Here is a 71797-nt window from a genome sequence, read left to right on the forward strand (position 1 = left end):
TAAGTTACTCTTTAAGGAAAAATATACCAAAGACGATTATACCATTATATATTTTTAAAATCAAATAAAAGTCCCAGCCAGCTCCAAAGTCCATGGGACCTGGGACCAGATCATGGTCAAACAAGGCTTTTGTACTGACTAGGACAAACAGACTCAGACTATTCGCAATACCCAGGCAGAGCTCCTGCCCTATCCCAGTGTCTCTGTTGTCCTTCTGTTCAGAAAGTGCTTAGTGGCCTCTATAAACTGTCTCAGCAAACACACCTGGAGTTCTCTTCCAGTTATTTATTCCTGATTCTGTGACGTTACCCCACCCCCACACAGCCATACCAAAAAGGTCGTCGTCACACCTTCGCTGTGGTTTTAGGTGAGATTTCAGTGTGTCTCTGCTCACTATTTCAGTAATAAGGAAGTCATTGTGCCAGCACCGAAGTTAAGGTTTTACACAGAAACAGGACAGAAACGATTCTCCAAGACATTGCAACAAGGGGAAGGCAGATTAAGAACTGGAATATCTTTAAGGGTTGTTATTAGGGATGTACTGATCAAGTTTTTTTGGTCCCAATTATGACTGTCTGCTGATGCCAGAGCTGGTACTTACATTTATCTAGCTCATGATATGAGATCAGATAGAACTTAATTAATCCCAAAATAAATGTATGTGCCTCTAATACTCTAAGATATGCCAGTTGATTAAATATGTATCCGACACATTTAAATAACACCACTACTGTTAATCTGACTCCTTCTCAAGACCTGGAGGTCCAGGCTCAAAACTCTTCATGATTCAGGTTCATGATTCAAGAACTTTAAAGGTCTCATATTAGACAGTGAGATGTCCATGTCTTGCTTGATTATAAAGCAGTTCTGCTGGTGCTGTATAAATACTGTGAAAGCATCAATACGCTTAGTCCACGGAGAAATGCACACAGCCCGTATTCACACACTGCGCCTTTAAATGAGCCGTCAGGACTTCTGTAAGGTTGTGATGTCACAACTATACAGTCACTGCACTAAGCCACGCCCCCCCCCCCCCCCCCCCCCCCCCCCCCCCCCAGCAGGTCATCTGCTCCAGACACAGCACCACCCACCAAGTACAGGGATGCTCATCCACCCGCTCTGTCTGTCTTTAAGTTATTGGAGCGCTCTGCTCAGGACTACTCTTAAGGTTTTTGGAGGTTGTTCAGTTTCAGTCTAAAACGGCTTCTTTTGAGACAGAGGTGGAACTGAAGGGCTGCAGAAAGGGCCAGGAGAAGATAAATAAGGACTTTTTTTTAAAAATGTGAATCATGCAAAGCTACTCTAGTGGAGTCCCAGAATAAAAATATAGAGCTGGAAATGAGCACAATATGGGACCTTTAATCGTCGCGTGAAAATGTGCAGTGAAATGAAAAATGGCAATACCCACAGAGACAGCGCAGAATAAAAAAAGCAACCCCAGCAGTACAAAAGAAATCACATTATTTACAATAGTCACATCACTCAGCATTCTCAGTTTCAATAAAAACACACATTCCCTCGAGCTACGCTTTCTGTGATTAAACACATTTCCATTGACTTTTGTATTCAATAAACATTCTTAGCAATCTAAGTACATGTTTACAACAGTATGCAACTGGTTGAAACACTATTATTAACTAGTGTAATTCAGAAATAAGACACCATGTCCCTTTTAAATATGTCAGACTTGACAATGAGCTTCTGTAATAATTACAGGCCACTGAAATGTGTTAACTGATGCTTGTCACATGTTATTTTAGCAGGCTCATTGAAAACAGACTTGTCACTAATAACTAATATTTAGTGACAACACAGACTTAATTTAACGACCTGTGTCACACGTGGAGCTGAGGTCCGAGACGGATCAGCGGGTGGACAGCTGTGGACCAGCGGGACGTGACGCAGAGGCAGAAAGACTTGGTTCAAAGTGAGGACAAGACGCCGAGGAACACAAATCGGAACGCTGTCAGGACGACGGCCACATGGAACCCCCCCCTCCACGCTAAGTTACCCCCTGGAGCATCAGTAGAACATTTCCTTCCTAAACTAGTTTGGACTATGGACTATGGCACCGCCATTTTAAGTTTTCAGTTTTATTTTTATTTGTATGTTTTATATTATCGTGTACCTGTGTATGCATTTTAGTTGTTTTTAATAAATTATTTACAGTTCCCACCTGGGGATTCATTTTTAACAGTGGAAATATTTTTGTTGCTGGGAATAAGAACCTCACTTGTACTTAAACTTGTACTTTTCTGACTGCAACAGTTGGAACAGTCCATTGTTGGTGTGATGAGGATCCTTCATGACCCTTCAGGGTTCTGCACCTCTTGGTGTACAAGTCCTGCAGGGAGGGGAGTGTAGTCCCAGTAATGCAGTCAGCCGAACACACTACTCTATGGAGTTGGAGCTGTTGCTGAACCGGGCAGTGGATGTGAAGGATTCTCAGTAGACTCTGTCTGAGGTGGTAAAGACGCTGCCTTGCCGTTCTCCTTGCCTCTCTGCGTGTGCTGTCCATGCCAGATCCTCTGTGATGTTGACTCCCAGGTATTTGAAGCTCCTCACCCTCTCCACAGTAGTCCCATTAATCCTCAGTAGTGTGTATGTCCTCTGTTGTTGAGCTCCCCTAAAGTCCACAATCAGCTCCTTGGGTTTGGCGACATTCATGAGTTGGCTGTTAACCTGGAACTACAGTGATTGATCAGCCACTTCCATCCAGGTAGGCCTTCCCATCGTTGTTGAGATCAGGCCCACCACCACTGGGTCATCAGAAAACTTAATGATGGAATTGAAGCTGAACTTGGTCACACAGTCATGTGTGTACAGGAAGTACAATAGCAGACTGAGGATGCAACCCTGGAGGGATACTGTGCTCAAGGTGAGATAGTTGGAGCTGTGTCTACCCATCCTGACCACCTGGGCAGTCAGGAAGTCCAAGATCCAAGCACACGAGGATGTTCAGACAATTCTTTGATTGCACTCTGGCAGCAGGAAAATGGGGTGATGTGATTTGCCAAACGGAGGGAGAGAAACAACCTTGTAGCCTCTCTTGAATGGTGTATAGCTGTGGTCCAGAGTTCTTCCCCCTCTGGTGGCACAACTCTTTTAAGGTTCCTTCCAAAGTCCCCAGCTGCCAGGATGTTTGTTCTACTGTCGGCATAACACATCATGTAACCCTAACCCTAACAGCTGTGAAGATAACTGAGCTGAACTCCCGGGGAAGGTAGAATGAACGGCGTGAGACTGAGAGATGCTCCCGGTTCGACGAGCAGATACGGGAAAGACTCTTAATGTCCTTGGGGTTGCACCAGTTGTTGTTAGTCATGAAGCAAACGCCTCCACCCTTGGATTCACCAGACACTCCCATGCTAATCGCAAGGAAAACTCGTAGACTCGGATGTCGAAGGACTCAGTTGGGTCGTAGACGGTGTAGGGAAATCAGAAAGTATTGAGAGACGGACTAGCACATTGTTGGCTTTCATATTTTCATGGAATTTGTTGACTGAGACAATATACAATATCCAGCCTTATCCATTCAAAGCACATGCAGCTGTTTAATTGCAGTCTGGCACATCCTATTTGAAATTTTTGTCTTTTTCAATTACAATTGTCTGCTGTCTGTTTTTGTATGTTTAGTGCCGCACCTAATTGGTGAATTATTAACCCATCTGAGCAATTGTTCAGCTGCTTTAATATGCTTCCTTTCTTTCTTTCTTTTGTCTTTTCAAACTGTGCATTCTATGGCTATAAGTTCTTGTAATGACATTAACCATTACCACTATATTCAATACATTTTTTTCTTGAGTGGAGAGAGGCTTTAATTTTAGCCATGAATACTGATCTGAGCATGAATTAGAATGGCATTGGGAGGAGTGTGGAAAGATCAATGTGTCCCTCTATGGTTAATTTGTGCAAAGTCATTCTTTGTCTTGCAACTTCATAATTTGGGTGAATTTGCTTCAGGCCGTTCCTCCATTTGATACTGATACTGCTGCATCGAATGTCGCTTCCCATGGTTTCATTTATAGATGACAAGGAGTCAAGTGGAGGTTCTGCTTAGGGCAGATGATGTCCCCTGTTCTCATGAAATGATAATTCTTCCAAAAAGCATTTCTGCTGCCTGCATGAGCTTGCAAGTCACTGCATATCATGCGTTAGTGTGATATGCAGTAGAGTGTCTCGTGGATCGCGTGTTCCTCTGTCAGCTGTAGCGTTTGGAAGCCATCGTGTGATCACAGCAGGGTGCGAGAGGGCAGGCTGCACACAAGGAAACAAAGCAGCCTCATTAATCCCTGCTGATAGAAGGTTAGCCGCCACATATCGCTGCAACAGAGATGCCGCAGCTGTTGTATCAGTTCACGGCACAAGAGGGGCTCACAACCTCGTAGAATCCTTATTAGACTGTTTTCCTTGATTCATTCTTGTGAGGTTTGTGCTTTAAATTGTGTCATGACATTCACAAAACCAAACAACAGCCTACTGGGGGATTTTGACACTCAGGTAGAAACACTTTCAGTGAGCATTCAAACAAAATGTCTTAGCATACAAAGAGAAATCACAAATGTGACAGCAGGTAACGCAGATTATTTCCAGTTGTATTTTCCAAGCTGCGGGAGACGTGCTCTCCAGCAAATAAATGAAAAGTTTCTGACAAATCACAAACAAGCTGTTTCAACTGACACCTTAGTTACATATTTAAGCTGCTGAATTGACTTTTTGTCGAGGCTGTTGGATTATTTCTTTATTCAAGGTCTATCAATATGTTTTGATTGCCTCTTTATACACTTTTTCTATGAACATTCTGCAGTGTCTGAGGCATAGCGTATAAAAGAAGTGGACATAACCACCGTGACGTCACCCATTGGTTTGTGGACTACCATTTGGAAGCCTTGAGTTTGGCATTTTGGCCGTCGCCAGCTTGTTTTTTTCAGAGCCAGAAATGTGGACCATATTTGGACAAGAGGGTGGAGAACCCGAACGCATCCCCACCTATACTGGCAACCTGACTGCACCTTACTCCTGGCTACGCCATGCAAAGTAGCTGCTAACAAAGTGAGCGTGTAAATGTACTTACCAGATGTTCTTTACTTATGTAATAATGTCATATGGATTACTGAATACTGTAGTATACTGTAGTATACTGTAGTAGTAGTAGTAGTAGTAGTAATGTAGTTATGACTACTGAGTACTCATGCAGTAATGACTATTGAGTACTCGTGATAATGTAGTAATGACTACTGAGTACTCATGTAGTACTCTAGTAATGACTACTGAGTAATCATGTTGTAATGACTACTGAGCACTCCATGGCTGCCAATCCGTGGCCATCACAAGATGGTCTCCAGTATAGGTATGTAATTATACTATTATAATCTGCAATTATTTTGGATTATCATTGGATAATATTGCAGTTATGACTAGAGTACTCATGTGATAATGACTATTGAGTACTTACTTGAGTAATGTAGTAATTACTACTCAGTACTCATGTAATAATGTAGTAATGACTCCTGAGTACTCATGTAGTAATGACTATTGAGTACTCATGTGGTAATGTACTAATGGCTACTGAATACTCATGTCGTAATGCAGTAATGACTACAGAGTACTCATGTAATAATGTAGTAATGACTACTGAGTGCTAATATCATAATGTAGTAATGACTACTGAGTACTAATGTAATAATGTAGTTATGATTACTAAGTAAACCATGGCTGCCCATGGCGTGGCTGCTGTGATCCCATCACAAGATGGTCTCCAGTATAGGTATGTAATTATACTATTATAATCTGCAATTATTACTATCATTGGGATAATATTGCACATTCTTCGTTCATATCTTGTCCTTCTGACTATGATTAATTTTTGCCCTCTTACTTCCTGTCTCACTTTTCCTAGTTGTCTCGCATCTCTTCAGGGAGCCCTGTGTTGTTAACCGACGCGCCACCAAGGTCTCTCGGATGCATCTTATAACCCCTCGCTGAGAGGAAGAATGTGTGCTGAGTTGAGATGACATGATGAAGGCACCCGCCAAGCCTGCCGTGGACCGCTGTTTGAATATGCCATTGTTTGGTTCTGCTGAAGAGGAAAAAAAAAGGTATGTTGTAATCATAAAACAGACAAAGGTTACATAAAGGAGACATTTTGCAACACGGGAAACACACAATTGGGCCCAGAGAGGTCCCACAGGATGTTTGTCTCATTATTGTCGTCGTCACAAATGTCGCTCAACAGATTCGCCAGCTGAATCGTCTTGTGGCGACAGAAATGACGTGGCTTCTTACTTCTTGAGCTCCTTAGAGGGGCCTTGTGGGAGTGTTTGGCTGTTGGGGGCCTCAGGCATTTGCCTGGATGTACTGTAGATTCATGCTGGAGTATGTAACCTTGTATGTATGGATGTATGTATGTAGGGGTGGAGGAAGGACGCCGGAGAGAGTGGAGAAGGAGCTGGTGCGAAAGACTTCTAATGACATCCATGAGACGTCTCCTTCTCTCGCTGTCTCTCTCTCTCTCTCTCTCTCTCTCCTGCCTCTGTCTGCCTCTCTCGCCCTCAGCCCTTGCTCACTTGGTGACCTGTGGGGGCTCTCACGAGCAGCAGCGAAATCCACCTTGATCCAAACGCTCTGTTCCGTTAAGACACACCTCCCGTCTTACAGCCTCGGCTGACTCCCACTTCTGCTGCAATGTCGAGCTCCCCGGAGTCTATTTGCCATTCATTTTGATCTCGCAAGACACAGTAATAAATAAACATATGTAGTGGAGCAGTGCATAATGCATGGCGAAAAGAGCGGGTAGCATGACGCCTGAACCCCACTCAAAGGGGCACTTGAAGAAGATGAGATAATGGAGCGTGCACGGATTTGCGCGCACACAGGCATGCCTTGCACGCGCACACACACACACACATAAACACACTGATTTATGCAGAGGTTTGGTGGCCTGTAGCAACTTCAGCGGCTCATGTACTAGAGGATCAGCCACATACTGTGAGTTAGAGCCGGTCCTATAGGAAGGACATTAAAGACACACACATAAATAAACACACACACACACAAATCAGAGCCTGCCTCAGATTCTCGTGCTAAACTCCACTTGACAGAAATTAGGGGGAGGAAAAAAAAAAAAGAAAATCTTTTCCACAACACTTGGAGTGCATTTTATTTTAACTGGCTTGGCCCCAAGTTCTTGGACGGTTCTGGAGACAAACTAACGGCGCGCTTCAAAGGACCGTACCAGAGATTCTACATGTTTTAGCAATTTACGACCCACTCGCCTCAAAGCTCCCGTTTATGTACAAAATGGGATTTCGGAACGGGTTCGGAGGAAAACGCGACCGTCGCAGGGAGGGTGCGTCGGGGGGTGGGCGGTGTGCATAAAGGGCGCATGGCTTTGACACAGGAGGGTTTCGCGGCTTGCCTGCCGAATGCGGTTAAGTCAACAGGGCTGCCCACCACCACAAAAAAAACGTAGACGATCCGAGTCATCAGTCAAGAAGCCCGGCGTCGAATCCCATCTTTTCATTGCCTGCGTTATTGTACACAGAAGTAATGCAAGGGGCGCAGCACGGCAGACTGTGAACTTTGACAAACGGAGCCTCAAAATTGGCCGGACTACAAAACTGCCTGTGGCGCAGAGGAAGAAGACGTATCAGGCTCCCGATATACGCACACACACACACACACAGTACTTGTGCATTGCTCTGCACATGAGATTTATTGACAATAAGGAAAGTGTAGAACATGATCAGACTTCTCACTGAGCGTCTTTAGTCGCCTTAACGCAGTATCCAGGTATGTTTGCTGCAGGAAAACAAATGAAGTGCATCGTTGGTCAACGTTCCGCTGGTGCATTCATCCTTTTCTCATTGTGTCGGTAGAAAATGTCTTGCAGGTGGCATTATGTTTCTCTCCAAAACACATTTGCTGTTTCAAACATTTTGAGACTTTACATTACTGGTGGCTGCTTGGCAAATAGGCAGTAAATGTTCCGTGTTTTGTTTGTGTTTCTCATGGCCATTGCTTTAGAACCATTTCTGTACGGCATCAAACTTAAACCGGATTACCACACAGCGGCGGCAGAACGTCATCACGAAACGCTTTGCAGACTTGATGCTCACTATGTTGCATCGCACCACGCAAACTCGTCCACGAATTGATTTTTTGTGCCGCGCGGGAAAATGAACGCTAGCCCGCGTCTACCTGAGAAGTGATTTGAAGCGCATTTAAAACATCTTGAATTCTACCGTATGCTTCGGAACTGCAGTACATGGAAGGCTCCCGACGTGACAGCACCACTGGCATGAGCCTTTAAGTGGCCTTCAAGGCATGGAGTGATTTCCGCTTTTATTGACTTCTTTGTTGACAAGCTCAGAGAAAATGAACAATCTGAGGTATGGTCAGTTCATTGAGTGCATCTCAGCCAATTCCATCTGCCGGAAACTTATTATCGAGTGTATGCTCTGAGGATCTTGGATAGGGTACATTGCACTGAATGCCAGCAAAACATTAGCATGAGACATTGTGACATTCCAGATGCACTAACATCTTAAAAGTTAATATTTGTGGCGCATTCAATCAAACTTGCAAAGCCATCTGCCTTACGGAGCTGTTCTCTGGTCTTTCACACACACACACACACACACTGTTGCATCTTCCGAGCTGACATGGTGTATCACCGGCCTATTGTTTGCCTGTGATTATCAAGCCCACTCATGTTCTATTTCTGCCATGCATTAACCTTTGAAATCATAGCGTGTCCCTCAGACACACACGGTTTTCCACTGTGAGGGGATTTATGCCTTAAAGGATACCGAAATATGTAAAGATAATTAATAAGCCTCAAAGAGGCACCGAATTATACAGAATATTCTACATTATATATACATCACACATTGCTTTTGTTATACTGCAAGGATGCAAAACACAGTCAAGTCTGATATTTAGCTGTACAAACATTTGTTGAACGATACTGTTCTTTGTAGTAATCGGATCAGCACTTAGAGAAGTAACTTGGGCAGTAACCTAAAGGGCCCTATTTTTTGGGGTGTAACCAATCAGAGTGTCATCTTCCTTTCCCTTCAGAAGCACCTGGCTTTTTAAAGGGAATGGGAGGTGACACTTGCGCCTGGTGCATTGCTGTTTAAATGGCGGCAGACTCTTGGAGAAGTGAATTTGGAATCTCTGCCGGCGGGAAACGGATCAGCTCTTGTGCAAAGTGAAAATGGCGCGAGCGGACCATCCACTGGGAGCAGTGGGAGTCCACCAAAGCTCGGGAGCGGTGAGCGTGTCCTCGTCTTCTGGCATCACCAGGAGGCAAAGAGCCGGCGGGAAAAAGTCAGCAAATCAACGCCTGGGTGCTTGCTGTTAAAGCTAAACACAGATCACAGATTGAACCCCCAACCCTCTCCTACCAGCTCTACCTCCAGTGCGACAGTGCAAACCACTGCGCCACCATGCCGCCCGAAGGTGGCGATAAGATGACTATGTTAAACAAAAAAATAAAACAACAAAAGACGCCACATTAACATCAGTGAGACAAGTAAAGAAATTTACCTTTATACCGTTGCTGCAACTACTTTACGAATAGAAGCACAGCTGTATTTGCCTTTGTTTGAGGGCCTCTGGTCAATTCCCAAATTCTCCACCAGGATTCAAGTTTTGAACCAAGTCCAGAGGACTTTACTTTCCCAAGCCTAGTTTTAATGGCCCACACCTAACCATTGGCAAACACGGTCATTAGCATGGCAAACATAAACAGTGTTTCCAGTAGTGTGTCATTTCGTCATATAATGTGACCACAAGTCATTTGTTGTTTGGGCCTTTGGCATAAAGCTAACTTGATGATCACATATCAGTCATTAAAATTGAATGAATCATTATGGTGACGTATTCATGTATTCTCGTAATACATAGCAGGAAGTATTCCCAGCATGGGTTGTCGTGTAAGAACAGGGTATAAGGGGCGAGGGTATCTGGAAAATCTGCATACTTCTTATTGTCTTTTGACATTCTTATTGTCAGCAACAGTGAGATTTAAAAGTCCCATATGATGCTCATTTCAGCTCCATATTTTTGTTCTGGGACTCCACTGGAGCAGCTCTGCATGATTCAGAGTTGAAAAAAGTCCTTATGTGTCTTCTCCTGGCCCTTTCTGCAGCCCCCCAGTTCCCCCCTCTGTCTGAAACAAGCCGTTTTAGACAAACTGAACAACCTCCAAACACTGCTCAGTAGTTCCTGAGCAGAGCGCTCCAACAACTCAGACAGACTGAGCGGGTGGATGAGTGTCTCTGTACCTGGTGGGTGGTGCTGCACCTGGAGCGGATGACCTTCTGGGGGGCGGTGACTGTATAGTTGTGACATCACAACCTCACGGAAGTCCCGATGGCTCGTTGGAAATCTCACTTTCTACAATGTGGGACCTTTAAGGACTCTGCCTTGGCACACTTTTGTCATCACCATTTACAAACTTTACATTGCTACTGATCAAGGCTGCATTACCAACTTGGCAAAGCGAGGAAATTCTCCTCGAAAACCTCTGGGGGCCCCATAGAAGTTTAAGTCACAGAATTTGCACTATTAAATTGCAATATTAACTAAGATGGCTCCTGCTTTGTTCAAAACCTAGTTTTAAGAGCTTAATCATCATAAATTAAAGTGTGCTGACACGCTGCATATTCCTACATAAACCAAACATTTAATTAAGTTACTTGCAGACTAAATGACAGACAGGACACCTGCTGACCAATTTTCAAAGCACAGCATGATGATTAGTATCATTTTTCCTTCGTTTTCCAGGCACTTCACTGCAAGGATAATGCAATTTTAAGTATGGATTCATTTGTGCTTTCCCAAAGCTGCACATAATTTGCAGCTGTGATTAATCGACGTTGGATCTTCTCAACGTAGAACATTAATAGAGATCAATGGCTGCATGGAAGGTTGTGAAGTAAAATCCAAAACAGTATGCTCTGAGAAATGGCACCTGTGATCTAAATGTGCGTACAACAACACTGGTATGGTCTTTTTATCGCTTGACTGAGGATCAGCAGCCTCAAACCTCTCGCTCAGCCACTCCGACACTGAACTTTAACTCATGAGCTCGAGGTGTGGCAGACATCCTGACTGGAGGCGGCCACGGCAGCCTTCTTCTCTTCACACTGCCACATTCCGGATGCAAATGAGCCCAAAAATGAACACTCACTCTCTTTGAGGGACAAACAACAACACAACAGTAAACTCCGCCGTGGGATGGAGCATTGAATTACATCAGCGTTGGAAGCTGGCCATCCCACTGCAGCTGTTCTTTTTGTCCTGGCGAAACACAGAGACAGCGGCTCTAAGGGGAAATGGCATGGATGGGAAAGTAAAAAGAGAAATATTTCCCTTGTGATTAGGAGCCTGTTATAGTGCATATTCGCTGTCTTCACATATTACGGCTGAAACAAGCCTCAGAGCTCTGTCTTCTTCCCTTTCCTGAAACCGTAACTGGAAATCATTAACTAAAAAGGCAGTATAGTGCGGAAGTCATTTATAGCTACATTTTGTTGAGTAAATGCACCATAGCAATGGAATGGCCTACTCCATCTGCACAGCAGGTTAAAAGGAACCATTGAAAAGTTATTGCGTTTAATTTAACGTGGTGCTATGAATGATTTATTTGAAAGTGCCATTACGAGAGGGGGAAAAAAAACGCCCTGTTTTCTGAATGCCTAACGAGTGGAGTGGGGAATACAGGCAAATTTTTGTCCATTAGCCACCATACAAGTGTGGGGGAAAATAGAAAAAAAAACTAGATTAATTTTAGTGTGGTAATGAAACTACAGTCTCCCGGCAGACAAATTTATTTGGAGCTTTTTAAAATGTAAGAGAGATAGATGGTTTGCTGTGTCTAAAATAATTGGCTGTATCATGAGGGTTCATTAAGTTAAAGTGGGGTGGGTTTCTAACCATCAGTTGTTGCTATCATAAAGAGACGGAGTTCTTTCACAATTTAGTAATCTCAGTGGCAGATTTACAGGAGGGGGAGTCCAGGTGTTTGGGAGTACTACTGCACATGTGAAAAAAAAAAGTTGTATAAAGCCCTTTGTGGCTCCAGAGAGAAAGTCTGATAAATGGTAAAAAAAAAAAAAAAAAGTAATTGTAAATGGTAAATGGAATTCATTTATTTGGAAAAAGCGCTTTCCAGATCAGGTCTCATTCACCCATTCACAAACCGATGGCGACCAAGCTGCCACGCAAGGTGCTGGCCTCCACCGGGAGCAACTCGGGGGTTCAGTGTCTTGCTCAAGGACACTTCCGACACGTGGACAGGGGGAAGCTGGGGAATCGAACCCCCAACCTTGAAGTAGTCCGAAGACTAGAAAGCTAGAGGTTCCAGGCTACATTAGCCGCAACTAGCTTAACACACCCGTATATCCAACTGATCTGTCAGCAGTCGAGTTGCGTTGTGGGTAGTCTGACTCACTCACGATGCGAGACTACATTGTGGTTAATGTAGGCGCCAGGTTTTGACAAGGAAGAGGGATGCCTACAATAAATAAAAAAACATGGTATCTCTTGTTCTGCTGCATCAATTCTTTATCTTTGATCTTGTGTCCGACAATGTTACGGGAGTGCAATGCTAAATCAGTGGAGAGCTCTTTTTAGGTTTAAAAAGAGGGTAACTTTTGGAGCCTGTTTCCTCAATCGACAGGTGTTTCGGCCAATCACAAAAAGCCTTTGAATCCCAGTGAAATGGCAAACGAGCATTTCTAGCTTTCGTGATGTAACGTAGTGTAATGTTGAGGGAGATAAAAGGAGAAAGGAGAATGTGTAAATTAGTCCTCAACCACGATCTCTTTGGAATGTAAACAACGTTTTTGCCAAGTGATACACACCTCTGACCCAAAATAGGATTACCAACCAGCACCTAGGGGCCCTAGAGACTCCCCAGGGATCCAAAGGCCTCATCCATCCGTTGTGTCTCAGATGGTTTGTGGTTACTTGATTGCTGCAAATCTTGTTCCAAATCTACATGCCACATAATATACTGAATATAAAGGTTAGTCTCCCCAAATTACAACAAACATTTGGTCAGTAGGGGCCCGCTGCTATTATATATAACCTAGCAGGTTAATCAGGGCAAGCTCACAAAGTCATTGTCAAGTGCGGTTTAATAGGATTAACTAGCCCTTCCCCAAATCAACTTTGGATACATCTACGTAAACGTCCCAGAGTGCAGGATAAGTAAAACATAATTTTGATGTGGGCGCGTTTGTTTATAACACTGCCCCGCTGCCCGCCACAATTTGTTTAATCAAAACTGAATATGTGCTTTTTCCATTTCGTTCTTCAGGTTCCATTTATCTCTTCTGTCATTAATAAACTCGAGCAGGTTTGAGCTGCTAAAATGTCCTATCATTGAGGGAAACAGCTTCAGAGTTGCTATATGAATGCAGATGATGCGGGCTGTGGTTGGGAATGACCTGCAGGGTGATAAACAGGCGGCTGGGAGCCAGCAGCGCTTTGCTGAACGTCAGTCATTGTTCGGTTAATTTGCGTGGGTTGATTTAGGTCTTGCTCGCCACATCAATGCCGCGGGCAGGAGGAGCGGAGCGGAGAAAACGCGTCTGCATTTTGTAAATGCATTCCCAAAGCCAAGCCTTCAATCTCACTCCCTGCCCCGCGGGGCCACCGACCACGTCATCGCCTCCATCTCAGGTGGTCGCTTTGTGCGGCTTTTGCCCCGTTTTACCGGCTCAAATTGCGGCAACTCGGGACGGCATCTCATGGAACTGTGTGACGGAAGGGAAAGGTCGAGTGCTAGAAATACTCTGGGTACCAAATCATAAGATGCTTTCTATGATTGTTCTCAGAGAGAGAAATATTACCTCTGGTGCCATCATGAGACTTAAATGGTATGTTCGCTTTGGAATTTGTATTCACAACCTGCCTGTGAAGCACACACACACACGTAACATACAGATACAAGACATAACAGGATATTTGGCAAACACTGGGGCCAAGGGAAGGAGTTGAGGATGGCAAATTCAATGGTGAAACAGTAAACATGAAGCGTGCCAGTTTTCAGCCGTCGCCCGTGTATAATTTCTTTAATGCGGCACTTAAAAGAGCTCAACTTCAAGAGGTTTCATATGGAAAACTCCAACTGCCATCTGAAAGTGAGTAAAAGAATGAAGGGATGCTTTGCCAAAAAGCAAATCCGAGCAAACTCAAGCCAGCAAATGTTGCGGATGGCGATCTCTACCTCGTTTACTTGAATGGGTTAATCCTCTGCCACACTGACCACCACCATGCCAGTATGGAGAGAGGCGGAACTGAAAGATAAGAAGCCATAGAGTTGGCGTGAAATGCCCCATCAAATGGGACTGGATACGTCAGGGTCAGTGTCAGTGGTCTCTATTTCTCGAGGATTTATGGGGTTCACTGTTTCGTCATCGTTGGGGTTAAGATAAGCTTTATTGGACCCTGAGGGAGAAATTGTGTGGCAGACTTTTCAAAAGCCTCTTTTTTGTTTACCCAGTGATGTAGACATTTCGAGGAAAAACAAGAAGCGACACATTTGTCCTCTGGTCAAAACTTTCTTGTTTGGGATTCCAAGTTTTCAAGTACGGGGACAAAAAAAAGAAATGACAAGAAAAACATGGGATTTTCATTAAGCAAACTTTGACAAAATGGTACAACCTATCTTGTTCTGTCAGTACCATGCAGGGGGCACACCTTTTGGCTACAAAATTAATTGCATTAAATGTCAACATATCCACTGGTGTAACAATATATATATGTATATATATATGGGTTGGGCCAATCACAACCGTTTATCTACTATGGGCCGTGTTTGATATGATGACTGTCGGAGAAGCACCGTTGAGGCATTTTCGTAAAAACAACCAAGATGGCTGTGGAACGTCGTGTTGGATCCGCTGTCGCGTCAGTATTAAGCTAAACCCGGACGGCGTGTTTTCTCTATTTTAAGCTCATCTTCTGCGCGCTGTGGTCCCTTTTACATGTTTCCATTGCCCCCGTTTCGCGAATAAAAGTCAGGTTTGCCGTCTGTGTAACTCACCAAATCTCGCTGTGTGTTCCCTTGAGCTCGAACAAATGTGTTGAATGCATTTCCTTCCGTGTTCATCTCTGCCCCCCTTGACCCCCCCACCCCACCTCCCTTCTACAGAGCGACTTTAACTACAAAAAGATAGATGACATATGCTCACTTCCCCACCAACGTTGCTGACACCACATATCCTACCTCCTACTCATACTTCCTTTTCTCCCCTCTCTCCCAATGATGTACTAACCGTGGTTACCTCCCACCACCCTGTACCGTCTCCTGATCTCCTTCCTTTCCTCCCACCCACCCCCCTACCAGCACCTCCTTGACAGCTGGTTGTTTCGCCTAACACTCCAAAAGCAAACCCGGGTTTTAAAGATACCCACTCTCAACCCTTCTGATGCACAGAATTGCAGACCTGTCTCTCTTCTTCCACTTCTTTCCGGAACACCTGAGCATGCTGTCTTCACTCAACTTTCTGCATATTGACCCCCAGACCGGTTTTGCCTTGGAGGCAACCAACTGAGACGGCCCTCCTTGCTGTCACGGAGGACCTCTCAGCAGCGCTTGACACGGTGAACCCACCAGATCCTCCTGTCTCAGTCTCGGACTCTGCTCTCTCCCTGCCGACATCCTACTTCTAGATCAACATCCAGTTTTTGCTCTTATTTTGCAGTGATCCGTTCCCTACATTTTCAACATTGTTTTCACATGCGTAATAAAAGCAAATACCACGTTCAGCCACTGGTAGTGAACAGAGCTACTGAAACATAGAAACTGTCGAAAACTTTGGTGTGTAAGTGTATGACAAGAAGAGATATGGTTGGCAATAGGCGAAAGTCCTTCCTTTTAATGAATCACTCTTGCGGTTGTTGTGAAATGCACGCATTGTCTTTTTGCACTTGCATAGAAGTTTCTGTAGTTGCATAAAACATGCATAACATTCAGCAAAGTATAGCCTGAAAAAACAGTAAGCTGACGTGGCACTGTACAGTGACGACCCCCCCCCCCCAGCCAAAGTCACCCTGACCTCCTCTTGACCTCAGCCCAGCAAAACAAAGAGCAACACAAACGGAGAAAATAACCCGCCGCAGTTCAGACGTCTGATTAAAAATTTAGACTGATCAAATCAGCCTTATTTATCCGCAGCGCCGGAGGCTACGCATGATTGGCTGAAAACTAGCATCAAGCTGTACTTGATTAGTGATGTCTGATGAGCCTCTTCCCGCTCATTTTGGGAAAGGGGTGTGTGTGTGTGTGTGTGTGTGCAGGGCGGGGGTGCTGATTTGGGCTGATGAGACTTAATCATGGTAATCAATGGGCTCGAGGAGGGAGGGGAGTGGGTGGGGCGGGGGATGGTGGGGGCATAGAGTTACAGGAATGTCTGCCAGGAACGTGAGAATCAGCTCTATTCAAATTGTTTAGATTATGCATTGTGTTCATGGTGTTTCACTTCTGTTATGTTAATACTGTCGATGTAATTCTAAGCATGAACACTTTCATTTTTCACTCCAGTATGCTGCAAATTGCCCGAAGGAATATTCAACAGTTGTCTTCATAATGGGTTTTCTGTTTTTCCGGGAGCCGCCGGTTCAAGCTGAGATCCACATGAGGTGACGCCGTCGCCCTGGCTGCACTTTTCCCACGGAGCACTGCCCTCAAAATTGCATCCCCTTTTTGGATTTAGTCACTGAATTAGTGTACGCAAGACGGCCTTCCTTTGCGCTCGGAGGAACTTTGTTCTTGAGGGGGGAAACCATTAAAAGCTTTGCGTTAAGTATTTAAGGTAGGTGTGAGTCGAGAAGAGCCGTTGACCCCAAGATCATTTCCTTCGCTCCTTTTGGAATGTGTGCGATGCATATAATTATCACAAAGATCGGTGCACGCGTTACTGTTGTTGATGTGTTGACGAAAGAGCCTTGCAACGCCATTGTAGCTCACTGATATTTGCGTAACCCCAGTTCTCTGAGTAGCACGGGCTGTCGTCTCGCTATTGGAAACACCTCCCTGTGTATTCTTCAAAGCGTTTCCTCCCGCCATGCCCAAAACCCGGATGGCGAAAGGAACCTCCTCGCGCCCCAAGAGAGCTTCTTCACTCTGCTAATTAGACACGGCTCTCTTGAAACAGAATATCGGGGGCTGTAATAATGAGGGGAGGGGAGTTCAAGTGTCAATCAAAGGTGCATCATCTGAGGAGAGGGAGGAGGTTTGATTGAAGGGGTGAAACTGTTCCGGAATCTGACAAGTTCAGTCGTTGAATTATTTATTCATATTAACACAATTGTTGATGTAACCATTAAAATTCCAGGAGATATAAGTGAGTGGAGACCTTTTAACTAAATTCAGAACAGAAACTGGGAGTTCTGACGAAAGATGCTCTCAAGTTGCATTATGGGAAGCTTAGGTTTTTTTTTGAGCTTGACTCGTACTAGGCCCTAAAAGTCTAAAATATCTTCGCCTTTGCTGCTTTCATTTTGATGAGTTTTTTTTTGTAACCTGCATGTTGTGAGTCTCTCAACTTTATGGAAGAGCAATAATAAGCGGAGTGGCTCTTAAACACGTGAAAAAAGCAGGTTGCAGCAGCACAAAACAGAAGGCAGAATTAGGGAATATCAATTTGCCAACCCTGTCTCCTCGAAATTATGTTTATATAGTACTCATTTGTTTCCCCAATTATAGTGTGATGGGAAATGTAATTGTTGTACAAAGCCCAGGACTATGACACCGGAGACTGGAGTCCCAACGTGTGATAAGGTTTAGACAAAAGCACTTTGTTAGGTAAAAGTTAGTTAAAGATTGTGGTTTTGGTTCAATGTCAACGAGGTAAACACGTGGGGTCTCGTGCTCCAGGTCACTGCAGACTGTTTTTGTATTAAACCAAGGCCATGATGTCTCCCTAACCGTAATCAGTAATGCTTCAACACAACCATAGAAAAAAAGGACTGGTACGTTCAGTATCAACCTTCTGCAACCTGGCCAGTAAATTAATGAACCTTTCCTCATTATGTTGCTAAAACATTGTATTTGCTATTGTAATATACTCCATGTCGACAGGTTTGCGAACAAAAAGTGAGACGATATACATATGAACAATGTTATTTCTATTTTCTTTTGTGGAGTGGTGCGTTGCATTGGGCACTGAATTTTTTAGATACAGAAAAGAAAAGGTGAAACCTGGCCAAAAATCAACATAAGTAAAGGAGGCCCTGCAAGACGATACAAGACTATTTGAAAACATACTGATCATATCTGCTTCTGTAGAGCCTGCAGTAATTGCAGCTAAAAACGCCAAATTTGTCGAGAAGTTGGTTGTAGTGGAAACATAATGGCGTTAGTCATTAGAATTAAACAGGTGAATCCCCCTTTTTTTTTATTGTTTACTTAGCAGGACGGGGTCGTCATGAACAAAGTGAAGGACGGTCCCAAATACAGGCCTTTGTTTTTTGGGGGGGGTCACTGAATGTTTGGGACTAGAGCTGTAGATTGGTGTATAATGGGTATGTCTATCAAGCTCTAATCCTAGACGAAAAAGGAATTGTACTTGTACTATAAACTTTAGCCAAGAAGACAACAACTGCGATGGCCGGGAATTGAACCCGGGTCAACTGCTTGGAAGGCAGCTATGCTCACCACTATACCACCATCGCCATGGCCAACATAGAAAAGGTATATTTTCAGGATTTTGTTTCACAGGTCAATGATGGGACAGTGAGCATTGTGCAAGGCACTCAATTACATGTAACATATCACTACATTTGGAGTCCTGCACAGTAATGGTCAACATTAAAACTTATTTGAGAAAATACGGAAACTCTACACTGCTGGAAGTTGTTGTGGCCGAGTGGTTAAGGCGATGGACTAGAAATCCATTGGGGTTTCCCCGCGCAGGTTCGAATCCTGCCAACAACGTTGTGACATTCTCTCTTCTGTGAACCAGAGTTGGTTACAGTACTGTCTATGATTTTATTTTATTTGAGCTCTATTAGCTGTCACCTATACAATATTTAAAAGAAGAATGTTTCATACCTTTGGAATCACAAACACTTTCTGATTATTCACTTCCATGTGCCATTTTTTGCAGGTATGAGTCCCCTGGTTCAATCCACTGCATCTCCATTATAAGTATGAGGCCGGAGACGTGGTCGCCATGAACAAGTATAGGCCAGTCCCAAATACAGGCTGGGAAGAAAAAACAAGGGTGGATAAACTCCTGGTGCCTGTCATGCCAACTAAGCATAATGTACATTTCCATCAACACTTCTGGATCACTCACCTTAAGCATTATTGTAGCTTTTTTGAAATTCGGAAGTTCGGAAACTGTTCAAGTCACTGAATCTTCCACAACATGGTCTTGTAAATGTTGCTAAATGAAAGCCTAGTTAGGAAATCAAAGGATTCTGACCACGGCGCTGATGGGAGTCGTTAGAGAGACATGAGTAGAGGTGTAAATTGGTGTATAATGGGTATGTCTATCAAGCTCTATTTCTTCACGAAAAAGGAACTGTACAATAAACAGAGCCCAAGAAAAAGCAACTGCGATGGCCGGGAATCGAACCCGGGTCAACTGCTTGGAAGGCAGCTATGCTCACCACTATACCACCATCGCCACAGAAATATTAAAAAAATGTCTTCTTTTTTTTATCCATACGTCAATGAAGACACAAGGAGCTTCACATTGGTGTATGTTTCAGGGCTGGGGAATGAAGGAGCATGATTACGTGTAACATATCACCACAGTTTGGAGGCCTGCACAGCAATGGTCAACATTAAAACATAATGGAGATGCAGTGGATTGAACCCGGGGACTCATACCTGCAAAAAAAACTGTACATGAAAGCTTATGTACATAAAGATTTGGTTAGCAGTTTGGGCTTATAAATGGGTGCATAATGGCTATGTCTATCAAGCTCTATTCCTACACGAAAAAGGAAATGTACTTGCACTATAAACTTTGCTTAAGAAGAAAACATCTGCAATGGCCAGGATGTTCAACAGGTATTACAGCGTGTTGCTTGCTCTGTCAGGTTTGAAACAATCAATAACTTTTGGAAACACCAGGGATTGAAGTTAGGGCCTCTTATGTGCAAAGCATGCACTCTTAAAGTGAGCTATATCACCCTCAAAGTAACTCACATAGGATAAGATTCGAACTTCCACAGGGAGACCCCAATGGATTTCTAGTTCATTGCCTTAACCACTCCGCAACAACAACCTCCACAATGGATACCTCTCACAAACAATGTGATGGTGGCTGACTTAGTGCATTTTCTCAAATTAAAGGCCGGACAATGCACAATGGAGCTCATCTTCATCTGTACTCCCTGGGCGGAGGCCACTAGCGATGCACAGATTACAGAAGATCAAAGATTCAGTCAAACCTTATCTTGATCATGAATGTGCTCAGCAAATTCCATGTAAGTGCTTCCATTAATCATTTAGATTATGACGTATGTTGTGCACAACGTTGACATTTTGGCCTAAGGGTGGTGCAACTGGAAAGCTCTGAGAGTTTTCAAAATGCAATGGGTTCGTCCTCTGTGGAGCACGAATACGTGCTAAGAACGTATCGCCGCAGTCTGCCCAAATTTGACCAGGATGGTGGAGCCAAACAAAAGTAACCTCACAAAACATTGGCATTTATCCGATGGAGGCGGTGAATATACACCGAAAAGTCACCATTTAGCCCCCTAGCTGCTTAGCCCCTCCCTCTCTCATCCCCAGCGCTCTCTCTGTCCCTGTCCCCAGCCTCTGCTCACTTCTCCCAGGCCAGGTTCCTTCCTCCAACTCCCCATTGACAGGCCGACCAACTGACTGATCCTTAGGCTTTGCTTCTAGTGAAGCATTGGCTGAAGGAGATCTTAAAAAAACAATGCTACAAATAAGGATGGAACAGAGCTGCTGAGGTTTGATTACAAATTCAGAAGATCAAGGTGGAACTGCGGGTGTACTCTGTATCTTGCTAGTCTGGCAGATGCATACCAGGATCAATCCAAATGTGAACTTTGGGGCATTTCCTTCATGAGGTGATTAAAGAAACTCTGTGTTGATGTAGCTCTTGACATGTCTGATATCAAGGGAAACAAACATGACATATTGCAACTGCTGGAGCTGGATCAATCACTTTGCAGGCTTTTGTTTTTCACTGTGTCACTTCTGTCGTGCCTGTGGGGGGGGACGGGCACACTGTTCATATGCTCCCGTCGATTAAATCTGGTGTCATTTACTGTGCCAAGAAAAGTACACAGGTGACTCATTGAATCATCAACATCCTTCAAGGCTTGGTGTTTGGAGCTTGCAGGACAAGACTGCACGCAAAAGATCACAGAAGACAATGCATCAGGGTGAGAGCGACAAACACCAGCTACAATTCTTTAAATTTTGACGCATTATTTTTTCTGGTTTTTGAAACCAAAACAATATTCCCTGTCCTGTAAACAAGGTTATTACACAAATGAGCTCTTTAGTGTAGTGTGCATACTGTTACCTTTTTATAATGTATGACTTTTTATTGTTACTACAGGTAGCAATCAGACATCTTCTCGAAGACAACTTTCACATCATTACATATCGTATGTACAGACAGGTATTTCAGTGTCTTCTGAAACATAAAATTGTCATTGCCTGCCCTTCAAAGCATATCTGGGTTCTGTATATTAATATCTTGGTTGTTACATATCAGTATTTGATGTTATATTACTTTGCTGTATATTTGTGCACTGCAAGTCTGCTTTTCCCCAGAGAAGAACAAGTTCAAAGGAGATGGCCCGGACTCTCTCCTCAGCCCATTAAACTCGTCGGCTACGTCCTTCCTCCTTCTATTCATATGCGCCGCATATTCATTCTGCTCCGGCCTCCCTCCCGGGCTGTGGCGTGCTGCGCTCGCACTGCTGCTCGCCGAAGTTGCAAGACTTGCTTGGTTGTGAACGCTTGTGCTTGTAATCACAGTTTGCACTCACACTTCAAGAAATTGTAGAAATGAAGCCCTGCTTTTGGTCCCCTAGAAGTTGCAATACTCCATTGCATCCAATACTATTAAATGGTAGGATAGTATGAACAAGCGGTAGCAGTTAGGCATTAAATTCAAAAGGGTTTTCTGCCTCTGGAAAATGTTTGCAACACTATGCAACATTTTGTCCGAAGTGAAGGAATGGCCATGGGATGGCAATTGGTTATCTTGGGTGCAGAGTGGATATTTTGTTGCAAAACCTCCCCGGGGAACATGGAAGTGTATGACTGTATTTACATGAAAATGTAATACGATCACATAACTAGAACATAACAAGAAGCTTTAGAAAAAAAAATTAGAGATCATTTCCAAATATTAAAAGTAAGGCTAATAAGATAAAAAAAAATTAAAATTAAGTTTGGAGGTCTTCGTGAACATACGAGTTCAGATCCAAAAGTCAAAAACTGTGAGAAGAAATCCGAGCCTCAAATTTCCAGCACTGTCTGCGACGCTGAAATGACACATGCTAACACATCAACGTGACTTTGGACCTGCTTTAAACAACTAAAAGTCTGTAACTTGACGGCTTTCTGCCTTAGGTCAGTACTCGGATGTACAACGGTGCGATATACCACCACAGGATTTGAAATTATTGCTGAATACACAACTGTGGAAGCGAATACGTAGTTGGAGTAGTATTCAGTAGTGACGAAGTGTCAAAATTTGGCATTCAGTCGCTGATATATTTCCAGTTATTATGGCAATGATTTGCATCCACACGCAACCAGATGCATTATCCTCACCCCCAGCCCTCCCTTCCTCCCTCCCTCCCTCTCTCAGTTTGCCCCCCCCCCCTCGATTCCTTTCAGTATATTTCTGTCCTCTCTCCAGCCGTACTTGTCAGAAGTGCCTTTGAAACTCAGAACTGTACCTTCTTTTTGTAAAATCCCTCTGGTCTTAAAGGCCTATAGGCTACCAGCAACGTTCGCCAAATAAGATGTCTCAGGATTCAGCTCACGGGAGGTTATTATGAAAATACATTACGAAACATAATTTCTATTGAGCCAGGGGGTCCATTAATTTGAGCTTAAAAGTGCATCCATTTGCAACAGCCGCCACTATAGCTCCTCTCTGTTTCAATTCACTTGCAGCCATTTGTAATTGCTTTGCGCCGTGAGTGGAATGGACGAACGCTTATGATTGAATGCACAGTAGGCATTGATCAGAGCGGGAGATATCTGGGGTTTTCCGCTGGAGAAATAATACTTTGGTGATGCCAACTGGGATAATTCCCAAAACTAAATGGTCAACAATTTAGATTACAGCCCTCAGCATTGACTTCCTGGTGTAAATCTGTCGAACAACTGGTGGCAACAAGCTGCTTGATTTTCCTGAAGAGAGGGTTTCGGTGCAGTGCCAAATATTTGCTGTGCAACCTCAGTTTAAGCCTGCATTGCTATTCTTTGTGGATATTTCTGCTACATTTGCAGCTCAGTTATAGCAGATCCACGATGAGTGCCTCTTTATGCGTGTTTCGGTTGCTATGCGAAGGAACTGCGCCGTTGCATGTTCTCTGTGTAAGTGTAAGTATGCCTCTTGGTGTTGCAACACATGGAGAAGAGCAACACGCAGATGCATCCATCATCTCTGCTGTGTTTTGAACATGAAAGCAATTGCGGATTGCAGCTCCAAATCGCAAGTCACTGGGGCTGTCATATCAAGGCCTAAGGTTGGGAACCAAGCACAACTAGACCAACCTGCCTGATGATTTATAGGCCGCCCTCTTGAGCAGTGGTGTACTGGCCCTGAAAGATAATAAAAGAAGTAACAATACCAATTTCTGGGGTGTTACGTGCCATAAAACATGGCACAAAAATGGGATACTCATTCAAAGTTTTCTTTTTGTGCAGGTTAGGGTTGCAATAAATACACATGCAACTGTAGGTGACTGTCGTATACGCTGGAATCGGCACGAGCCCTTGCCTTGTAATCAGAAATGCACCGTATTCATTAATTATTTCAAACCGCCAAATTGGGAGGGGGACATGAAAATGACTGGAAGCAGAGGGAGTTTTGCATTCTGATCTGTCCAGAGTTGGAGTCTAATTGTCTGAGCAGCTTCTTTTTTTTTTTTTTCATGGCATTTCATTAATTACCTGTGGGTTCAGGATAGACCAAGCTGTACAAAAGAGCTATCTGGTGAGCTGCCCCCACAGTAATGGCGTCTTTGTTACTTCCACCCGCAACCCTAAAGGCTATAGTATTGTCATTCCAGTGATTGCCGTAGACACACACACAAGGTAAATATTTTAATACTGAGTATTTGCGATGCTTTTGCAGTACATTAGTTGTCCAAATGCACTCAAGCCTTGTTAAAGTTATTACTCCCAACATTTAGACGAATTTAAACAAACCTTTGGATTTTTTTCCCCTGCAATACCCATTCAGTGTGTTACTACATGCACGTATGTTTTACTCCAGCATAATCTTATTTCATTGATTCTCACTCTCTCTTCTCCGTTCGCCGCACCAGAGATGTGTGAAGTTACTGCTGATTCAAAAGGAACATGTCCTGCTATTTCCTACACTGACTGTGATATAAAACATATCAAAGGTCATTTTTTGACAGTGGAGATGCCTTATATATATACAGTGGGGTCCAAAGGTCTGAGACCACTAGTCAAGATACTTCTATTTTGCATTGGTTTCAAATGTAATACTCCTTTTTTTTCATTTCAAATGATAGTATCAGCTGACAATTTGAGTTAAAAGTTGAATCTTTGAAAAATGTACAGGAATTTCAGAAAGATTTTAGTATTTGGTATGTCCCCCCTTTTGCTTTAATGACAGCTTGCACTCCAGCTGGCATGGACTCCACAGGTTCAATGGGGTTGAGGTGAGGTGAGTCCATGACAGTCAGGACTCCTTGGCTTTCTTTGGTCTTCAAGTAGTTCTTGCAAAGCTTTGAGGTGTGTTTGGGGTCCTTATCCTGCTGCAATATGAATCCCTCTCCATAAAGATGCAAACCAGAGGGTATAGCATATCTCTGAAGAATGGAGTGGTACTCCTGCTTGGTCAGGGTGTAGTCGATTCGTTACAGGTGTCCACAAAAACACCCCCAGACTTGAATATTCCCACCACTGCAGTATCATTCTCTCTCCTGCTTGTCTCCTGACATACACCCCTCTGTTACTGCCATAAATCTCAAACTTGAATTCATCAGTAAATAGGACTTTTCGTCATCCGCAGTAAAATGCTGGTATTTCTTAGCCCACGCCAAGCATTTGGCCTTGTTTCCCCCTCTGAGAGGTGGCTTAGAAACTGCTATTCGTCCTCTACAAGACAGCCTTCTTTTGACAGTACTTTTCGCTGATTGGAGTCTTTACGTTCTTTATTTAGCAAATTCTGTATCTGTGATGAAGTTGCTTTTCCATCTCTCAGGGAACTAAAGGTGATGTATTGCCATGATTTGACGCTGAGAAAGCCCCTCTTTCACTTAGTTTCCCACTGCCACATTGCTACTTATAAAGCAATGATGTGCTGGAAACTTGAGGCACAGCCATATCAGAATCAGAATCAGAATCAGAAACTGTTTATTGCCAAGTAACATACATTACAAGGAATTTGCTGTGGTCTGAAGGTGCTATTGTTTTGATAACAAATAAGTAGAATATAAAAGCTAAAATAACAATAAGAATAAAAATAAAAATAAGATAAGATAAATAACAACAGTGCAGTGACCAGAATAAAGTAAAGTGTCCAGATAAAGTGTCCAGTAGGGGGTGGGTGCGTTAATGTAACGCAGTGGGGACAGGGGTGATGTACGTTAATATAACGTATAGCTTGTGGTAGTGTTCGGGGGGGTGTCAGTGAGAGTTTGTCAGGTTGACTGCAGAGGGGAAGAAACTGTTTTTGTGGCGGGAGGTTTTGGTCCTGATGGACCGCAGCCTCCTGCCAGAGGGGAGGGGGTCGAACAGATGGTGTCCGGGGTGGGAGGGGTCAGCAGCGATCTTCCTGGCTCTCCTCAGGGTCCTGGAGGAGTACAGGTCCTGAAGAGATGGGAGGTTGCAGCCGATCACCCTCTCTGCAGAGCGGATGATACGCTGCAGTCTGCGTCTGTCCTTGGTGGAGGCAGCAGCGTACCAGACGGTGATGGAGGAGGTGAGGATGGACTCTATGATGGCGGTGTAGAAGTGAACCAGCATTTTTTGTGGCAGGTTAAACTTCCTCAGCTGCCTCAGGAAGTACATCCTCTGTTGGGCTTTCTTGATGAGGGAGCTGATGTTCAGCTCCCACCGGAGGTCCTGGCTGATGATGGAGCCCAGGAAACGGAAGGACTCCACAGTGTCCACTGGAGAGTCACACAGGGTGATGGGGGCGAGGGGGGCTGCGCTCTTCCTAAAGTCAACAACCATCTCCACTGTCTTTGAAGCGTTAAGCTCCAGGTTGTTGCTGTTGCACCAGGTCACCAGGTGGTCAATCTCCCACCTGTAGGCAGACTCATCCTCTCCAGAGATGAGTCCGATGAGGGTGGTGTCGTCCGCGAACTTCAGGAGCTTGACGGACTGGTGACTGGAGGTGCAGCTGTTGGTGTACAGGGAGAAGAGTAGTGGAGAAAGAACGCAGCCTTGAGGGGACCCGGTGCTGATCGTCCGCGAGTCTGAGACGTGTTTCCCCAGCTTCACGTGCTGCTTCCTGTCAGACAGGAAATCTGTGATCCACCTGCAGGTGGGGTCAGGCACGTTGAGCTGGGAGAGCTTGTCCTGAAGAAGAGCCGGGACGATGGTGTTGAAGGCAGAGCTGAAGTCCACAAACAGGATCCTGGCATAGGATCCTGCGGAGTCCAGGTGCTGGAGGATGAAGTGTAGAGCCAGGTTGACGGCGTCGTCTACAGACCTGTTGGCTCTGTAGGCGAACTGCAGGGGGTCCAGCAGAGAGTCTGTGATGGATTTGAGGTGGGACAGGACCAGGCGTTCAAATGATTTCATGACCACAGAGGTCAGGGCGACGGGTCTGTAGTCATTTAATCCTGTGGGCCCTGGTTTTTTGGGGACGGGGATGATGGTGGAGGCCTTGAAGCAGGCTGGCACGTGGCATGTCTCCAGTGAGGTGTTGAAGATGTCAGTGAACACCGGAGACAGCTGATCGGCGCAGCGCTTCAGGCAGGATGGGGAGATGGAGTCTGGTCCAGCAGCTTTACGCGGGTTTTGTCTCTTGAAGAGTCTGTTCACATCTCTTCCAAGGACAGACAGAGGTGTCGATGCTGGAGGAGTGGGGGGCACTGTGGGGGGCAGCTGTGGTGGTAAGAGGTGTGAGAGTTCAGCCCCAGGTGTGATGAGGGGGTTGGGGCTGTTGGGCTGGAGCTGGTGGGTGATGGTGTGGGGGATGGTGTCAGGACTGTCCCATTGTCTTTCAAAACGACAGTAGAAGTCGTTGAGGCTGTTGGCGAGGCGTCGGTCGTTAGCAGAGTTGGGGGCTCTTGGCTTGTAGTTGGTGATCTGCCTGAGCCCCCTCCACACAGAAGCAGAGTCGTTGGAGGAGAACTGGTCTTGTAGTCTCTCTGAGTACAGTCGTTTAGCTTCCCTCACCGCCTTGCTAAACTTGTACTTGGCTTCCTTAAACTCTGCTCTGTTGCCACTCTTAAACGCCTCTTCCTTTTCCAACCTCAGCTGTCGCAGTCTTGCTGTGAACCAGGGTTTGTCGTTGTTGTAACTCACCCTGGTCCGAGTTGGTACGCAGCAGTCCTCACAGAAGCTGATATATGAAGTCACAGCCTCTGTGTACTCATCCAGACTGTTGGTAGCAGTCCTGAAAACATCCCAGTCAGTACAGTCCAAACACGCCTTCAGGTCCTCTGCAGCTTCACTGGTCCACTTCTTCGAAGTTCTCACAACAGGCTTAGAAAGTTTTAATTTCTGCCTGTATGTGGGAATCAGGTGGACCATGTCGTGGTCGGAGTGTCCCAGTGCAGCGCGGGTGACGGCGTGAAAAGCGTTACTGACTGTGGTGTAACAGTGATCCAGAGTGTTCCCCTCCCTGGTGGGGCATTTAATAAACTGTTTGTATTTGGGGAGTTCATGTCTGAGATTACCTTTGTTAAAGTCACCGAGGACAATAACTAAGGAGTCCGGGTTGGTCCGCTCCGTTTCCAGTATCTGATCGGCGAGTGCGCGCTGTGCGTCCTGCACGTTGGCCTCCGGTGGAATGTAAACACCGACCAGAATGAATGAAGCGAACTCACGGGGGGAGTAGTAGGGTTTACAGTTTATGAAAAAAGTTTCCAGGGAAGGAGAGCAATGCCGTCGGATCACTGTCACGTCGTTACACCAGCTGCTGTTGATGTAGAAACAAATACCTCCACCCTTTGTTTTGCCGGAGAGGTGCGCGTCGCGGTCCGCTCGGAGAAGCTGGAATCCGTCCAGCTGCAGCGCCGCGTCGGGAGTTCTTTCCCCCAGCCATGTCTCCGTGAAGCACAAAACAGCAGATGAATAAAAGTCCTTGTTTCTCCTCATCAGCAGCTGGAGTTCATCCATCTTATTCCCCAGTGAGCGCACGTTAGAGAGAAATATTCCGGGTAGCGGTGTGCGTTGTCCTCGCCGGCGAAGACGCACGAGCGCACCGGCACGTTTCCCTCTACGTCGACGTAGAGCTGCAAAGGTGAGAGCACCTTTGACCAGAATGTCCCATAAAACAGTTAAAGGTGCGAGAAATTCGGGAAACAAATCCACTGGAGATGTTCCCCTGATGTTCATGAGCTCTTCTCTGGTGAAAGAGCTCCGTGAACCAAAACAAAAAACACTGTTTACAGACAAAACAAGGCAAAACAATGCGCTCCAACAGACCGAGGCAGCCATCCGCGGCGCCATCTTGGATGGATTATAACAGGCGAACGCTGGCTGCAAGCTGAGTTAATTTAACAAGCCTCTGATGAGCAGATCAAGTCCACCGGAACACATGCTTCACTGGAAGAGATACAGCTCGAGGACATCTGACCTTTTGTACGAAGGAGTCAAGTTGGTGCCACAATATTCGCAATTGTGGTCTCAGACTTTTGGCCCTCATCATTTGACCTCTTCTGTTTCTGTTATACTGTATCTTGGTGGAAATGTGATTCTAATCATTTTCGTGACTTTGAAGCGTGTAACTTTTTAAGCGTATGGGAACAAAATCAAACCGATTCTTCTTAAATAAAAACGTATAAATGTTATATTATATCAAGATTTTGTAAAAAAATAAAATAAAATAAAATAAAAAAAATATTACTCTTCCAATCCGAAAATGAATATCAGGTTCGGGTTTTAAAGTGTTCTCATTGTGTCAGTGTGAGATTGAAATTTCCATGTCTGGTACAATTAAATTTTATTTATATAGCGCCAAATTACAACAAAAGTCATCTCATGACACTTTACAAATAGAGCAGGTCTAGACCGACTCTTTATAATGTTATTACAGAGACCCAACAGTTCCCACCATGAGCAAGCACTTTGGCGACAGTGGCAAGGAAAAACTTCCTTTTAAGAGGCAGAAACCTCGAGCAGAACCAGACTCTAGGTGGGCGGTCATCTGCTTTGACTGGTTGGGTCTGAGAGAGAGAGAGAGAGAGAGAGGGGGAGAAAGAGAGAGGGGGAGAGACAGACAGACAGACAGACAGACAGAAAGAGACAGAGAGAGAGAGATAGATGTAGAGACACAGATAGACAGACAGACAGACAGACAGACAGGCAGAGATGTATGGCAACACTAGCAGTAGAAATAGCAGCTATAATTATAATAAATACAGAATGGAAAAACTGAATGATGAAAACGTGTAACTGCCATTCTTTTCATCTCGCGTCCAATGCTGCGTTATTGACACTGAAGAGCAAGACCCCCGCAGCTCCATTCTTTTGTGCAGTGTCATCATTGATCAGGGTTATCATTATTGACCCCGCGACTCATTTGCCAGTGTGACATGATTGTATGAATGTTATGTGCAGCATTTTGGCACCACACAATGGGCGGCAATAAAATGAATTAAGGATATAAATGTAAGACATTTTGCGCGCATGTTTTATTTATCGCGGCTTCCCCCAAGTTTCCTCCATTATAAATGGCACAATATCGCTGGGATTTTTCATAACCAATTGGCGTCATAGGACATCAATGATACATCATACACGCATCTTCCTACTAACTCATAAATAACTAAAACATGTCTTTGCCCTTCTTTTTGAAAAAAAAAAAAAATATATGCACATATGGTTTGTCATATCACTGTGATCTCTCCTCTTCATGAACACCAGGCTATGTGACAGACATGAAAACCTACTTTACTGTTGAATCTTAAAAGACAAAGGCCCGCCAAGTCAGCATCACAGATGTGGGGGAAAATGGCACCATCACATTTTGAATTCTCCGATCCTGAATGCAGCCTGCACACGTGAAAGGACTCGCTCAGGTGTTGGACCTGGCAGGAATCCAGTATCGTCATATTCCTCTTTATATTCAATGACATGCAGATGGCTGACGATACAGAAAATGTGTTGAGGCGCTCTTCAACATCTGTAAGGTCTGGGATGTATGGAACCGGCAGTCTGTAGGATATTGATGTGCATTCGCCAACAGCGGCAGCAGCTGCTGCGGTCCTCTGCCGGTGTCTACGGTGGATCTGTTCAGCCACAGTACTGCTGCGCACCCAGAAGTGTTTTGACGGAGCTCACTGCCTTATACATAATTATGTACTTATGCACAGAAGTGGATTAAAAAAAAGTAGATTTGACGGTTAAAAAGTTGATTTAGGTCACAGTTGAACCCCGTCTTCTACAATTATGTCTATAGACGATATACATGATTTTGGAGGAAACGTAATTGCTGCACGGACTCACGTTCACTGTATGTTCAATATGTTTTCAGGCCACGGGGTGCTGCCTTCCTGTAAAAACCATGGTTTGGGTTGAATGAAGACACGTTAAACACACGTTGTCCCAACATTCATCCGACGCGACGCTCTTTCCACGATGTGTTCTTGAAAAGCTTCAATCTGTGTGATGTTGAGTTTCTTTAAAAGCTCCTCTCTATAACATTCTAGCTAATGAGCTAATGTGCCTTGTCAGGACTATGTGTGTGTGTGTGTGTGTGTGTGTGTGTGGTGGTGGGAGTGGTGGGAGGGGTTGGTCAGCTTCAACTGACAGTGGCCTGAAAACATATGCAAACAAGCCCCCATTAGAATTTTACATGAAATTGATTATTTAGCTAAATGCTGCATGGAAGAACGTGAAGAACGCGACCCCCTCTCCCCCCCCCCACCCCCACCCCTTTACTAACCTGTCAGGTAAAATCACCATACCTGCTGAAACTTTGGTGTGTTTCACGTAGGAACCCAAACCTCTGACACAATATGATTTCAGGGCATTTAAAAACGTACATACACAAGCATATACATACATATACATTTTTAGGGAGATAGGGTTGCACAGTTGCGCAATTAAAATGAGTGCGCAAGCTATTATATGGCCAGTGTAGACAGCTGCACAAAAAAAAATGCGGCCAAAAATACATTATAATGATTATCATAGCCTATATTTTGTGTCTGTTTCTGTCTGTATCCTGTGCGAATGCTGTTGATTGGATCGAAAACCTTCATCAGCAGATGATGCACACATGTCAACTTTTTGTCCATTTGGATTTTTACTGGATACAAACATTTCAGCTGTTCCCAGTATACTGTCATTTGTAATATACAGTATGTATAGTCTCCCCTGACACGCCGTCTCTCGGCTTTTAATCATTTTAGTCACTGAGTCCTCTACAAAAGCATAATCTCAGGGCATGATTGGAGAACTCTCAGCTGTAATTAAATGATAAGGTGTTTATGCAAATATATCTGATTTTTGTTGGCGGCAAGACGGCAGCTGTTTGAATGAGGAGGTTGAGATAGTACAGATCATTGATTAAATAGAGGGTCTGTTAGTGTCATTCTGCTTGCTTTCTGTCTGTAAGACACTCACTTCCTCACCTTATCAGGGTGGCAGATTAGCTGCGAAAGTAATACTGGCGCTGTGAATGCCATCAGATATATTTTAATAGGAACTGTGGCAGCTCGGAATTACAGCCAACCTCCACGCGGATGCACGCAAATAAGGGGAGCGTAGCCAGTGCTTTTTTTGAATAGCTCTCATCAGTCATCAAATTATCTGCTCACTCCAGCAGCAGCAGTAAAAGCATCTGAATGTTTGTTCCATTAAAGCAGCGGAGAGCAACAGTGCCATGAAACGAAACGGCTGAATGCTTGTGTAGTTAACAAATGTAGGTCATCTGAATCACTGCGCGGTCCTCAGCAAACGCAATTTCTCTCATTTTTTGGGGAGTTTAACGAAATTGCTTTGACGTTCACACTGTAAAGTGGCTGCAATGATGTCCCAGCGATCGTGGCGGAAGCTTTTAATTGCATTCACGGGAGCCAGGTGGTTCCATCGGGGATTCTGGAGGCTCATTGCGCAAGGATTCGCCGGCTTGAAAGCAGCTATGATGAGGCCTGTTTTGGACAAGTGCTGCTTCAAGTCAGGTGGAGATGTCGTTTCATTGACTTCATCTAATCAACAAATATCTGCATAATGGACTGACATGAAGATGGAGGACATTCATGGTTTCCAGACGGTTAATTGTAAGGACTTGGTGGACTAAATAACCTGCTAAACTAGTGACATTACCAGCGCTTTCAGCCGTACTTTCCATTTAGAGCAGGTTCAGACCAGCCTGAGCTCAGTTCTCTCATGCATTCGAATGAAGGCTGCGTAGCCAATACAGAGGACTCCGGGAAAAACAAAGCGGTGTTGGGGTCGTCACATCAACTTTTACTGTCAAAAAAGACAAACCTAACTTGATCCTCAGGTGTCCTAGGGTTGAAGCCTACCTATACTTTAGCTCTGGAAGGGGCTCACTGGACGCGTTAAAACCACGGACTTTGAAAACAGTAACACTCTGTTAGCTGAAGGGGAGGAGAAATGGCGACTGCAGCCTACATCCAGTGAGCCAGACTACACAAACCCAGAGCATGATGCTGAAAAGGTTTTGGGTTGGAAATCGCTTTGAGTTGACACAATGAATCTAAAAAGGACGGTCGACTGATTCGAGACAGAACAAAAAAACAAAAAAAACATAATATAGAGCCACAAAGTTGGATCACAGAGAGATATAAAGACAGACAGACGAAGTTGGGCGACCTTGGGTCTGGCTGATATCGACAACATGCCAAGGATAAATCAGGGGATGGGAAGAGTTTCAAAGTGCTTTGTATTGTGTAACTCAGCCTGTGACAATCGACTCCACTGTTGGTTTTAGTTCTTATCTAAAAAGACCCATGATTTCTTGCTTCTGTTATCAGTAGTAGTGTACATTGACTCAGCAACGCTGATTGGCGTTGCTGGTCACGGCTGCACGAATCAATATTGACTATGTGTGAAGTGAAAGGTGTCATTCTTGACGAACTGGTGGGGAATTATCGCCGACTCTACAGCTCTCTGGAGCCCTTTTACTTTATGCGTTCATCTACAAATATAACTCATTTTGATTAACGCTGGAGTGTGGCGCGTATGCCTACAGGTTTTTCCAGAGCCCAGAGTCATGGATGGATTATATTCACGCCTTCCAACTTGCTGTCGAGAACTTCCTGGGACTATCTGAAGTTCACTCACGTTTCCCCTCCGGACAGTCAGGCTAGCAGCTTCACCACGGCCAGCGTTATTTAGCTCCTCTATTTACATCCTCGCTCCAAGCTCCTCCCCACAGTTTGATACTGCCGCATTCATTCAGAACTGTAAAACAACCACGTAACGTTATACTGTCCGGGTACTAAAAGTTCCAACCAAACAGAATATAGATGCTGTGATCACAGCTTGTTCCCCTGCCCCTAAGTGGCCAAAAAAAAAGCCTCAAAAACATAAACCTCACAATACACCATTTTATACATTATACATAGTGTATTAACTACCGGTCATTGAAAATGTTGACAAACTGTAAGGGATGTAAGGGAAGCCGCAACAAATGTGACATCTGTAATGCTGACAGCAGAGCCCAGCCATTTGGGACCTACTTTTCGATGATACATTCAAGGGGCATTCTAGATATGCAAGTTTTGTAGTATTTTTGGATCAGTGAATAATACATCGTTCTAGGAAGCAACATGAGAAACGTCTTCCCCAGTACTTCTTCTGTCCCCCGGCCTGGATCTGATGAAAGGTAGTTCGAAACACATGCAAAATGGATGCGGTGAAACGAGAAGGGATCCAAGGCGATTTCGTGACACAAGAAATTGAAGAGTGAGCATGAATCTGAATGTGTTTACCGGGTTACAATTACAATAATTACAACCCTTATTATTTTTTTTATGAAGAGCATTTAAACAAAGGCATGTACGTGACGGTTTCGCAAGCAAGGATGTAAACACAGGCACTTCATGGAAGGTGTTCACACAATGAATTCATGCGTGCGTGTCATCTCTGGGAGCCATGAGTTCGTCGTGGCTCAGGAAAGTGAACACCTGTTGTGTCTGCCTCCAGATGACCTTGAGGTGTCCTAGGCAGGCATCGCTACAATAGCCATAAGCAAAGATGAGGCTGCTGTGGCACCTAAAGAGGCTGAGAAAGCCCCCGCAGGAGCAAAAACAAAAAAAGAACGGCTGGGGGGAGGACTGGTCTGGGCAACATTACCCCAGCTCAGTGCTGCCTGCTTGCCCGGGAGAAAAAGAGGAAGTAGACAGACAAAGAGAGCGGTGGAGTCAAAGCGGCAGAGCGTCAACTTGCTTTCAGATAAGTAAAATTTGTGAGGAGGTTGAGGATGACAGGGATAGCGGGGATACTGGGTCAATTGGGCTAATGTCTAAAGTTGATTTCCCAGGCGAACAGCCAAGTCTCTCTGGTCCTACGAGGTACGTAAGATGTCACGCAACTGGAAACTGTTGGGCTCATCGGCGGCAAAAAGTGGAAATTGACAGGTGAAACGAAAGTTAGCAAAGACGAAGTTAAATAATGCGGCGTACGTGGCTTCACGTGTCATGTGACCCTTTCCTAAACACAACCAAGTAGTTTTGTTGCCTAAAACTAAGCCTTCTGTCTCCTTTGCCCGAGCCACACGGCAAGATTAAGTGTGTGAACGAGCCGGTGAAAAGGCTTCAGAAAGACGCTGTCCAGGGTTTTAGTTGCCAAAGTCAACAGGGTGCAGGTTGAGACAAGGACCACAAATACCAAGTGCAAGACAACCATGGAAGTCAAAAGACGCAAGTAAACACAAGCTAATCTTCACCAATGAACACCACTTTTTTTATGATTTTGAAGCGTAAATGGAATCGCCAGAAGTAAAAAGCTAACGTTAGGCGACAACCTCTGTAGTCTCATTTTTAACACATGTTAAAGCTTCAAAATTCACGAGTGGGGTATCTACTGACGTATTTTATGTCGTAGAACAAAACGTCGGTAACCATAACCATAACCATAAGCCCAATGACTTCTCGACAACGGAAGCGGAAGTGTTAAAAATGCGAACTCATTTCCGGGTTTCTCGTTCCTGCAGCACTCTATAGAGAGGGCAGCAGCGTGGAAACGTTTGGATAAGCTCACTTGGGACCCGTATATATATTGTGGGTGCGTGCCGTTTGCCATCTCTCCAGATCGACACATGATAAAACGTGTAATGGACAAATTCAATGATTTTTGTTATTAGACTCCTGCCTGCTCTGACAAATTCATCCTTGGCCTCTCTCTCGGTCCATCTCTGTTTTCTGGTTTTTATTGTGAATGTATGCACACATTTTTTACAACAATATATAAGAAAAACCAAGTTCCCCCAATTTCATATGCTACTGAGAATTAATACCTGATCTCTTATCCCCAGCACAATAACGGCCCGAAAGGAGTACAATGGAAAACACAAACTCCCCTGGGCAGACCTGCAACTCAAGAGCAACTTGCATGAATATTCCAAGTCCCACGTAAACCTCTGTGAGGGAGATAAGGGGGGTGGGGGGTGGGGATAGAGAAATTGGGAGCCATTCCTCATTTGGCATGCTGTGTAGCATGTTAAGTGATAAAGAGGTGGCGAGCCTGGTGTGTGTTACATCCTTCACTGCCCTTGGTGTCTTCAACCTCTTCTTGATTGATAATTAAGTATTGATAATTCATGCTAATAGCTGTAATTTAGGAAGATCTGCTTTAAACACTGTCAGGAGAGTATGTATTATGAATCGCCGGGCTCTCCAATGCCTCGTTACATAGCACAGGCACTGACAATTCAAAGTATTTGGCAGGATTGGGGATTTTTTTTTAATTTAGAAGCTAATACAGTAAGTCACTCAGCCCCACTCCCAAAAAAAAAAATATGTATATACATATGTATATATATATAAAAACGTTACTCTGCATAGCTTATTCCAGGGCAGCTCTAAAGAACTGATGTCGCAACACTTAGAATTTTTAGTTGCATTGCTACCTGCCACAGTCATGGGCGGATAATACCTCCATCCTGGGAAAAACCCGGAGTTGGCCCTGTCAGTATGTAATTGTAAACATGACTACATTGTTTTTTTTCCCCACAATATTTTTATTTCAAATTTTCACACCGTGATATACAGCCTTTTACAGGCGACAACATGAAATTGCTGAACTGACGCAAAGCATTAAGTTTTAATGTTGACTTTGCAGGACTCCAAACTGTAACGATATGTTACACGTAATCGAGCTACTTCATTCCCCAGCTCGAGGACATACACCAACACGACAGGCCTTGTCCCCTCATTGACCTTTGAAAAAAAAACAAAACATTTTTTTTTAGAGCTTCCATGGCGATGGTGGTATAGTGGTGAGCATAGCTGCCTTCCAAGCAGTTGACCTGGGTTCAATTCCCGGCCATCACAGATGTTTTCTTCTCGGGCAATCTTTATAGTACAAGTACAATTCCTTTTTGGTGTAGGAATAGAGCTTGATAGACATACCCATTACACACCATGTATGCCAGGGGCCAAGAAATGGAAGGCCGTTATGCAGCGCATTGACGCATGTCCATCGACTGTTCTATACAACCACCAAGTCCGTGAATATGACATCTTTGGAGAAAAGAATCCTCAGCAAATGTGGATATTATCAGGCAAGTGATGATGTCCAAGCTATCATCCCTGAGGAAGAACATGTTCAACTCCATGCAGGAAGCTCTGGCAGCGCTGGGCAGCTCCTTCAGTGAAGGGTTTCATGCTACTTCATTATCCAGCCCTGAGACACACACCAACACGACAGGCCTTGTCCCCTCATTGACCTTTGAAAAAAAAGAAAAACATTTTTTTTAAGCTTCCATGGCGATGGTGGTATAGTGGTGAGCATAGCTGCCTTCCAAGCAGTTGACCCGGGTTCAATTCCCGGCCATCGCAGATGTTTTCTTCTCGGGCAATCTTTAAAGTACAAGTACAATTCCTTTTTGGTGTAGGAATAGAGCTTGATAGACATACCCATTATACCCCAATTTACACCTCAAGTCATGTCACTCTGATGACTCTAGTGTTTCAGTGGACAGGATTCTTTAATATTCCAACAAGGCTTTTATTTAGATGTGTGAAACGTGTGTGTTGTGGAAAATTCCGTGACTTGCATAGTTACCCAACGATACTTCAAAAAAGAGACAATAATACTCAAGATGAGGAATTCAGAACATCAAAGTGTTGATGGAAGTGTACATTATGCTTACTTGGCACCCATGTTTTTTGGGGGGGACCGGCCCTTTGTATGTTCATGGCGACCACATCCCCGGCCTCACACTATGGCCTTTTTTTTGAGAAAATACGGTAATCCAGCAGAGCGTGAGGTTGTTGTGGCCAAGTGGTTAAGGCGATGGACTAGAAATCCATTGGGCTCTCCCCGCGCAAGTTCGAATCCTGCCAACAACGTGGTAACCTGCCCCTTTTTATGTTTTGTGTTTTAATGTTGACCATTTCTGTGCAGGACTCCAAACTGGGGTGATATGCTACACATAAATGAGGTACTTCATTCCCCAGCCCTGAGACATACACCAACACGATGCTCCTTGTCCCTTCATTGACCTGTGAAAAAAAATGAAAGACACTGCTGACAGGAAGAAATTGGACAGACTGATGAAGAAGGCTAGCTCTGTTCTGGGATGCCCCCTGGACTCAGTGGAAGTAGTGGGAGAAAGGAAAATGATGGCCAAGCTATCATCCCTGAGGAAGAACATGTCCCACTCCATGCAGGAAGCTCTGGCAGCACTGGGCAGCTCCTTCAGTGAAGAGCTTCATGTAACTTCATTATCCAGCCCTGAGACATACACCAACACGACAGGCCTCGTCCCCTCATTGACGTCTGAAAAAAAAAAATTTTTTTACAGCCTTCATGGCGATGGTGGTATAGTGGTGAGCATAGCTGCCTTCCAAGCAGTTGACCTGGGTTTGATTCCCGGCCATCGCAGATGATAGTCTCTTGGGCAATGTTGATAGTGCAGGTACAGTTCCCTTTTCTGAGGAATAGAGCTTGAGAGAAATGCCCATTTTACACCAATTTAGACCTCGAGTCATGTCAGTCTGATGACTCCCATCAGCACCTCTGGTGTTTCAGTGAACAGGATTCTTTAATATCCGAACAAGGCTTTTATTTAGAAACATTTACAGGACCGTGTTGTGGAAAATTCAGTGACATGCATAGTTTCCCAACTATACTTCAAAAAAGAGACAATAATACTCAAGATGAGGAATTCAGAACATCAAAGTTAATGGCGATCACATCCCCGACCTCACACTATGGCTTTTAATTTGAGAAAATACGGTAAGTCAGCAGAGCGTGAGGTTGTTGTGGCCGAGTGGTTAAGGCGATGGGCTAAAAATCCATTGGGGTCTCCCCGCGCAGGTTTGAATCCTGCCAACAACGTGGTGACGTCCCTTCTACTTACTTTTGTGTTTTAATGTTGACCATTGCTGTGCAGGACTCCAAACTGTGGTGATATGTTACACATAAATGAGCTACTTCATTCCCCAGCCCTGAGACATACACCAACACAACACTCCTTGTCCCTTCATTGAGCACAATTCCTTTCTTGTGTAGGAATACAGCTTGATAGACATACCCACTATACACCAATTTACACCTCTAGTCTAGAAAATTCAGTGACTTGCACAGTTCCAGAGCTGAAATGTACATTATGCTTAGTTGGTATGCACAAAAGTATTTGGGACTGGTCTTTGTTTGTCCTCAGTCCCTGATATTTCTACAGAAGTTGAGCTCTGTATGAGACCAAACTCTAGTAAGTCAATGACCGGTTCACGTCTGTTAATGAGCAGACAGATCATTAAAATTACATTTGTGATCAATGAACTGGACGGACTGACAAACCAACTGCGCTGTACAAGACGGGCCAGAGCAGACTCTACCTGCTCAAGAGACGCAGGTCTTTTGGAGTGCATGGGGCACTCCTGAGGACCTTCTTTGACTCTGTGGTGGCCTCAGCCACCTTTTATGAAGTGGTCTGCAGGGGAAGCAGATTATCAGCTGCTGACAGGAAGAAATTGGACAGATTGATGAAGAAGGCAAGCTCTGTTCTGGGATGCCCCCTGGACTCATTGGAAGTAGTGGGAGAAAGGAAAATGATGGCCAAGCTATCATCCCTGAGGGAGAACATGTCCCACCCCCTGCAGGAAGATCTGGCAGCACTGGGCAGCTCCTTCAGTGACAGGCTTCATGCTACTTCATTATCCAGCCCTGAGACATACACCAACACGATGCTCCTTGTCCCTTCATTGACCTGTGAAAGGAAAGACATTTCTTCATGCATTCATGGCGATGGTGGTATAGTGCTGAGCATAGCTGCCTTCCAAGCAGTTGACCCGGGTTCGATTTCCGGCCATCGCAGATGGTGTCCTCTTGAGCAATGTTGATAGTGCAGGCACAGTTCCCTTTTACGTGTTGGAATAGAGCTTGATAGACATATCCATTTTACACCTGTATTCTAGAGAATTCAGTGACTTGCACAGTTCCCGAACGGTATTTCCAAAAAGCGTCAATAATGCTTAAGGTGAGTGATCTCCAAGCTGTTGAATGAAATGTACGTTATGCTTAGTTGGCATGCACATTATATGACAGGCACCAGGAGTTTATCCACCCTTGTTTTGTGCCCCCCACGTACATAAGCTTTCATGTACTCTCCAAACTGTAATGATATGTTACAAGTAATCAAGCTACTTCATTCCCCAGCTCTGAGACATACACCAACACAACAGACCGTGTCCCCTCATTGACTTTTGAAAAAAACAACATTTTTTTAAGTTTCTGAGGTGGTGGTGTTATAGTGGTTAGCATAGCTGCCTTCCAAGCAGTTGACCTGGGTTCAATTCCCGGCCATCGCAGATGTTTTCTTCTGGGGCAGTGTTTATAATACAAGTGCAATTCCTTTTTGGTGTAGGAATAGAGCTTGCTAGACATACCCATTACACACCATGTATGCCGGGGGCCAGGAAATGGAAGGCCATTATGCAGCGCATTGACGCATGTCCATCGACTGTTCTAAACAACCACCAAGTCCGTGAATATGACATCTTTGGAAAAATATCCTCAGCAAATGTGGATATTATCAGTCAAGTGATGATTATTTTTAATTTAGACATTTTAGTTTTTTTTAAATTAATTAAACCTTTGCTGATGGAGGTTTCCATAAACCATGTGTATTAGCTTTTCCACCGTCGTGTCCAAGTGTCCTTGGGAGATGTGGCAGAGGGTCATCTTCTGTGGAGAGCTTTCATCGCCACCAGTGCACCTTTTTCCTGGGTAAGTAGATGTCTTTGGCATGATTCATATCCTTTACATAAGATTCATTTTCTAGTCTCAAGTTTCTGAGAGAAGATTTCACACAGGGAAATGTGTATCACCACTTAATGAATGCAAGTAACATTTCAAAAATCTCAAACATAATTTTGTTTTTTCAAGGATGGAGACAGATGTACATGCTTGAGGGTGGATGGAGGCATGGACAAGTCTCCCTCCTAAATGTATTTAATTATCTTAAAACAATTACATTTCACCAGAAAGGATAGTAGTTACAACACGCAATTGTGCTTGTCTGAAATAGCGAACATTTTATATTTCAGGTTTCATGAAAGACAGAAAAGAGCAGACCGAGACTCATTGCTGCAAGGAGTACATCTTCCTCAGAAGGTCTCTGCAGCTAAGGATTCCCTGCCATAAACCAGAGAGGTCCCTTCTGCACCTGTGGAACATGGAACATGTACTCATGGAGTTCCAGGAGGGCGAGGCACCACAGTGCCAGCTGGCACAGCTCTGTCCACTCACATCTCCTGCCTGGTCCTCAAATGAGCAGGGTCATCCACCACCACCCCCATCTCCTGCCTGGTCCTCATGCGCGCAAGGTCATCCACAACCACCCCCATCTCTTGCCTGGTCCTCATACGAGCAGGGTCATCCACCACCACTCTACCTCCCTCTACGTTTTGTGAAAAAAGGTTAAAAGTGAGTTAAAATACTGTGCTGTGTTTAAATATAACAGCCTTATTGGCATAGGAGTATGTATGGAGTTCCTCCATTACCCCCCCCCCCCTTTTCCCTTTGTGATACAGGTAAGGTAAGTATTGATTTTATTTTACTATTTAATTTGCTATACCTATACACAGTATACAAACATATAGTACATATGGGTACTTATACAGTATATACATGGGATAATTTTATGTGTCACTCATCTTAATAACAAAGGTTGTACATGATTGGCTTTGTTTAAGCCTGTGTTTACACCAGCCCCTCAGTTACTACTCAGTGGGGGATATCATATGTGTTTATCTTACTCATAAGTCGTATCTCTCAGCAGCCGAGGAGGCCAAACCCTTAAATGTGGGGAAATCAGACATCATGTGGGAAACTTCATTTGTTAAAAAGAAACTGGGACAAAGACAAGACTAAGACATGAGGGATTTAGTTTTGCGCCATCGGTTTGGATGCTGCCCGCCAAACAGAGACTATAACAGCAGGAAATCAAAGGATCTCTGCGACGTCTGCGCCGTTTCTTGGGCGTCTCTTATTAGACTTCCCAACAACTTCAGCTACTGAACGGTGCATTAGGTTCATTTCACGGGTTAACGTCAACCTTTTTTTCATCTTCGTTGTGGTCTCCTCTGATCACACAAATCAAGCCATCTTGCCAAGGTATGATGCATTGCTCAGTTTTTGGTGTTTGTTGCTTCGCTGATTCATTTTATTAGTTGTCTGTCGCTTTGCTCGTTGCACTCATTCATCATTACGTTTATCCATCCATTTGCATGTTTAGTAGCTATCAGTTGTCTGTGTAGGGAGTAGTTCAATAAACGTTTTTGTCCATAAAGAACTCGATCAGACTAGAACATCCTCCAGAACCACAGGCGGTGCCCCGAGGCGCCTACATATTTGTGGTGCTGCCTTTATGAAGTGGTGTTAATGCTACACTATATGCATTGCGTCCCTCCTGCGTAGTTATGCTCAACCGACAACAAAAAAAACCCAAATTATCTCAAAATGTCTTGTCACCTTTGGAAGTCACCACAAGGTCCACTCAGTAGTTATTTTGGAGTTTTCAGTCGGGTCACACAATATCCCTCAGCAGATGCAGTTTTTCCGTGGTGAAGGACATGGAATTGGAGATGTTCAAATTTCCATTTTTCTCGGTTGTTTCCAAAGTTGAGAATAAAGTGTCAATCTTAGCTTTTAAGCAAAGCTTTTAAGCTTTGCCCAGTTGTAATAAGATTGTATATGTTCAAATTTTTAGTATTTCAAAGTCCATCTGCTGAGGAAGATCATGGCACATGATGGAAAGCTCCAGGGCAACTGCTAAGTGGGTCTTCAGGTGACACTGTTTTGTCAACTGGTGCTTCCAAGGTCACGAATGAACTTTAAGTCTCAACTTGCATCAGATGTTTTCCAGGATTTCCGTGTTTTGAGCCCAGCTGAAAACATAAAAGGAAGAAAAGAGGGAAAAACAGAAGCAAGACTGGAAGAAAACAAAGAAAGGAAGTAATGAAAAATTGTACTCAAGTACAGTACTTAGATGTACCTATCTACCTCCCACCGCTACATGTGTAAAATGTAGATCTTCAGCCAGCTGGAATTCGATCCCAGAAACCCCTTGCTGTGAGGCTACAGAGCAAACCACTGAGCCACCCTCACAGTAAAGTCTGTAGATATAAAAAAAAAAAAAAAACAAGTGCAAAATCCATTTGATCTGAGTGAATTACCTCTCTGTCTGGGCCTAATAATAACTGTAACCTCAGCCAAAGAGAATCTGCCTCTTCACTCTCATTTGCTCCCATTGTGCCGCAGAGCCAATGCCCGCCAGCCCCAATCCAATTAGCAACAGTAGCACCTCTCCCTCACTACCACTTAATATGCTCTCTCAACTTTTTGTGGGATTAGAGAGAGAGAGGGGGGGGGGGGGTAGACTGCGTAATAAGGGAGGCCAAGCTGCGAGAGACTGACTAGCAGTGAGGCTGCAGTAGCTCCAACACCTGTCCTGATGTGAACCAGCGTCCAACGGTAGACATCAGTTTGTACTGATTTTATGGATACTTTGAAAGTAACATATCCTAGTATCAAACTCTACAACTATAGCAGCCACTGTACTGCATGTTTAAGTAGTTCCCAAATTGAATGAGGAGTCACACTGAGTTATGACCGACATGAAACAAAAGTTTCTTTTTTTCTTTTTGTTGCTTTACCAAAGTGTTTCTTTTGAATGCGGGATGAGTGCGAAACCCGAGCAGAACCCACGGAGCGCAGCAGGCGCCCTCTCTTGTTCTTTCTCTTCCTTGATGCTTGCTGCCTGTGCGAGTGAACCACCAGACTCTCTCTCGGATCGCCAAAGTCTCTATAACTTTGCCCAAAGCACTGGCCTTTCGAAGTGTTTCATTTCAAACGCGGACACTGTAGTGTATCTTCAGAAATATTAAAATGGCTTTAACAGGGCATTGTCCTGTTCTGTAAATTGAACAAGAGCGTGGCCACTTGGCAAAAGGTGCCACCTTACGCTACAGTCCTGGGTACACTTCCCAAGAGGGAGGCGATCTTTCCACCACAGCGTTGAAAGAGTTTTTTTTTTAAATGCATTCTACTGTTTATGTACATATCAACAAAAACAAGTAAAGGCCACGGCAAAATGTTGACGCATTATAACGTAAAAGAATGATTCATATCTTAATTATAATGCATGTGCCCAGGTAGAGCCGGTAAAAGGTTGAGAGGCGTGTGGCTTAGTACACATCGGAACAATAGTGCTAAAAATAGTTATCACGCAATTATATTTGTGTTTGTGCATCAATAAATAGCAGAAAATGCAACATCAAAGCACTGTCTTGCCAGTTACTGACACATTCACTATAATTTAAAATTAATTGGCTGATATTCTGGGAAGGTAAGTGTGCACCCACAGAAACTGGTGGATCCATAAAAAAAAAAAGTTTGTTACAGTAATGAATGGGCTCCTGTTCGATGGGGGTTTCATAGCCTGGGGGCTGTTGAAGATTGGGGTCGCCTCCCACTCAGAATGAGGCTGATGATGAAGCTCCAGAGATGGATCACTGCGAGGGTCAAAGCGACCCTGGAGTCAGTAGGCCTACAGTTGAAATGCCATGTGCTATGTATTTGTATTTGTGTGGATGTAGCTGTGGTTGGTAAGATCCAAAACATTAAAGATATAAAACAAGATAACATAATTCAAATAGGTACAACAAACACCATTTAGAATTAAGAAAAAGCCAAAGATAAAAGTGAGTTTTAAGAAGACATTTAAAAGAGGAGACATGATAATCTGTCCACGCCTTGCTCCTCCTCTGACGAACAACCCGTATCAATAAAAAGGACCTTAGGACCGTCACATCGGATCCAGCCTATAGGTCTTGTCTTTGCATGGACTTAACGTGTGTTCCCGGGTCCTCTCTGTCTATCGCAATTACATGACCTGTTATGTTTTTCCAAAACCTGGCTGCTGGGCCTCACAAATAAACTTGCACTGCTCTCTATGGGTTTATAGGGTTTATGATTGATACACTGCTGACTGCTTGTTCCTAAGAACATACATGGAAATCGCCACCATTGGCACTGGAGCTAATATGTAACAGGTCAGTAATGGGAAACATTACAGACCAAGAAAATGGACATCTAACCAGTATGTTTCCCTCAACAGATCAAACAAGTGCCAGCGCGAGTATAATGGAGAAGCAAATACAGCCCTTTGGAAAGTTCCAAAAACTGCAGCGGCAAAGACGTTCACCTGAGATTTTATTCCCTGACACTGTGCCCAAAGTTATTCACTGTCCTCTGCTTTGCTTTGCTACCATATCGTGGACAGAGTTGGCTGTCGAGAACCGATTACAAATGCGTGAGATGCAGGAATTGTCAAGGGACTGCACTTGCTTTGTTTTGGCTCCTGACAGATTGATAAGCTTTCAAAATAGTGTGAGCGTACGTCTGCATCAAGTGTTATGTTAGTTATGTTAGAGCTATCTGTGACAAAGTACTAGATGATATAAAATGTGTGTAAACCCACTTGTGAATAAAAATCCAGTTTTTTTTAAATTTTTTAGTCAATAAAAAAAAAGCACCTTATCCCTGCATACCGGTAGTGCCAGCCCTTAAGCCTACATTATTTATATGTTTTGTTACTTAAAATCAACATATTCCTCACAAAGAGAACTTAACTACCTCTACTCAGCCGTGACAGAATTCTTGCAGGTTTTGCAAGGCCAGAACAGTACCCACTCTCTGAAGTTTCATTCATTTTCTTACATAAATCCATTACATGTCCTACAGAATATTACCAACGTCTCACAGCTAATGCGGTAAAGATTTGGCTCATCCATGCCACCTTCGACTTTGAGGAAGGGGGAAAAAAAGAAGCTGTTCAGCTAACATCTCCTTTGCTTGTGTCCTCATCCATCTTAAACCCTGACGTGCGCTGATGAAGTGGCACTGAAGGGGGGGGGGGTCGTCGGAGAGACCTGCAGCAACCACAGTAGCCTGGAGAGAGCTGGAGTCACTTCACATCACCGTGAGTGACGTGGCCGTGGGCAACAAGTTTTGACTGCGCTGAATGATCCAGGGAGGGGGCGAGGGATGTGGTTACGCTGTGCATTCAGTGTGCATTGCGCATGCTTTTTACTGAGACAGCACTGAAGCAGTGGTGGAGCATCAACTCCAGGCCTTATGGATGCATTTATCTGTTGTTGTTAACCTCACTGGGGTGCTGTAAAACAACATATGCAGGTATACGTGAAAATATACATCAAGCACCACAAAAGTGGAAATTTCAAAATAATACACTTGGCATGAAGCATTGAGTTACTGCTTGTTTTATAGCCAAGCAACTAGCCATCTAACCTGAACCAAAATGGCATGATATTTTTAAATATCACAGAAAAGTCAATAACAGCTCATACTCTTGCTTTACCTTTCAGCTTCAAATGTCTGCACATCCAACTAAGCCCCTGGAGAAGGACAGTGTAGTCTTTCGAGAGCGTTTATATCATTAAATATTGATAAAATAATAAAACCGTAGCTCAGACTGAGAAGCGCGCTTGACAGCACTTTAGTGTTATGGGTCCAGCCAAGCTCACTCGCATGGGGATTGAGCTGAGTCAGGCTGCTCTCAGCCACCCTGGTAATCCCTTCTGTATTGTTCAAATCAAGGCAGCGCACGGTGCTCATCCCTGTGCTAAGAAGTGGGCGAGGTGGTCACAACATGACAGAGAGAGAGAGAAAGAAGAGGGGGGGATTCCCCGTGACAGTCATTTCCTGCAGGGAAGACACCCAAAGGCCATCACTGAAGAAGGCGTGATTTGATTCTGGCCAGATAGCTTTGTTGCATGTCACCCCTCTCTGGTCAGCTTGAATTCAGTTGGTTTGTTTTCAGATTTCAATTTGTTCCATATAGTGGCAAGTATTCACTTCTCAAACCATTCTGGCAGCATAATCCGCTTCTTCACTCGTCATCCACACACCCAGTATGTTGCAAATATTCATAGCTTTGCTATAATACAGCTAAATACTCACACAATACCAAAAGGTATAATCCAGTCTTAATCACGGTGGATCAGCGGGAAATGTAGCTCACATACTGAAACCAACTGGAACCAGTTTCCCATACTGTCACTCGCCATCGTGGTCGACTATGTACCACACTCCTTTAAAGTAACTGTACTTAAACCTCTTCTTTAAAAGCACACTCCAGAGGTTTTAGCCAACTATGTACCTATATCTAACCCTCCCTTCCTGTCTAAGATCCTTGAGAAATCAGTTGTGTGACTTTCCATATGAATAAGAATAAGTTGCTTGAGGACTTTCAGGTCAGGTTTCAGAGCGCATCATAGCACAGAGGCAGCACTGGCGAAAGTTACAAATGACCTTTCTAATTGCATCAAGGACAAAGGACTTGTCCCCGTACTTGTTTCGTTAGATCTTAGTGCTGCATTCGACACCATTGACCATCAAATCCTATTATGGAGACTGGTTATTGTTATTACTGTTGTTACTGCGTCTCTCAGTCATTCTGTCTGTCTGCCTTTCTGGCAGTGTTCTGGCAGAGCCCGGTCCTGTTCAAGGTTTCTGCCTGTCAAAAGGACGTTTTTCCTTGCTGCTGCTGCCAAGTGCTTGCTCATGGTGGGAACTGTTGGGTCTTTGTAAATAATATTATAAGGAGTATGGTCTAGACTAAGTTCCTACGTTTTTCCTTACCTTTCCTTCGGCGCCTTTTTTTGGTTCAGGCCTTTTGAAAAGGACAGCTTGGTCTTTGTGAAGCTATATGATTAAATATGGAATAGAAAAGGAAAAGAATAAAGTCTCAGAGGACAGGTTTCAAGTTCACCTGCCAGCGGAAGAAGGCCCTGTCTAATGTGTCTGTCAAGGTGAGCTGTAACATATTGTCAGGTGGGTGAGCTGAGGAGACACCACAGGCTTTTTAAGACATTTGGAGCCTTTTCTACTAGCATCTGTTAAAAGAGAGGGCGAGAAGGTGCTTTAATTAAATACATTCAGACAAAGGACGTATGGAGTGTGTAGCTGTTTTTATATAGAACCATAATGACTCAAAACCAAATAATAAATAAATGAATAATAAATAATAAATAAAATAAAGGTGTGTGGTTTGTTAAGGGCACTTCCAGCCTGCATGGAGTCTTTGCTAATGTCTTGCGTTCCCTTACTGTTTTACATCATTCTGCCTGGCTGGTTAAAAATAAAAATAATGACATAAGACATGCATCTCCAATTGTATGTTTGCGAGGAGATTTTTCTCAGGTCAGATCAATCTATAAAAGGAAAAGAACACCCCCCCCCCAAAAAAAAAACACAATGGCAATCAAGACCTGCACTGCCTCCTTACAGTTTAGATTTTCATCCCACACAACTGCAAATCAATACCAAGAAAAACACCTTCTATACAGCATGTACAGCAAATAGAAATGAAAGTGAAATTGAAGCAATGAACCCACATTTCTGTAGAGCATTTCTAAAACCCAGGATGCAGCGACGGCGCCCTTTGCAAAAACAGTAACACCCAGATAGCGGAAGCGGGAGGAAAATTCCCGGCTGAAATAGTCGGCCAATGGCGGACGTATCCCAACAGCCTACATCCGGTGAGTCGGACTAAGGCAGATTTAAGCGTCTCTCTCTCTCTCTCTCATCGCCCACGAATGTCCTTATGTAAGACTTCAAAATCCGTCAGTGGCGCAGACTGAAAGACAACTGAGGACCCTCTTCTACCTTGATCTCTTTAACCTTTCAGGGGCACCCACCACTCCCCCTTTGCACACCAAGCGTCAGATATTGCACAACTCTTTCTGTAATCGTCCTGGTCCCCAGATTGTGTCTGAATAAAGCAGTGACTGAAGATTTCCATAAAGGACGCGTATGTCCAACAGAGAGATGACGCATACAGAGACTTCATTCTGCTTCGCAGCTGTGGTATACCGTTTGAATTCTTCAAATAAGTGTTCTTTTCTTCATCTCCTGCACAAGGAACCCCAAAATTCAATCCAGGACGGCTACCAACGGCAACTACAGCCTCACACCGAGGGGGGGGGGGCTGTGTCTGTTCAATTAAGTGTCTTGAATCTAACAGTCAAACTGCAGTAAAAATGACCAAACAATGTCTGTTTTGTCTTGGAGCTCATGTAGGTGGACAGAGGTAATTGCCCAATGATTGCATCTGACTAACATAATTGCACGACGGGGACAGTGGGCGCACTACTTTGTTTGGAGAACATTGATTTTGCGTTATATGTGCTGAGAGACAAGAATAAATTGGTTTGCCTGGTTCTCTCTGCTCCCTTGTTGGATAATAAAGGCCATCCAGTGTTTTCATTAAGTTTTCTCTTTTTTTTCGTGCACCAATCTCTGCTGTGAGCGGCACCAAGCTGAACATTCAGCCAAACACAGCAGCGGGAATCTGCGTGGGGAGCGTTTTCCCGAAAGGAAAAGCAGGTCGTTCGAAGTGCTGCTGCCATGGTATGCATTTGCAAGATTAGCACGCACGAGAGCTCCGATGGTTCAACGGTCAATATGATCTACATATTCAGCTTCACCAACAACAAAAAAAGATTCATCAACATATGTAACTCTAATGAGAATGACCACAAAGGTATTAGTGAATTCCTCGCCGAGCACAATTTTGTGTGGAACAGCTGCAGTCCATACGGTTCTCCTTGCTCAGCTGATCAGATGATGTACAGCTCATGAGCAATGGATGGGCAAACATTCACAAACTGGCAGCAATAACATATTGGAGCCAAATTGTTTTTTTTACGCTGTCATCTATGTAGTTAAAAGAAAATCGTTAAACAAGTTCAACCAAAGTTTAATAACATTTCTAAGTTTTGGCTCAGAGTTCGTCCAAGTCAAGTTGGGGTCACTTAGAATGTTGCATTGTCACAACTTTGGATTTTCACTCACCGTTCATTTACTGAAATCTGTACTGAACCCGTTTGATATTCGTCCAAATGGGTTTTTCAAATTTGAGTTTTGAGTTTCATGTTTATGTTGTTGCCAGTAAAACGGCTTGAAGTCTGAGGGCTCGTGATCTAGACTTAATTGTTGCAGCTGTGTTAGTTCCAACCATGATCAGCGCTTGTACGTCTGAGGTAAGAAAATCAATTATTTTGCAAGTTTAATTTGACGATGAGAAGAAGTCTGGCGCGAAGATAAAACAGGGTGAACGTCATTTTCTCTGCATCCCACCAACTAAAAACAAGTTAACAGAACTTTCTCACAGCTAGGATTCGTTTTTGTTCAAGCAAAACACTAGCTTGGTTTTTTGCACTTAGATAAATGCTTCTAAGTCCTAACAACATCTAAATTGGCATTTTTAGGGCATAGATGATGGAAGGGCTACTGGACCAGTGGCTAATAAACATGCACAACAACATCAACCATCAACACCAATAATACAGAAAATATCTTTTAGCTACCCAGTTTTATCTTATCTTATTTCTAAAAATAGCGGGCCGTGGCTGCGCGGGCGACTGAACAACGAGACAAAGTTTCACGGTGCTGATTTTTGATGATATGCCCTACGTTAACAGGGAACGACCACATAATCAATGTCCGTGGCACACTCCTGCCACCAGCTGCCAAAGTTTCAGACGTCTTCTGACTTAACTCTGAGGCTTTCCGAAGAACACCCACTACACACAACTACAGTTACACACCGTGAGATGTGCAACGAAGGCATTGCCTTCAACCCCAGAGACGACTGAAACTGTTGCAACCCCACTAAGACGGTAGTTTGTTGCTAAGTGGAGTGCAGAAATGGGAGACGGCCCTCTTTACTATTCTATTAGAGCACGATAATGGCTTGCCCTCTCCTGACCCCATCTGGGCCACAGTTGGTGTCCCAAGACGGTGACTGTTGTGACAAGTTAATAGTCACTTACAATGCTTTACATGCCAGGTTCCCATTATCAGGGAGAAATCTCAAGGAAAGTCACGTTTTCCAGTCTTTACATTTTTAAACTCCGTTAAGTGTTCACAGAGCTAAAAAGAGCGAGAGAGAGAGAGAGAGAGAGAGAGAGAGAGGATGGTGATGTTTTTTTTGGAGGTGAATAAATTTGAGGCGCTGAAAAATTCAGCCTGTACTCTTTATCCTGACTGAAGTGTGGCTGACGGCACCTTAACTATTAATAGTGCATATTTCAGATAACTGCTGCAAGAGAGAAACAGCCAAATACAAGTTACCCTGATGCAACTCCGGTGTGTATGTCGAGTTCCGCGAGTGTCCGCATCGTCAACTTACGGACTTTGATATTTATGGTCACGAATCAGCTGGGAGACTGTCTTCTCGTCTCCCTTTGAACTTGGTTATGGAATCGGATGGGCCTCGATATCGATGAACGCACACAGAAGGACTCACAAGTGTACGTCGTGATTTATATGTAAACGGTATGTCGTTGCGTATGAATGTAAACCCAATCCACATATATATAAAAAAAACAAGGAACATTTTTTGTTTTAAATAAATACAGTGGAAACCCACAAATATATGAATTTAAAAAGTGTTTGCAATTTTCTTCGAAAACATGTCATTTGTGAACTTCACTGTATTTGTGTTTTGAGCCTGCCCTGCCGGGGCTCTATTTACAGATTCAAAAGGGAATTATCCGTAGCCAATCAGATGTTGCCGGTTTGGTGGGCATGTGGTGTACAGCGGAGTTTTTCAGCTACTTGCTGCGTCCGGAAATGGCGACGCTAAAACTGTTTATAAAACCTTCAAAGTCACATTAAACAACTTTTAAAACACAGTCTTGACGCATCAACTCAGTGGGGCTGTTGCTTAGCGCATTAGCTTAGCAGCAGTTTAAGGCTAAGGACGGGTTGAAACCTGTGTCGTCTGGAGCAAAGTCACGCGGGGCAGGTCTTGTCCATGAGGATACCTTCCAGCAAGACCGGAAGACGACTGCTGTCACTCAAGAAGAGTTCATTTTTTTACTCAAAAATGACCCCAAGGATGACAGTGGTGAAAGCCAGGTTTGCGGCCTTTTAACGGGGTGTCCCACCACCTGATTGGGCATTGAAAATGTCTTTCTCAGGGTACTGAAGGAGGGCTTTATCATGGCAAACCAATAGTTTATAACAAGACAAGAACACACAAGTCTTCGAAACAATAAGCAGCTTAAGATGAACATTGACTATATTTTCAACCTTAACGGCTCCCAAAGCGTGGCGACAAACCAGGGGCCGACCCTGCTCTACCTCCTGTGCACCACTGCACCACCACCCGTGGTATATAGTCGACATCTGACTATAGAAGGTGAATGAGTGCAGTAAACCATGTGCTTTCTGCAATCATTAGTCATTTGTCTTTCCGTTTTATTGCACAGCAGCAATGTTTCAGTTGCATGTAAGGTCACTGGAGGGGAGATTTGAAGTTGGAATCAAGACACTCCTAATGGCTACGTCTGTGTGTGTAATTAGGGATCAGGCCGAAATGCTTACTGTTGGAATATATAATTCCGGTCTTTACATCCTTAACAATACGCAGCAACATCTGGATACACGGGGGGGGGGGGGGGGGGGGCGGTGCCTCATTCAGCTGACTTCAGCAGTAAGAATCATTATTTTCGCCCCAAACTAAACCCCCAGACCGTTTGAGTCATTAAGTACTATTTCTGTCTAAACTCTGCCTGAACGAAACATCAAATTTTCAAAATGTTTAATGGAATTTAGAGTGAAAAAGAGAGGTGGGGGGTGGTACAGAGAGGGAAAAGGGAGCTTAAAGCACATGAATCCCCCATCCCACCCCCGAGGATTTCTTGGGTTTTCGCTCACTGGCATTGACAAAACCCTATTTTAGTGAGGAGACGGCATTAAAGTGATAGGATTGTTGAGATTGATGCCCAGCGGAATATGCATGACAGGAGACGTCTTGTCTCAATGAGTTAGTCATAGATGTATGAAGAGTGGGCCAGGCAGAGAAAATAGCCCCTAGTGGGATGCCACCACCACATATTTGAACTGAACTCTGTAATTATGTATTTTCCCTCCTCTGGTAGGCAATTCATTTCAGGTCAGAGAGACAGGCAGGCAGAAGGGAAACTCACCGGTGAAAATGTCATTTCAGATTCTCTCCTGCCTCTTCCGAAAGTGTGGACTGTCGGTAAAGATATTCCGGTTTGTACTTTATTTAATTAGCTTATCACGGACAGAAATACACACTGACAGTAAACACCTAGCGGGCCAGGCCAATACTTGGCTGTTTGCTCATCAGAGGTTGTGAAAGGTCATTCTGAGAGGTCTCTTTTCCTGACCTCTATATGGGGAACGGAAGTTTACAGACTTGTGTGTTATAGTAGGACCCCATGTATGTCTAAAGGTATAAAAGACGAGCTTGAACAGTGTTCGAGGCAGCAGTACTGATTTGGCTACGGGTGCTGTCCAGGTTAAGATGCGCATGCCTGTTGATCCTGATCTTTGATGCAAATAAAGAATATTATGTGAAAAGTCAGTATCAGCGGAGTTTCCTTCCATCATCGGATCATCGCCTACATCTGGGGAATGAAGAAGAAATTAACGACAGAGGTAGTAACTAAACTGCCACAGTCCTCACAAAACACACAAGCCTGTTTGTTTTTTGTTTTTTTCTTTTGTTTTGTTTTTCTTTCCATGCAAATATCTGTGTGTATAAACTGCTAATTCTACATGAAATCCTTAAATCAAATAAGATTTTGTGAAACACTTCAGAATCAAGAGGTTGAAAAGCAAATCCACAGTTTCACCGTAGCAGTTTAAATGTGAATCCCGGCGCGGCTTGGCTCAAATTTTGGTTGTGGACCAAGAGATCTTAATCAAGTTCAGCCGAATGAGGTGATTCTGAGACAGGTTGGCCTATAGATCTGGGTGTGATACTGCATTCTAACTGGAGTTTGATTGTACATGAGTGCTGTGTGATTACATCAGCTGTGTTCTCGTGAATACCCAAGACAAACTTCTCCAAATGGGAGATAATAAAGGCTAATCGAATCTAATCTAACCCATTTTATCTTAGCATGTTAGCGTGCCAATGTTTGCTAATTGGCACCAAAGTACGGCTGTGGACGGGAATGTCGTTAGTTGTGCAGAAAACCTAAAGTACTAGACATGGATGATGGCACTTGATAAAAAGGTAAGTGAAAAACCTTGACCTGCTGGTGGTGCTCAAACAAGTAATCTTTTTGGGACCATGAATATCTGCACCAAATATGTTCCAATGGTTGTCCAGACATGTCACTGAAATCAAAAAGTATCAGCCTCATGGTGGCCCTGGAGGAAACCTCAGGGCATCACCAAACAGGATTTAGCCCCCAAATGACCATGGAATGCCTCTACTAAATTGCATGGCAATCCAACCAATAGTGTTTTAGATATTCCAGTTTGGACTAAAATGATGGGATCTGCTATTAGATAATATTAACAGCTTTGAAAAAGCCATGCACTTTGCTTTTAGGCACTCAAGATATTGTAACATGAAAGTTCACTGAAGGACATCAAGGACTAGCACGACTCACAAACCTTTAAACCTTTAAACCTACAATGAGCAATTCTTAAGCACCATGGGCGTGGAAGGACTCCAGAACAATCTCACAGTCTTGATCCACATGAACTGCGGGCTTATCAAGTTCTTACACTGCACGTGTTCGCAAAATACTTGCCTAATGGGAGAGAGACGGAAACCGAGAAACACGAGCATGCCAAATTGAGTCCACTATTCCTAGATGAGGTCATTAAAGGCTATCTGTTCTCAGCAGCAGTGTCATACTGGATGGGGTTGCTTGCTACGTTGGCAGCGAAAAATTAAGAGTTAAGAAACCTGTTAATATTGCTGTTTACACAAGTCCCTTTTCCCTGGATGCTGATATTACTAACAGTGTGATTTGATAACGGCTAATAGCTTCCCAAAGAACTGAAAACGTCTTAATATTGATCCTTGCGAGGCTGGTGCAACAGTTAGCTGGACCATTTCCCTATTGAGGAGGCGTGGAAGCTTTTGCCTGGTTAGCGATGGATTTTATTTTTGCAAGCACGCAGTAAGTTTTTGCAAGCACGCAGTAAGCGGCAGCGACTTGCACTCCCGCTGTTGGCTCGCAGCGGCATCGTCATTGCTGATGAACACAAAGAAAAGGCGACCCGATGGCTGACGCCCCCTCGTGGCAAAATTTGAAGCCTGGTAAAATATGAGTTTGTAATCGGTGAATGAGTAACAAATCAGTTTTTTTTTTCTTGAACTATTTTGGTCTTTACTTTGCGAGATGTCCAACCTTCGGACGAGACTGCAGATTGGGGTAGTGAGTCTCAGTGGGATCAGCAGCCCTAGAAAACCTTTCACATGCAGGATTTTTTATTTTTTTAAATTCTTTTGATTCAATGTTATTATCAAAAACATTACTTTGTGGAACACTGCTAATCTATAATTACACAAACAAGGCTCTGTGGCTGAAGGCTGGCCGGTGATGGGGCATGTCAACGTGAATTAATGACGGAGAGAAGCGCGTCCCAGAGTTGATGCAATTTTAATCTTCTCTCACCTTGGATCCTCACCCGTGAAAGGCCACTTTCCAAGACATCACTGACACTTTAAATTGAGTGTCACTCAAGTAGGAAGTCGAGTGATAAGGTCCATAACAGGGTGGGAGAGGGAGCGGCGCATGCTTTTGGGGCCGTTCTTTTATTGCAAATTTCCTTCATGTCGGCCTGGAATCTGCTGCTGAGTCCTGCAGTGCACAGTACAGATATATATATATATATATATATATATATATATATATATATATAAAGTTGAATAGATCATGGTAAATAAATGTCGGCACATTTCTAGTATGGATGTGGGCCTCGTACGGCTCCATCCGCGTTGGTGCAATCAAATCTGTAAACCTACCCAAAGGGCTAACTCTTTCCATGGTCACCATTGAGGAGAGAAGCTTTGTTACTGCAGGGATTCGTGGCTTTTTTGGCTCCAGATCATCTTCCATCTCATCAAGCAACTTGCGACTATAAAGCCTGCAGAGGTTTCTCACATTTCTCGTGCTCTACCGCACTGGCAGTGTCTCACCTGGATTACAAAAGCAGCCACGGTGACTTCACTGGCACACATTGTGCACCAGTCTTTCCCGTACACACGGTATATCGTAGTTGCAAGGGACCGTCAGCACCAAGAAATCTGTTTTTTTCCTACATATGAACACCCTAATATACGTTACACCAAACGTGCATTTTTTAGTGGAGACATTTTTTTCCCAGTCATGTTTCCAAGGCAAAACCTCAACTACCTTAGTGCCTTAAAAAGGACAACTAAACCGTAGTGTCATTTTGTTTTTCAGCCATGAAAAGCATCGTGGCCCAAGGGATGGCAATGACATTGAAGTCCATCACTTTGGTCCAGACATTTCACTATAATCAAAAAGTCAGCCTCATGGTGGCCCTGGAGGAAACGTCAGGGGATCACCAAAGTCAACAGGATTTAGCTCCCAAATGACCATGGAATGCCTCTACCAAATTGCATGGCAATCCATCCAATAGCGTTTTAGATATTCCAGTTTGGACCAAAGTGATGGGATCTGCTATTAGATAATATTAACAGCTGAGAGCAAAACAATATTTTTTTTGGAAGAGCCAGGCACTCAAGATATTGTAACATTAAAGTTCACTGAAGGACGCCAAGGACTTTAAAACTAACGAACCTTGAAAACGACGATAAGCAATTCTTAAGCACCATGGGTGTGGAAAGACACTCCAGAACAATCTCACGTGGATTACAAAAGCAGCCAGACCGTAATGTCTCAGTAACAGTGAAATGGATCGGTCCCAAGAGGGAAAATCCTAATGACTTTAGCGATCTGCTGACGTGTCTTCTAGCGCCACCACGAGGTTGATATTTGTGGTTTTTAAGTAAAATATGGCAACAACTGCTGAGAGGATTGTAATTAAATTTGCTACACACATTCAACCCCCCACCCCCAGACTGCCTTTTTTCACCGCCAATCAGGAAGATCCTGTCTCAAACAGATGGAGAAAAGTAGTCCATGCATTTGTCACGTCTAGGCTGGATTATTGCAATTCCTTATTACCAGGCTGTCCCAATAAGCCCCTGAAGAAGTTGATCCAGAATGCTGCGGCACGTGTACTGACTGGAACAAGGAAAAGAGATCATATTTCTCCAGTATTAGCTTCGCTGCACTGGCTCCCTGTAAAGTCCAGAAGAGAGTTAAAAATCCTTCTCCTCACCTACAAAGCTCTTACTGGTCAGGCACCGTCATATCTTAAAGAGCTCATAGTACCCTATTGCCCCACTCGAGCACTGCGCTCCCAGAATGCAGGGTTGCTTGTATTTCCTAGAGTCTCCAAAAGCCGGACGAGAGCCAGAGCCTTCAGCTATCAAGCTCCTCTCCTGTGGAATTGGCTCCCAGTTTGGGTCGGGGAGGCAGACACACTCTCTACTTTTAAGAGCAGGCTTAAAACTTTGCTTTTTGATAACGCTTCTAGTTAGGGCTGGCTCAGGCGCCTTCGCAAGCGCTTGCATGCTAACGAGCATAAACTAAGCGTTGTCGCTTTGAGCATGTTAGCACGCTGACATTGGCATTAAACATGATGTCATTAACATTTGTCCCGTTGATATAAACGAGCGCCGCAAGTCAAGATCTGCGAAATTACGACCAAGTTTATCCAGGATTTCCCTTCATTTTATGTAGAGCAGATTGTAGTACCAGTTGTTCTCCGTCCTTTATTTTTTATTTCAGTTTAAATATACATATAGATATAGATATATTTTCACCAGTAGAAATCCATTCATAGTCAGTGTATCGTATATATAGCATACTGCCAATATACATGTACTTGAAATTTCAAAATGGCTTAACAAGTGACTTCTAAGCCCCACCTGGCTGAAGTACAGCACATAATGATTTATTCAGACCAGCCACGGGCTAACAGGAGAATGATCCAATCATGCAGTCAGCAAGAGCCGTTCACGAGCCTCTCACTGTGCATTTTGTTGTGTGCTGCTCCGATCCCATTTTACGCTGTCACACTCCCACATCAAAAAGTTTAGAGTTTACTGAGCATTTCCAAGTGGAGAGGGGAGTTCCTCCATATGATGAAAGCCCATCACTCATTTTCATAGAGCCCCCAGCCTCGGCGACAGCGCTTCGCTCCCCGTGTTTTATCTTGCATTTAATATCTTTCCCCCGGCATCAGCATGTGTGGTGTTGGGCAGAGACATGGATAGAGTGAGGGGGGGTGGAGAACGCTAGAAGATTCTCAGCTGCTCTGCTCTCCTCTATATTAGAGGTCAGAAGAGAAGGACTCAACTGTTGGGCTTCCTTTTTGAAAAAAAAAATTATGATTACATTAAGGAATAAGACCAATGGATCTTCACTGCTAGGGCTTCAGAGAACCAAGAGAGAAGAGGAACAGAGGAATAGCTGCTAACTTCAGAGAATTATACTCCTCCTGCCACTGAGGCTGGAAGCCTTTGTCTGCTCTGGCCATGTGATTGAAGTCTGATCCTCTGCAGGCTAAGACTAACAATGAACTTCTAACAAGTGTCCAGCGCCACTATTTTCCTGCAGCTCAGATGGGGGACTATTCCTTAACTCTAACTCTGGAGTCATGAACTCGATGATTTCCGACCTGACTTGACATAATGAAGTGAAAGGCTTTGCAACTTGACTTCAATCGGCCCTGGAACCATGGGATTTCTGCCTTTTCGATGATGACAGCAGCCAATCACGCGACACAAGCAAGAGGCAAAGGGCGTCCAGCGAATGACGCAGAGGATTATCACTCCGCTGCAGTCAAAAACAGGACAGCGATGTGCGAAACATTCATCCTCAGAAATGACAAATGATTGTTACCATGTAACCGGGCCAGAAGGGGGCTCGGCTAAACGCCACTGTGGGACTTCTACCCAAAGAGTGCACTCACACTTCTGTGTTTCAGTTTAGTTTATACATTCAATGTTGCGTATTGTAAATAGCATCAGTCCACAATCAAAAATCAGAGACTTCAGTGGATTCTACATTTAAAAACGTACTTTCTTATAAGAATGTTTGAAGAACACTAATGCCAACAATGTAAAACGGCCATACAATAACTAAAACAGGATAAAGCGTTTTTTTAAGACGACGGCACTATTAATCAACCTGAAGAGGGGCCGCAGCCAATTACAACCAGGGGAGCACATTAAGTAAGCGGCATAAGAATACTCACACACACACACACACACTCACTCAGGGTAGCTGCATGCAAACAAAAGAAAGGAGCCACTTGTGAAAAGGTATTCACAACGTTATAAAAGGTAGACCCTTCAAATTAAGTTCAAAATGAAAAACCAACTTGACAAAACCCAAGAATATCGGAATACAATAAATCATTAAACTACTCAATAAAAGACAGGCAAAAGTCAGACGAAACAAGGCAGAAATCAAAATGCTCAGTAATGAAACCCGAGCGAGTGGCCTGTAAAAAAGGCACTAACTCTTACTCTTGTTTAAATCTTTTAAATGGTATCATATTACTTTATTATTATTACCTGTTTCAGACCCAAAGCACAAACTCTAGGACTTAAACTTGACTTGGGACTTAGCTTTACAGCCTCGACTCTAGATTCATTTGAGACTTGAGAACAACGGCTCAGGGTCCATGGAGCCATTTATTCTCGGTGCGGCGATTGATAAATGCACTCTCAGCCAATCACAGCGAGGCGTAGCTGCAATAACTCAACGATATCGTCTCCTCCAGGGAACCACGTTGTAGTCTGCCATTTCAAGAACAAAACATGGACAGCTGGACATGTTTTTTTTCTCAGGAAGTTCGGAAGGAGGCTGTGGTGCATGGGATTAATGAGCTCGGGCGTCCGATGTAATATCCGAGCTATAAAACACCATGTCTGACGCGTGTAGCGGCGCGAGCGGTTATTCTGGTGTCACTTGCGTTTGATTCAATGAAGGTAAAACACAGTGGACGGCCGTGTGGGATGGCGCTAACACAGGACGAAGCAGCTGCGGACAACCGATATTGTAAGAATCACTCATATGAACTCATATTAAATGCTTTTATTTGGTTTTATCCTTATCCAACGCGAATGTTGTTCTGCGTCTACTGGATGTCTAAGTTGGCAACTGGTTGCGAACGGTTTCACCACATCAACCAAACTCCAAAGGATCGTAGGTGTTGTGTAGTAACTTCATAATCATATGAAACACACAGTTTAATAACAATCAGGTATACTGACAGGTGACATTCATGAAATTGAGAACTGGGGAACTCTCCTTGAATTCAAACAGAGATTAACTCCAAGGTTTCAGGATTTCTTTGACGAGGTTACAGTTAATTGTTGGAGCAGCTACATGCTATGCTGGAGTGTTACTGCGCAGGCTTACAAAGGACTGCAGTCACTGCACGGTGCATGAGACCCGCTGAGGTTGAAAAGTGCTATATAAGTTGAAGTCCAGTACCATTTACTGAAGTAGTGGTCGACTATGTAGGCATATTAATACCGCCTGTATTGAAAATAGATTCACGTGTCCGTGTCTGGTAGTCCAATCAGGGAGAGACTTAAAGGAGTGAACCAATATATCTATTGACAGGTGCATAACAAAGATGAGAAACGTGGAAGCCGTTGGCGATTAGACCCATTCGCGGCTGTTCCACGCTGGAACAACAGCTGACAGATTTGAGTTTCAGCCACGGCGGCGTGATTGGCTGGCGGAGATCGTGGCGAAATGTGGGTTGGATAATGAGAGAGAGTAAACGCTCAGCAGATTGGAGGGCAAAAGATTGTCTTCCTGATTGAACTTACGGGTAATTTTTGCCCTTCCACATAGCTAACGCAGCGGTACAATGCGTGCCCTCTATTCGGCAATAGTTGAGTTGGGGATTTATTTATGGATGGAGGATGCACCATCCCATTTTGTGGAGTGGGCCTCGGGGCCGGGATTAACAGGTTACTGTCAAAAGCATGTGTGGCGGTGGCTGTGCACCGGAGATGTCTGGAAATGAATGACTCATCAGTCGAATCCCATGGTGAGGACGCTTTTTATGGAACTGAGCATCAAGGTAAGAGTGCATGCATGTGTATGTGTGTGTGTGTGTGTGTGTGCGCGCAACCATTTTGTGTGTGTTACTACGAGCAATGTGTCCGTGGTAACATGCTTTTTCACCTTAAGAGAACCTCATCTATTTCCATCATATTGCGCCCTCAAAACATCAACCTGCGCCCGCCTGACCCAGCCGCCCAATGGAGACATTAACGAGGGCGAAACATCGGGTCCAGTGAGACGTTTATTTGGTCATTCAGCAGTCGAAAACTGTGTCGCGACGTGTGCTTTGGATAGAAACGCTGCTGTTCTAAAATTGGATACAATGGCTCCGGACATGTGCCAGTTTGTTCACATTGGAAGCAACCAGCACTTGGTTGATTTTTATGGGAGATTCTTGTATGAGAAATGGTTATTTATTCCTTATTGTATGTCCTGACAGTAATTCCCTGTATCCCATGGCGTTGAGCCCTGCCAATGAAAAAAAAGACAGGGACATTTTAAAGTGCTGGAACATGTCTTAAGTGTAGTGACGAATGGCCGGCACTTTTGGTGTGAAAATGGGTATGGAGGGATGGATTAGTAGGTAAGAAGGAGGATTCTGTGTGAGATGCAGGACCTGATTGGGATGGTGTTACAGATTGGCGTTACAATTGAATGGACAGTATTGACAGGCTACTGTCATAGAATTCTGTGCATCTTCTATGGAAAGACAACAAAAAAAAGCAACGCAACAGTGACTGCATCACGTTATTCACACGGACTCAAGACGACACCGTACGAGTCGCACCAAGGAAGTTCAAAATACTGGATCGTCGCATGATTCACGCAGACTTCAGATAGTTCCAGGAAGTTCTTGGTAGGCAATTAGAATGTGTAAATGTAATACATCCATGGTATATCCTGAGAGACAGAACTGTGATTTTTGGTAATTAGTTAGAGAACGGAGTTGACGCAACTCTCTCTCTATGTGGCTCTGGGCTACGGGGAAAAACCTCCAGTCGTACGCCAGAAGGAGGAGACAAAAGTACCACACTCCAGCTTTAAAGAAACCTTGCAAAATTCCAGATTGATAAGACTCTAATGACACCATTGTATACAGCCTTTTAATGAGTCTGTAATGTCATTTTCTATTTGCATTGGCGACCCTTGGCACCAAAGACAAGAATGCCCTTGCTAAGATGGTTAAAAAAAAATTAAAAAAAAGCAATGGCCATTCACTCGGAAAGTGCCCACCCCCTTAATTCAGAGTGCAAGCTGTTACCATCTGGCCTACAAGTGAGGTGCACCCCATCGCCACGAAAAACAGGTACAAGAATTGCTTCATCCCTGTCTCCATTCAAGCCTTGAATGCTAATGAACGGGAGGAGGTAACTGCTGCTGTTGCTGACAACTCCATTACCTTACCTGATGATGGTGAGGGTGAGGGTGGGGATGATGATAGCGATGATGATGACGCTTATGTCCGGAATTATATAGATGAGTCGTGTTCTGTTGATGGTGACGTATATTACATTGATAATGGCTATGTTGCTAGATGACAATATTCAATGTTAATTATACTATTTATAGGTGATGTAAGCCATCCTGCGCAACGGTTCAACTGTACTGTACATCTCACATGTCACATTGCAACTGTCTTCTATGTTGTATGTACAAATAATAAAATTCAAATTGAATTGAAAGTAGTCCAGTTGCACCACTGTCTCGTCGGTGATCCTGCGAGTGGGAGGCGCTGAGGGCAGGCTTGAGATTGCGCGGAAGCGTCCATGCTTGACGGGCAACCCGTTGCAGTGTTCTCCGAAACGCCAGTCCAAACAAACACGGCTGCACCCTGCACCTGGAGCTTGTTGTTGCTGAGGAGGAATGTATCTGGGTTTTGTGTGGCGACGGTCTCTCTCTCCGTGAGTTCAGAATCACGTGGCCGTCCCCTGTGGTCTCTTGCGGAAGGGGATCGCAGAAGTTGCTTGAAATGACGTACCATAAATCCAGTTTCAGAATCACTGGGCCTTATTCACAAAACTTTTCACACACGTTTAATCTTAACTTGCGCGTACACACACACATTGAGGACTGTTAGGGCATTCATCAACGTCCTCCTTTTATTCCACGAGGTTCTGATACATAGGTAAGATCTCTTAACTGATCTATGCCGCTTTTTCCTAAAATTGGGAGACCGCTGCGTGTGTGAAGAGGAGCTACCAGTCACACTGTTAACAAATTATGGATTTGATTTACCTCAAGTAACCTTAAAAAGCTGAAAATGAGCACTTCAACCTCATGGTTCACTGTTTCATTTCAAATCCAATGTTCTGGAGCACAGGGCCATTGTAATGAAAACACATCACTGTCCTAATACACACTTGAAGCCAAGGAGGCGTATTCAGTCTGTCTTTGCTTATCTGGAAATAAGTCAGTAGTCTCACTTTTCCCATCGGAGCTGCTCCTTACAGCAAGTGTGTGTGTGTGTGTGTGTGCCAGAAGACTGATGTCTTTTTTGTCACTTCAAGTTTGTTTATATTGTGAAAAATAATGAAATGAACCCATGGGGCTGCAGGCCGCTCTAGAGGGATCAGGAGTAGCTTGTATATTAGGTTGGAGTGTAATCGCAATGCAAATTGTCACATAGAGGCTCCAGGGCTCTGATTACCAACTGGCCCCTCTGATGGCCCAGTGCGTCTTCAGGCTCAATTGCGTCTCACAGGAGATTACGGTGTCCTGGTGGGCCATGGGGCCGCCACCGACAATGCTTTGAAAAGGTGCTTTGTTGCAAGCATCAAGGGAATGTTGCGCACACCTAAGACCGAAAAATGATTTTCACGTGGTTTTTCAAATAGTTTCCAGTCCCATCTGAGATTCAAGTCACTACGTAGAGCCACACAGAGGAACATGAACAGGAACACTCACTCCCAAGAAAAGCTGACACTGTGTCAGACCCTTAACACTGAATATATGTTGACACAGTGTTGGCTAACATGTACTGTATGTTGTCCAAAACTTTGAGTTATTACTATTAGTTTTGCTGAATTTTTGTAGCCTTTAATACAGCCTTAAATTATCTCATTTGTAGCTTTTCCCACCAAAAAATGAAGCTACTCTTGCAATGGCACGTATTGATGTGCCATCCTGGAGGAATTGGACTGCCTGTGCAACCTCTGTAGGGTCCAGGTATTGCCTCATGTTACCAGTAGTGACACTGACCCTAGCCAAATGCAAAACTAGTGAAAAACAGTCAGAAAAGATGAGGAGGGAAAAAATGTCAGTGGCCTCCACCTGGAAAGCCATTCCTGTTTTGGGGGTCGTCTCATTGTTGCCCCTCTAGTGCACCTGTTGTTCATTCCATTCACACCAAAGCAGCTGAAACTAATTAACAACCCCCTCTGCTACTTAACTGACCATATCAATATCCCAGAAGTTTAATTAACTTGATGCTATACTCTGATTAAAAAGTGTTCTGTTAATTTTTTTGAGCAGTGTAGTATGTTCCTTGCTCTATCATGTTTGAATGTATACATTGAGCAAGTCACTGGACCATTGATGTCCACATCCATCGGGGTCACCCAACTGCAACCAACTGCAGTAAGAACGTCAGAAACAAAGCCTCAACGTTGTTAGCAGGATTTGAACCTGTACGTATCACAATCAATGTGATGGCCACTGACTTACCGTATTCACTGGATTGTTGTGAATACACATGATAAGTGTTGGTGTTATAGCGTGTTGCTTGCTCTATCAGGTTTGAATCAAGTCTTTCTACACATTAACCTCGTTAAACGAGTCACTGGACCATTGATGTCCACTGATTCATGATACAGTCACTGTAACCGACTCCGGCTGCATTCCACAGGCAGGAATGATTTCCTGTGTCGCTCTGTTGTGCATTTGGGAGGAATGAGTCTCCCACTGAAGCTGCTCTTGTGTCCGACCAGTACGTCATGGAGAGGATGTGAAACATTGTCCAAGATGCCCCGCAGCTTAGACAGCGTCCTCCTCTCTGACACCACCGTCAGAGAGTCCAGCTCCACCCCCACAACGTCACTGGCCTTGTGGATCAGTTTGTTTAGTCTGTTGGAGTCCGCCACCCTCAGCCTGCTGCCCCAGCTTGCAACAGCATAGAGGATAGCACCGGCCACCACAGACTCATAAAACTTCCTCAGCATAGTCCGGCAGATGTTGAAGGACCTCAGCCGCCTCAGACAATAGAGACGGCTCTGGCCCTTCCTGTAGAGGGCATTAGTGTTCTTTACCCAGTCCAGTTTATTGTCTATGTGAACTTCCAGGTACTTGTAATCCTCTACAATGTCCACACTGGCCCCCTGGATGGAAACGGGGGTCATCGGCGCCTTGGTCCTCCTCAGATCAACAGTCAGTTCCTTTGTCTTTGTCACGTTGAGCTGCAGGTGGTTCTGCTCACACCATGTGACAAAGTTGTCCACAGCAGCCCTGTACTCCTCCTCATCACCTTTGCTGATACATCCAACTATCAGCAAAGTACCTGCGGGGCCCCAGTGTTGCTGACCACTCTGTCTGACACACAGTGTTGTAAGCGCACATACTGTGGTCTGCCAGTCAGGTAGTTGACAATCCAGGACACGAGGGGGGCATCCACCTGCATCTCCGTCAGCTTCTCACCCAGTAGAGCCGGACGGATGGTGTTGAACGCACTGGAGAAGTCAAAAAGCATGACTCTCACAGTGCTCGCCGGCTTATCCAGGTGGGCGTAGACGCGGTTGAGCAGGTAGATGATGGCATCCTCCACTCCAAGTCGGGGCTGGTAGGCGAACTGAAGGGGGTCCAAGTGTGGCTTGACCAAGGGCCGGAGCTGCTCTAGGAAGAGTCTCTCCAGGGTCTTCATGATGTGGGAGGTCAGTGCCACGGGTCTGTAGTCCTTGGAGCCACTGGGACGCGGCGTCTTCGGCACAGGAACGAGGCAGGATGTCTTCCACAGCACGGGGACCCTCTGAAGACTCATTTTGAAGACGTGGTGAAGAACTCCACATAGCTGGGGGGCACAGGCTTTAAGCACCCTGGGGCTGACACCATGACGGCCTGCAGCCTTGTTGGAGTGGAGTCTCCTCAGCTGTCTTCTAACATGGTCGGCAGTGAAGCACATTGTAGAGGTGACGGGTGGGGGAGGGGTGGAGTCGTCAGGTTGAAGAGTGCCGTCAGCCTGGGGACTGGGGAACGAGGTGTGAGGAAAGCTCTCACAGGGGGGTGGGGGCTGTGAGGAGCAGGAGGAGGAGGGGGGAGTGGAATAGGTGAAGGTTGGAGGCAGACAGCAGAAGAGTCAGGGGTTGAGCAGGGCCCACAGAGTCAAATCTGTTGAAAAACAGATTCAGTTCGTTGGCCCGGTCCACACTGCCTTCAGCTCCTCTGTTGTTGGTTGGCCTGTAACCCGTGATAGTCCTCATTCCACTCCAGACCTCTCTGGTGTTGTTCTGCTGGAGTTTCCACTCCAGCTTCCTCCTGTACTTCTCCTTGGCCTCCCTGATCTTTACCTTCAGTTCCCCCTGGATCGTTCTCACCTCGTCTCTGTTGCCAGATCTGAAGGCCCTCTTCTTTTCATTCAGGATGGCCTTGATGTCCTTTGTCACCGATGGCTTGTTGTTTGAATAACAATGGACAGTCCTTGCTGGGACAGTGGAGTCCACACAGAAGTTGATGTAATCCGTGATGCACTCTGTGAGCCCATCAATGTCCTCTCCATGCGGCTCACAGAGCGCCTGCCAGTCAGTCACCTCAAAACATCCCTGAAGTGTCTCATAAGCCTCCTCTGACCATCTCCTCACTGTCCTCGTGGTTACAGGCTGGCTCTTGACTAGAGGCACATAACAGGGGTTGAGGTGCACTAGGTTGTGGTCTGACCTACCCAGAGGGGGGAGGGGAGAGGAGCTGTATGCATCCTTAACGTTAGCATACAGTAAGTCCAGGGTCCTCTCCTCTCTAGTGGGACAGCTCACATACTGAGTGAAGGTGGGAAGTGTCCTAGCCATGGTGACGTGGTGGAAGTCACCCGAAATAGCAATGAGTGCGTTCGGGTGTTGAGTCTGTAAACGGGCTATGGCGGAGTAAATGACGTCACACGCCGACTTCGGGTTGGCAGAGGGGGGGATGTAAACAGTCACAACAATGGCATGTGAGAATTCCCTGGGCAAATAATACGGCCTGAGTCCAACAGCCAACAGTTCAATGTCCGGGCAACAGACACGATCCTTGATGGTGATGTGGGAAGGATTGCACCACCGGTTGTTAACGAGAACGGCAAGCCCCCCTCCTTTGCGCTTACCGCTCCCGGTGCAATCCCTGTCGGCCTGGACGGTCTGAAAGCCGTCGATGGAAACGTTGTCGTCGGGAATGTCCTGGTGCAGCCATGTCTCCGTAAAGCACATTAAACTACACTCCCGGTACTCCCTCTGACTCCTGGCCAGCGCCATCAGCTCGTCCATCTTGTTTGCCAGCGATCTCACATTGCCCATGACGAGAGAGGGGAGACACGGCTTATATCTCCTTTTCTCCATAAACCTCTGCTGTCTCGACTCAACTCTCTTCCCTCGTCGCTTCGTTCCCCCTCTGCATCCTCTGCGTGTTTTTCTCCAGATTTCAGCGGGGATCTCCGGTGATCTGGTCTCCAAGCCAGCCGGCTTCAGAGCGATCAGCTTATCTCCGGAGTAAACAAAGCGGCCCAGAAGTTGCTGCGCGACCGTCCGATGTTTGAATGAAAGTAATTCCAGAGTGAAAAAAAGTACCAGAACTCTCTCCACCAGCATGTTTGAAGAGGGCACAACTTCAAAAGTCAGTACTTAAAAAAGTTCTGAGTTAAATAAAGAAATAAAGGAGAAAAGTAAGAAAAAGAAGAAAACAAACAGGAGCGACTGTAACAGGCTGCATGCACGTCGGCGCATGCGCACTATGACAACTCCTCCCTCTGAGTGTCAGACACTCAGGAAGAAACTGGAAATCTGTATCTACTTCACCTGTTCATACACTACCTCACTATTTATTCTAAATGTTTAAGTGCAATACATATATGGTGCAACACATATATACATATACATTGTTATTGTATTTTTTTTTTTTTACCTCATTTCACTTAAATACTGTATTACTATTTTTTATTTTATATTTCTTATTTTTATATTTCGTACATACTTTTAGTTCTAAATTATGCTACTTTTCTACTCTTGAATGGGAGCACCGGTACTGTACAATTTCCCCCCGGGGATCAATAAAATATTTCTGATTCTGATTCTGATTCTGATTACAGAGCTCAGTGCATCCTGGTAAGTCCCCCAGCAGTCTAGTCCTATAGCAGCATAACGAGGGGTTGGTCCTGGCAGGCCTGAGCCACAGAAACCTCTGGCACTGAAAGTACTGTTCGAGAACTGTGCAAATCACTGAATTTTCCACAACATGGTCCTGTAAATGTTGCTAAATAATTTGGGCCATTATTAGGTCAAGATTTTACTTGTGTCATACTTTAGTTTGTGACCAAACACCTTCGAAACCAAAGACACTCTCACCAGCCTCTGGTGCACTGTGTTCTCCATTATATAGTTAATGTATGGAAGGCAAAAGCGTATTCTGTGTGGACTCAGAGAGCTCAAATGTCTTCTGGTTGAAACTGTCAATGTGGGCAACAGCATTAATGTCAAGGTAGATTTTGTGAAAAACTATGCAGCTAGCATTGCCCAAGAAGAAATCCTCTGCGATGGCTGGGAATCGAACCCAGGTCAACTGCTTGGAAGGCAGCTATGCTCACCACTATACCACCATCGCCATGGAAGCTGAAATAAATGTCCTTTGTTTAATTACACATCAATACAGGCACAAGGAAAGTCGTGTTGGTGTACGTCTCAGGGCCGGGGGATGACGGAGCAATGTATAGCAGGCAAAAGTGGATTCTCTGTGGACTCTCTGTGGACTCAGAGAGCTCCAATGTCTTCTGGTTGAAACTGTCAATGTGGGCAACAGCATTAATGTGAAAGTAGATTTTGTGAAAAACTATCCAGCTAGCATTGCCCAAGAAGAATTCCTATGCGATGGCTGGGAATCGAACCCAGGTCAACTGCTTGGAAGGCAGCTATGCTCACCACTATACCACCATCGCCATGGAAGCTCAATCAAATTTCCTGGGATTTTTTTTCTATACTATATGAAGGGACAGGGAACGTCGTGTTGGTGTATGTCTCAGGGCTGGGGAATGAAGGAGCATGAATAGGTGTAACATATCACCACAGTTTGGAGTCCTGCACAGTAATGGTCAACATTAAAACATAATGGAGATGCAGTGGATTGAACCCGGGGTCTCCTACCTGCAAAAAACAGCACATGAAAGCTTATGGAGGTAAGACTTGGTTAGTTAGATCCTCACTGTGTTGATACTTGCTGGAATGAGGGAGCTGACATTCCTTTGCTTGGTCTATCAGGGTGTGCTTGATTGTCTTTTTAAACACTACAAATAGTTGCTGATTCAAGTCTTTCTACACATTAACTTCATTGAAGAAATCACTGGACCATTGATGTCCATTGATTCATCAGAGTCACTGTAACCGACTCCGGTTACAAAGCTCAGTGCATCATGGGAAGTCCCCCAGCAGTCTAGGCTGATAGCAGCATAACTAGGGGCTGGTCCTGGTCTTGCATAATGGGTATGACTATCAAGCTCTAATTGTCCTGTAAATGTTTCTACATAAAAGCCTTGTCAGGAAATTGAAAGATTCTGTCCACTGAAATGCTAGAGGCACTGATAGGAGTTGTTAGAGTGACATGACTAGAGGTGTAAATTGCTACGTCTATCAAGCTCCATTCCTACACGAAAAAGGAATTGTACTTGTACTACAAACATTGCCCGAGAAGAAACGTCTGCGATGGCCAGGAATCGAACCTCAATCAGTCCTCACTCTGTTGATACTTGCTGGAATGGCGGAGCTTATATTCCTTTGCTTGGTTTATCAGTGAGTGCTTGATTTACTTCGTCTTTTTAAACATAATAGTCGTTGATTCCATGAACGCCATCAGCACTTGTCAAAAGGGTGCAGATGGGAGTCGTCAGTGACATGCCTGGAGGGGCAAATTGGTGTGTCTATCAAGCTCTCTTTACACATAACCCTTGTTGGACAAGCCACTGGATTATAGTGTGTTCCTTGCTCTATCATGTTTGAATCTATACATTAAGCAAGTCACTGGACCATTGATGTCCACATCCATCGGAGTCACTGATTGTAACCAACTGCAGTAAGAACCTAAGAAACAAAGCTACAACGTTGTTGGCAGGATTTGAACCTGCGCGGTGAGATCCCAATGGATTTCTAGTCTATCGCCTTAACCACTCGGCCACAACAACCTCTAACTCTTGTGAATGGATACATATCACAAACAATGTGATGGCCACTGACTTACCGTATTCACTGGATTGTTGACATCCACATGATAAGTGGTGGTGTTATAGCGTGTTGCTTGCTCTATCAGGTTTGAATCAAGTCTTTCTACACATTAACCTCGTTAAACGAGTCACTGGACCATTGATGTCCACTGATTCATCAGAGTCACTGTAACCGACTCCGGTTACAGAGCTCAGTACATCCTGGTAAGTCCCCCCAGCAGTCTAGTCCTATAGCAGCATAACGAGGGGTTGGTCCTGGCAGGCCTGAGCCACAGAAACCTCCGGAACTGAAAGTACTGTTCGAGAACTGTGCAAGTCACTGAATTTTCCACAACATGGTCCTGTAAATGTTGCTAAATAATTTGGGCCATTATTAGGTCAAGATTTTAACTTGTGTCATACTTTAGTTTGTGACCAAACACCTTCGAAACCAGAGACACTCTCACCAGCCTCTGGTACACTGTGTTCTCCATTAAATAGTTAATGTATGGACGGCAAAAGTGTATTCTGTGTGGACTCCGAGAGCTCAAATGTCTTCTGGTTGAAACGGTCAATGTGGGCAACAGCATTAATGTCAAAGTAGATTTTATGAAAAACTATGCAGCTAGCATTGCCCAAGAACATTCCTATGCGATGGCTGAGAATCGAACCCAGGTCAACTGCTTGGAAGGCAGCTATGCTCACCACTATACCACCATCGCCATGGAAGCTCAAGTAAATGTCCTGTTTTTTTTTCCAGACTATATGAAGGGACACGGAACGTCGTGTTGGTTTTTTTGTATTTCTCAGGGCTGGGGAATGAAGGAGCATGAATAGGTGTAACATATCACCACAGTTTGGAGTCCTGCACAGTAATGGTCAACATTAAAACATAATGGAGATGCAGTGGATTGAACCCGGGGTCTCCTACCTGCAAAAAACGGCACATGAAAGCTTATGGAGGTAAGACTTGGTTAGTTAAATCCTCACTGTGTTGATACTTGCTGGAATGAGGGAGCTGATATTCCTTTGCTTGCTTCATCATTGAGTGCTTGATTTTCTTCAAGTCTTTTTAAACATTACAAATAGCTGTAAATACTCAGACTCTGCCTGTCTGTCTGCCGGTCTGTCTATCTGTGTCTCTACGTCTATCTCTCTCTCTGTCTCTTTCTGTCTGTCTGTCTGTCTCTCCCCTTCTCTCTTTCTCCCTCCCTCTCTATGTCTCTCTCTCTCTCTCGCTCTCTTTCTCAAACCCAACCGGTCAAAGCACATGACCCCCCCACCCACCTAGAGTCTGGTTCTGCTCGAGGTTTCTGCCTCTTAAAAGGAAGTTTTTCCTTGCCACTGTCGCCAAAATGCTTGCTCATGGTGGGAACTGTTGGGTCTCTGTAA

The 71797-nt window shown here is 44.4% G+C and overlaps 13 non-coding genes across 13 annotated transcripts; 7 read left to right on the forward strand and 6 right to left on the reverse strand.

Moving 5' to 3' along the window:
* Positions 1–18624: 18624 nt before the first annotated feature.
* Positions 18625–18696, reverse strand: trnag-ucc (transfer RNA glycine (anticodon UCC)). Its single transcript has one exon. It is a non-coding gene; the product is annotated as a tRNA-Gly (tRNA).
* A 180-nt stretch (positions 18697–18876) lies between these two features.
* trnas-aga (transfer RNA serine (anticodon AGA)) lies at positions 18877–18958 on the forward strand. The gene has a single exon. It is a non-coding gene; the product is annotated as a tRNA-Ser (tRNA).
* A 625-nt stretch (positions 18959–19583) lies between these two features.
* trnag-ucc (transfer RNA glycine (anticodon UCC)) lies at positions 19584–19655 on the reverse strand. The gene has a single exon. It is a non-coding gene; the product is annotated as a tRNA-Gly (tRNA).
* A 17152-nt stretch (positions 19656–36807) lies between these two features.
* Positions 36808–36879, forward strand: trnag-ucc (transfer RNA glycine (anticodon UCC)). The gene has a single exon. It is a non-coding gene; the product is annotated as a tRNA-Gly (tRNA).
* Positions 36880–37314: 435 nt separating this feature from the next.
* trnag-ucc (transfer RNA glycine (anticodon UCC)) lies at positions 37315–37386 on the forward strand. Its single transcript has one exon. It is a non-coding gene; the product is annotated as a tRNA-Gly (tRNA).
* Positions 37387–37817: 431 nt separating this feature from the next.
* On the forward strand, positions 37818–37899 carry trnas-aga (transfer RNA serine (anticodon AGA)). The gene has a single exon. It is a non-coding gene; the product is annotated as a tRNA-Ser (tRNA).
* A 463-nt stretch (positions 37900–38362) lies between these two features.
* On the forward strand, positions 38363–38434 carry trnag-ucc (transfer RNA glycine (anticodon UCC)). The gene has a single exon. It is a non-coding gene; the product is annotated as a tRNA-Gly (tRNA).
* A 374-nt stretch (positions 38435–38808) lies between these two features.
* trnaf-aaa (transfer RNA phenylalanine (anticodon AAA)) lies at positions 38809–38890 on the forward strand. The gene has a single exon. It is a non-coding gene; the product is annotated as a tRNA-Phe (tRNA).
* Positions 38891–39796: 906 nt separating this feature from the next.
* On the forward strand, positions 39797–39868 carry trnag-ucc (transfer RNA glycine (anticodon UCC)). The gene has a single exon. It is a non-coding gene; the product is annotated as a tRNA-Gly (tRNA).
* A 28880-nt stretch (positions 39869–68748) lies between these two features.
* On the reverse strand, positions 68749–68820 carry trnag-ucc (transfer RNA glycine (anticodon UCC)). The gene has a single exon. It is a non-coding gene; the product is annotated as a tRNA-Gly (tRNA).
* A 259-nt stretch (positions 68821–69079) lies between these two features.
* trnag-ucc (transfer RNA glycine (anticodon UCC)) lies at positions 69080–69151 on the reverse strand. The gene has a single exon. It is a non-coding gene; the product is annotated as a tRNA-Gly (tRNA).
* Positions 69152–70305: 1154 nt separating this feature from the next.
* Positions 70306–70387, reverse strand: trnas-aga (transfer RNA serine (anticodon AGA)). Its single transcript has one exon. It is a non-coding gene; the product is annotated as a tRNA-Ser (tRNA).
* A 668-nt stretch (positions 70388–71055) lies between these two features.
* trnag-ucc (transfer RNA glycine (anticodon UCC)) lies at positions 71056–71127 on the reverse strand. Its single transcript has one exon. It is a non-coding gene; the product is annotated as a tRNA-Gly (tRNA).
* Positions 71128–71797: the final 670 nt, after the last annotated feature.

Source organism: Enoplosus armatus, chromosome 21 (assembly GCF_043641665.1).
Source record: "Enoplosus armatus isolate fEnoArm2 chromosome 21, fEnoArm2.hap1, whole genome shotgun sequence".
Taxonomy (NCBI): Eukaryota; Metazoa; Chordata; class Actinopteri; order Centrarchiformes; family Enoplosidae; genus Enoplosus; species Enoplosus armatus.